We start from the raw sequence: 70181 nt of genomic DNA, 5'->3' as shown, positions 1-70181 counted from the left end.
TAGGGTGAGTATGGAGCCCTGGGTATGGGCACCAGGAGAGAATGGAGCCCAGTGTAGAGGCTAGGGTGAGTATGGAGCCCTGGGTATGTGCACCAGGAGAGAATGGAGCCCAGTGTAGGGGCTAGGGTGAGTATGGAGCCCTGGGTAAGTGCACCAGGAGAGAATGGAGCCAAGTGTAGGGGCTAGGGTGAGTATGGAGCCCTGGGTAAGTGCACCAGGAGAGAATGGAGCCCAGTGTAGGGGCTAGGGTGAGTATGGAGCCCTGGGTATGTGCACCAGGAGAGAATGGAGCCCAGTGTAAGGGCTAGGGTGAGTATGGAGCCCTGGGTATGTGCACCAGGAGAGAATGGAGCCCAGTGTAGAGGCTAGGGTGAGTATGGAGCCCTGGGTATGTGCACCAGGAGAGAATGGAGCCCAGTGTAGAGGCTAGGGTGAGTATGGAGCCCAGTGTAGGGGCTAGGGTGAGTATGGAGCCCAGTGTAGAGGCTAGGGTGAGTATGGAGCTCTGGGTATGTGCACCAGGAGAGTATGGAGCCCAGTGTAGAGTCTAGGGTGAGTATGGAGCCCAGTGTAGGGGCTAGGGTGAGTATGGAGCCCTGGGTAAGTGCACCAGGAGAGAATGGAGCCCAGTGTAGAGCCTAGGGTGAGTATGGAGCCCTGGGTAAGTGCACCAGGAGAGAATGGAGCCCAGTGTAGGGGCTAGGGTGAGTATGGAGCCCTGGGTATGTGCACCAGGAGAGAATGGAGCCCAGTGTAGAGCCTAGGGTGAGTATGGAGCCCAGTGTAGGGGCTAGGGTGAGTATGGAGCCCTGGGTATGTGCACCAGGAGAGAATGGAGCCCAGTGTAGGGGCTAGGGTGAGTATGGAGCCCAGTGTAGGGGCTAGGGTGAGTATGGAGCCCTGGGTATGGGCACCAGGAGAGAATGGAGCCCAGTGTAGAGCCTAGGGTGAGTATGGAGCCCTGGGTAAGTGCACCAGGAGAGAATGGAGACCAGTGTAGAGGCTAGGGCGAGTATGGAGCCCTGGCTATGTGCACCAGGAGAGAATGGAGCCCAGTGTAGGAGCTAGGGTGAGTATGGAGCCCTGGGTAAGTGCACCAGGAGAGAATGGAGCCCAGTGTAGAGGCTAGGGTGAGTATGGAGCCCTGAGTATGGGCACCAGGAGAGAATGGAGCCCAGTGTAGAGGCTAGGGTGAGTATGGAGCCCTGGGTAAGTGCACCAGGAGAGAATGGAGCCCAGTGTAGGGGCTAGGGTGGGTATGGAGCCCTGGGTATGTGCACCAGGAGAGAATGGAGCCCAGTGTAGGGGCTAGGGTGAGTATGGAGCCCTGGGTATGTGCACCAGGAGAGAATGGAGCCCAGTGTAGAGGCTAGGGTGAGTATGGAGCCCAGTGTAGAGGCTAGGGTGAGTATGGAGCCCTGGGTATTTGTTACAGAAGAGAATGTCATTGTATGGATTGGAAATGAGCCAATCAAGATGTGACTAAAGTGCAATTCAATATAAGGGGGTTTAACAGAAAGAGTTTATAACCTACAACTCCAAATTGATTGGAAAAACTAATAAAAATAATGAAACTAATGATGAGTAAGATGGGCGTATTCCATACTTTGTGGAAAATCCTTTGCAGTCAATGACTAAAGTCTAAAGTCTGGAACCCACGGACATGACCAACCGCCGGGTTCCCTACCGAGTGTCGCTTGGCCAGTCCTTCTCTTTCTACCTTTAGTTTGGTCTTCAACAAGGGAAATGCCCCATTCAGTTGGGCGGAGCTACTATCAATAGTCGTATAAACAATAAACACTTGTTGACACCCAAACGGGTTTGTATCAATACTATTGTTCCAGAACTGGGCAGGTCGTCTGTTGTGGCCTCCTACCCCTGGGGCTTCCCAGCAACCTGGTGCCCAACCCTCTGTATTGACTTCCATGTTGTCTTCTCTTGGTGGCAGACTGCTGCAATGGTCCTGCTGCCCCTAAAGTAGCCCAGGGGCCACTTGCCAGCCCCACCAGGGATCGGCTCCAAGAGGTGTTTAAACAAAGGCTGAGGTGAGGAGCTGACCCTTGCAGAAAGGATGAAGTTCAAGGGGCGGTCTTCCTTTAAGCCTCCGCCTTCTGACTCCAACTGACTTTCCAACTTTCAAATGGGGGTCACTGACCCCGGCAGCCAGTGCTATCGCTCTGTGAAGCTACAGTTTTATTATTGTTACTTTCTATTACTTATTTTTCAATCCAGGCCTCCTTCTATTCATATATCAGTCTCTCAATCAAACCTAAGGTTGAACCCTAGCAACCGGGTAACCACCGACATGCCAAACTGGAGAGTTGTCGAACAAAACACTAAATAATATTAAAAACAAATGATAAAAAATGAAGACCAATTGCAAATTGCCTCAGAATATCACTCTCGGAGGTGGCCTATGAAGCATCTGGCTTAGGTAGCCCTGTAGCCCTGTCGCTGGTAGAGACCACCCAGGATACTTACCTTGAGTTCCAAAATAAGTTACCAAGGGCCTTTGATCAGTGGTTTAAAGGGGCTTTGGCTGAAACAATGGAGGCCGAAACAACAATAGTTTGAGTGGTGCCCCCCAGGAGTCCGGGAATGGGTTATAGACTGTGAGCCACAGACCACTGAAGAAGTTGCCCAGCTGGCCGACAAGTACCCAGAAACCAGGACCCCCAACAAGAGTGGCCCCAAATACAAAGTACGCTAGGTCCCAGGGCAAGAGAACAACCAGGCTCTCAATAGAGCTTCCCTGGCACCAACACCACGTCCCTCCCAACGCTACCGGATACTGGCTGCTCCAGAGGTCTCAGTGCTTTGATTGGTCAGGCTGCACTGAGTGGGTTGTCCATCGGGTGAATACAGGGTGGCAGAATCCGTACGGGCTGCCATGAAAAAGGAAGTAGAGGAAATGTTGCCATTGTCCCCAGGGTCCCCAAGATGGATGGCAGCACTAGGTTTTGTGTAGACTAGAGGAAACTGAACCAAGTGCCAGTTACAGATGCCTACCCAATGCCCCGGGTGGATGAACTTCTTGACCGCCTGGGGAATGCCAAATACCTCACCACTCTAGACCTAAGCCAGGAATACGGGCAGATTCCTTTGGAGCCAGGGGACCAAGAGAAGTCGGCCTTTATCACTCCCTATGGCTTGTTCCACTTTCCAGTCAAGCCATTTGGAATGAAAAATGCCCCAGCGACGTTCCAGCGGGTAGAGAATCAGTTGTTGGAGGGGTACCAAGAGTTTATCTGGATGATATAGCCATATTTACTAACACTTGGGAGGAACATGTGAGGCACCTACAGAGGCTTCTGGGAAGGATTGGGAAGGCCACTTGGCGGAGCTCCAGTTCTTGGTTAATGGGTGGGAAGTTGGCGAGTGATGCCAGAGGGGAAAGCAGTAGCCGCTGCTGTCGGCTGGCACAGACGTAAATAAGGAGAGCGGGATAGGGATGCGCCAATCTGTCCCGTTTAGCTCCGCCAATGCATTTACAAAATGGCAAAAAATTAGCGAAACTCGGCTAACACTGCTTTTTTGATGTGCAACTTATTTTTATGCGACTGCAACTTTTTTTGATGCAACTATTTCGTCACCGATTCATTTTTTTTGTGAAACGGCCGCTACGATTTGGCACAAAAACAAAAATATGTTAATTAATATGTTAATGGGATGCTAATCCCCATTAATGTTTATTGTATGCTAATTATAATGTTAATTGTGTGTTAATTATATGCTAATCTAAGACACTAAATGTTAGAGGGGCAACTGTGCCAGTATAAGGGGGTAACTAGGGCACTAAATGTTAGAGGGGCAGACTGTGCCAGTATAAGGGGGTAACTAGGGCACTAAATGTTAGAGGGGCAGACTGTGCCAGTATAAGGGGGTAACTAAGGCACTAAATGTTAGAGGGGCAAACTGTGCCAGTATAAGGGGGTAACTAGGGCACTAAATGTTAGAGGGGCAGACTGTGCCAGTATAAGGGGGTAACTAGGGCACTAAATGTTAGAGGGGCAACTGTGCCAGTATAAGGGAGTAACTAAGGCACTAAATGTTAGAGGGGCAGACTGTGCCAGTATAAGGGGGTAACTAGGGCACTAAATGTTAGAGGGGCAGACTGTGCCAGTATAAGGGGGTAACTAAGGCACTAAATGTTAGAGGGGCAGACTGTGCAAGTATAAGGGGGTAACTAAGGCACTAAATGTTAGAGGGGCAGACTGTGCCAGTATAAGGGGGTAACTAAGGCACTAAATGTTAGAGGGGCAAACTGTGCCAGTATAATGGGGTAACTAGGGCACTAAATGTTAGAGGGGCAGACTGTGCCAGTATAAGGGGGTAACTAGGGCACTAAATGTTAGAGGGGCAACTGTGCCAGTATAAGGGGGTAACTAGGGCACTAAATGTTAGAGGGGCAGACTGTGCCAGTATAAGGGGGTAACTAGGGCACTAAATGTTAGAGGGGCAGACTGTGCCAGTATAAGGGGGGTAACTAAGGCACTAAATGTTAGAGGGGCAGACTGTGCCAGTATAAGGGGGTAACTAGGGCACTAAATGTTAGAGGGGCAGACTGTGCCAGTATAAGGGGGTAACTAGGGCACTAAATGTTAGAGGGGCAGACTGTGCCAGTATAAGGGGGTAACTAGGGCACTAAATGTTAGAGGGGCAGACTGTGCCAGTATAAGGGGGGTAACTAAGGCACTAAATGTTAGAGGGGCAGACTGTGCCAGTATAAGGGGGTAACTAGGGCACTAAATGTTAGAGGGGCAGACTGTGCCAGTATAAGGGGGTAACTAGGGCACTAAATGTTAGAGGGGCAGACTGTGCCAGTATAAGGGGGTAACTAGGGCACTAAATGTTAGAGGGGCAGACTGTGCCAGTATACGGGGGTAACTAGGGCACTAAATGTTAGAGGGGCAGACTGTGCCAGTATAAGGGGGTAACTAGGGCACTAAATGTTAGAGGGGCAGACTGTGCCAGTATAAGGGGGTAACTAGGGCACTAAATGTTAGAGGGGCAGACTGTGCCAGTATACGGGGGTAACTAGGGCACTAAATGTTAGAGGGGCAGACTCTGCCAGTATAAGGGGGTAACTAGGGCACTAAATGTTAGAGGGGCAGACTGTGCCAGTATAAGGGAGTAACTAGGGCACTAAATGTTAGAGGGGCAGACTGTGCCAGTATAAGGGGGGTAACTAAGGCACTAAATGTTAGAGGGGCAGACTGTGCCAGTATAAGGGGGTAACTAGGGCACTAAATGTTAGAGGGGCAGACTGTGCCAGTATAAGGGGGGTAACTAAGGCACTAAATGTTAGAGGGGCAGACTGTGCCAGTATAAGGGGGTAACTAGGGCACTAAATGTTAGAGGGGCAGACTGTGCCAGTATAAGGGGGTAACTAGGGCACTAAATGTTAGAGGGGCAGACTGTGCCAGTATACGGGGGTAACTAGGGAAGGATTGGGAAGGCCACTTGGCGGAGCTCCAGTTCTTGGTTAATGGGTGGGAAGTTGGCGAGTGATGCCAGAGGGGAAAGCAGTAGCCGCTGCTGTCGGCTGGCACAGACGTAAATAAGGAGAGCGGGATAGGGATGCGCCAATCTGTCCCGTTTAGCTCCGCCAATGCATTTACAAAATGGCAAAAAATTAGCAAAACTCGGCTAAACTGCTTTTTTGATGTGCAACTTATTTTTATGCGACTGCAACTTTTTTTGATGCAACTATTTCGTCACCGATTCATTTTTTTTGTGAAACGGCCGCTACGATTTGGCACAAAAACAAAAATATGTTAATTAATATGTTAATGGGATGCTAATCCCCATTAATGTTTATTGTATGCTAATTATAATGTTAATTGTGTGTTAATTATATGCTAATCTAAGACACTAAATGTTAGAGGGGCAACTGTGCCAGTATAAGGGGGTAACTAGGGCACTAAATGTTAGAGAGGCAGACTGTGCCAGTATAAGGGGGAAACTAGGGCACTAAATGTTAGAGGGGCAGACTGTGCCAGTATAAGGGGGTAACTAGGGCACTAAATGTTAGAGGGGCAGACTGTGCCAGTATAAGGGGGTAACTAGGGCACTAAATGTTAGAGGGGCAGACTGTGCCAGTATAAGGGGGTAACTAGGGCACTAAATGTTAGAGGGGCAGACTGTGCCAGTATAAGGGGGTAACTAGGGCACTAAATGTTAGAGGGGCAGACTGTGCCAGTATAAGGGGGTAACTAAGGCACTAAATGTTAGAGGGGCAAACTGTGCCAGTATAAGGGGGTAACTAGGGCACTAAATGTTAGAGGGGCAGACTGTGCCAGTATAAGGGGGTAACTAGGGCACTAAATGTTAGAGGGGCAACTGTGCCAGTATAAGGGGGTAACTAAGGCACTAAATGTTAGAGGGGCAGACTGTGCCAGTATAAGGGGGTAACTAGGGCACTAAATGTTAGAGGGGCAGACTGTGCCAGTATAAGGGGGTAACTAGGGCACTAAATGTTAGAGGGGCAGACTGTGCCAGTATAAGGGGGTAACTAAGGCACTAAATGTTAGCGGGGCAACTGTGCCAGTATAAGGGGGTAACTAAGGCACTAAATGTTAGAGGGGCAGACTGTGCCAGTATAAGGGGGTAACTAGGGCACTAAATGTTAGAGGGGCAACTGTGCCAGTATAAGGGGGTAACTAGGGCACTAAATGTTAGAGGGGCAGACTGTGCCAGTATAAGGGGGGTAACTAAGGCACTAAATGTTAGAGGGGCAGACTGTGCCAGTATAAGGGGGTAACTAGGGCACTAAATGTTAGAGGGGCAGACTGTGCCAGTATAAGGGGGTAACTAGGGCACTAAATGTTAGAGGGGCAGACTGTGCCAGTATAAGGGGGTAACTAGGGCACTAAATGTTAGAGGGGCAGACTGTGCCAGTATACGGGGGTAACTAGGGCACTAAATGTTAGAGGGGCAGACTGTGCCAGTATAAGGGGGTAACTAGGGCACTAAATGTTAGAGGGGCAGACTGTGCCAGTATAAGGGGGTAACTAGGGCACTAAATGTTAGAGGGGCAGACTGTGTCAGTATAAGGGGGTAACTAAGGCACTAAATGTTAGAGGGGCAGACTGTGCCAGTATACGGGGGTAACTAGGGCACTAAATGTTAGAGGGGCAGACTCTGCCAGTATAAGGGGGTAACTAGGGCACTAAATGTTAGAGGGGCAGACTGTGCCAGTATAAGGGGGTAACTAGGGCACTAAATGTTAGAGGGGCAGACTGTGCCAGTATAAGGGGGTAACTAGGGAACTAAATGTTAGAGGGGCAGACTGTGCCAGTATAAGGGGGTAACTAGGGCACTAAATGTTAGAGGGGCAGACTGTGCCAGTATAAGGGGGTAACTAGGGCACTAAATGTTAGAGGGGCAGACTGTGCCAGTATAAGGGGGTAACTAGGGCACTAAATGTTAGAGGGGCAGACTGTGCCAGTATAAGGGGGTAACTAAGGCACTAAATGTTAGAGGGGCAGACTGTGCCAGTATAAGGGGGTAACTAGGGCACTAAATGTTAGAGGGGCAGACTGTGCCAGTATAAGGGGGTAACTAGGGCACTAAATGTTAGAGGGGCAGACTGTGCCAGTATAAGGGGGTAACTAGGGCACTAAATGTTAGAGGGGCAGACTGTGCCAGTATAAGGGGGTAACTAGGGCACTAAATGTTAGAGGGGCAGACTGTGCCAGTATAAGGGGGTAACTAAGGCACTAAATGTTAGAGGGGCAGACTGTGCCAGTATAAGGGGGTAACTAGGGCACTAAATGTTAGAGGGGCAGACTGTGCCAGTATACGGGGTAACTAGGGCACTAAATGTTAGAGGGGCAGACTGTGCCAGTATAAGGGGGTAACTAGGGCACTAAATGTTAGAGGGCAGACTGTGCCAGTATAAGGGGGTAACTAGGGCACTAAATGTTAGAGGGGCAGACTGTGTCAGTATAAGGGGGTAACTAAGGCACTAAATGTTAGAGGGGCAGACTGTGCCAGTATACGGGGGTAACTAGGGCACTAAATGTTAGAGGGGCAGACTCTGCCAGTATAAGGGGGTAACTAGGGCACTAAATGTTAGAGGGGCAGACTGTGCCAGTATAAGGGGGTAACTAAGGCACTAAATGTTAGAGGGGCAAACTGTGCCAGTATAAGGGGGTAACTAGGGCACTAAATGTTAGAGGGGCAGACTGTGCCAGTATAAGGGGGTAACTAGGGCACTAAATGTTAGAGGGGCAGACTGTGCCAGTATAAGGGGGTAACTAGGGCACTAAATGTTAGAGGGGCAGACTGTGCCAGTATACGGGGGTAACTAGGGCACTAAATGTTAGAGGGGCAGACTGTGCCAGTATAAGGGGGTAACTAGGGCACTAAATGTTAGAGGGGCAGACTCTGCCAGTATAAGGGGGTAACTAGGGAACTAAATGTTAGAGGGGCAGACTGTGCCAGTATAAGGGGGTAACTAGGGCACTAAATGTTAGAGGGGCAGACTGTGCCAGTATAAGGGGGTAACTAAGGCACTAAATGTTAGAGGGGCAGACTGTGCCAGTATAAGGGGGTAACTAGGGCACTAAATGTTAGAGGGGCAGACTGTGCCAGTATAAGGGGGTAACAAGGGCACTAAATGTTAGAGGGGCAGACTGTGCCAGTATAAGGGGGTAACTAAGGCACTAAATGTTAGAGGGGCAGACTGTGCCAGTATAAGGGGGTAACTAGGGCACTAAATGTTAGAGGGGCAGACTGTGCCAGTATAAGGGGGTAACTAGGGCACTAAATGTTAGAGGGGCAGACTGTGCCAGTATAGGGGGTAACTAGGGCACTAAATGTTAGAGGGGCAGACTGTGCCAGTATAGGGGCATCTCTGCAATGTATCAGCTGGGAAAGGCTTCTCACAGGGTTAAACACAGAAGGTAAATGGAATATCTTTCTAATGTTGCTTAGTAAGTATACAAGTCAGTATATTTCCCTTGTAAGCAGGGAGAGGCGGGGCTAAGCCAAGGAGAGGCGGGGCCTTTATGGCTGAATAAAAGCTATGGGGGGAATTAACAAAAGTGGGGGAAGACCATTGGATTAAACTGGTGTAAAACCCTCCCCCCATATTCACAAATCCGACTAAATTCCACTTTTCAGTTTTTGGGGAAACAGACAGTTACAGACACGTTGGGATATTGGGGTACTGCATATGCTCCAAGCTGAAGTCCATGATGGGAAGTCACATGGGCACAGATGGGGGTGTGGCCCTGCCGTTATGGATGTACAATGGGTCACATGATGTGCTTGGGGGGTGGGGGGAGGATGAAGGATCTGCCACTAAAACTTTTTTCCCAGAAGGTTTTACTTCCCCTTTGACAGGAGACGAGACCTACTGGATATAACTCATGTGGCGCCGCATCAACTGAGAGGGGAGATTGTAGCTGATAAAGTGTGTGAGCTGCCATATTGGCCTTAATGGGCCGGGAGTAATTAGCCCAACGCCCGAGGGTCATGTGATGCCAGACTGACAGGTATAGGAGGAGGGGCTAAAGGTACAATCATTAGTACCAGGCACAGGTACAGCTGGGAGTCACCTGATGGCAGACTGACAGGTTTAGGAGGAGGGGCTAAAGGCACAGTCATTAGTACCAGGCACAGGTACAGCTGGGAGTCACCTGATGGCAGACTGACAGGTTTAGGAGGAGGAGCTAAAGGCACAGTCATTAGTACCAGGCACAGGTACGGCTGAGAGTCACCTGATGGCAGACTGACAGGTTTAGGAGGAGGGGCTAAAGGCACAGTCATTAGTACCAGGCACAGGTACAGCTGGGAGTCACCTGATGGCAGACTGACAGGTTTAGGAGGAGGGGCTAAAGGCACAGTCATTAGTACCAGGCACAGGTACGGCTGAGAGTCACCTGATGGCAGACTGACAGGTTTAGGAGGAGGGGCTAAAGGCACAATCATTAGTACAAGGCACAGGTACGGCCGAGAGTCACCTGATGGCAGACTGACAGGTTTAGGAGGAGGAGCTAAAGGCACAGTCATTAGTACCAGGCACAGGTACGGCTGAGAGTCACCTGATGGCAGACTGACAGGTTTAGGAGGAGGAGCTAAAGGCACAGTCATTAGTACCAGGCACAGGTACGGCTGAGAGTCACCTGATGGCAGACTGACAGGTTTAGGAGGAGGGGCTAAAGGCACAGTCATTAGTACCAGGCACAGGTACGGCTGAGAGTCACCTGATGGCAGACTGACAGGTTTAGGAGGAGGGGCTAAAGGCACAGTCATTAGTACCAGGCACAGGTACGGCTGAGAGTCACCTGATGGCAGACTGACAGGTTTAGGAGGAGGAGCTAAAGGCACAGTCATTAGTACCAGGCACAGGTACAGCTGGGAGTCACCTGATGGCAGACTGACAGGTTAGGAGGAGGGGCTAAAGGCACAGTCATTAGTACAAGGCACAGGTACGGCTGAGAGTCACCTGATGGCAGACTGACAGGTTTAGGAGGAGGGGCTAAAGACAAGTTTACAAAAAATGTGTGTAAAATGTCGTGTGAAAGACAAAATCTGAAAAGTGTTTAAGAGAGAAATTCCCAGAAGAGGGGACAGAGGTTTGTGAATAAGGAGGGAATCTGAATCCCCCGTGGCCATTGGCTGAGCCCTGGGCATTACTCTGTACCCCCTCCCCATTCTTGCACCATCCCTCTTACCCAGAATTCTTTTGGCTCTCCAGCCAATCACATGACTGTGAATGAAGTGTGAGCGTGCACTTGGCTTACACACTTACCTTACGTTTTCCCTCCGCTGCTCCGAACAACTCCCCGCAGCCCTCAAAAGCCCCAACAGCAACACAATACTGCCCCAACGGCAACACAATACTGCCCCCCCACTAGGAATTCCCTACTGAACCCCACTGATTAGTTGGGGCCCCCCTGTAGCTGAGCAGAGATGCCCCCCAGGGGCATTATCCTATAGAGTTGGGCACAAGTAACCCCCCCCAAGGGCATTATCCTATAGAGTTGGGCACAAGTAACCCCCCCCCAAGGGCATTATCCTATAGAGTTGGGCACAAGTAACCCCCCCCCAAGGGCATTATCCTATAGAGTTGGGCACAAGTAACCCCCCCAGGGGCATTATCCTATAGAGTTGGGCACAAGTAACCCCCCCCCAAGGGCCCCGGGCCCCCAGACAGAAAGAAGCACACACAGAGGGGCAGCAGATTTCCCCTATAGCCGTGCAGAGATGCCCCAGGGGCATTATCCTATAGAGTTGGGCACAAGTAACCCCCCCAGGGGCATTATCCTATAGAGTTGGGCACAAGTAACCCCCCCAGGGGCATTATCCTATAGAGTTGGGCACAAGTAACCCCCCCAGGGGCATTATCCTATAGAGTTGGGCACAAGTAACCCCCCCCCAAGGGCCCCGGGCCCCCAGACAGAAAGAAGCACACACAGAGGGGCAGCAGATTTCCCCTATAGCCGTGCAGAGATGCCCCAGGGGCATTATCCTATAGAGTTGGGCACAAGTAACCCCCCCCCGGGGCCCCCAGACAGAAAGAAGCACACACAGAGGGGCAGCAGATTTCTCATTTTACAAACTTTAAAAGAAACAGAACCAAAATGCTAAGGTTGATAAGGGGATCCGGTAGGAGGCGGGCTGATGCCTGGGCAGAGGAGCATGCAATCGGCACTAGGGGACCTACCAGTCTGTCTCTAGGAGGCCTAATGTCTGAGTATAAATAGATTGGGGGGAGAGGGTCCGGCCGGGCCACGCCCGAGCTCACTACTGGGGGGCACAAAGTCTGTGGCCTCCCCCCGCCGTCTCCATTAGCACCAAGAAGTCCATAACCGCGAGCAGTCAGTCAGGCTGGATGGAGTGTTGGAGGGGGGCTCATACTATCTTTGGATGGGGGGCCCCCGGAGGGAGGGGCCTAACACTGGGCTCTCACATCATGGCGCGCAGGGCCAGGTGACTGTCGGGCGTGTGGGTTCGCTGGTGGATGAGAAGGTGGGAGCTCTGTCGGAAGCTTTTGCCGCACTCGGCGCAGGTGTACGGCCGCTCGCCCGTATGTACCCGCTGGTGCGTGACCAGGGAGGAGTTACGGCTGAAGCACTTGCCGCACTCGTTGCACACGAAGGGTTTCTCGCCGGTGTGGATGCGCTGGTGGATGACCAGGTAGGAGCTCTGGCTGAAGCTCTTGCCGCACTCCTTGCAGGTGTAGCGCTTCTCCCCCCGGTGCACGCGGTGGTGCCGGTTGTAGTCGGAGCTGTGGATGAAGCCTTTGCCGCACTCGCTGCAGATGTAGGGTTTCTCCCCGGTGTGGGTGCGCTGGTGGGTGACCAGGGTGGAGTTGCAGCTGAAGCTTTTGCCGCAGCGCAGGCAGGTGTAGGGCTTCTCGCCGGTGTGGATGCGCTGGTGCGTGACCAGCTGGGAGCTGCGCCGGAAGCACTTGCCGCAGTCGTTGCAGCTGAAGGGTTTCTCCCCGGTGTGGGTGCGCTTGTGCCGCAGGTAGGCCGACTTGTAGCGGCTGGTTTTGCCGCACTCCACGCAAATGTACTTTTTCTCCTTAGCGTCGGGGTCCTGCAGGATCTTTATGGCTTTAAAGGCCTTCAGCCTCTGCTCGGAGGAGGAGTGGGAGCGGCCCTGGGGGGAAGCCAACGCCCCCTCCTCGTGGCCAAAGTGACCGACGAAGGCAAAGGAGCTCTCCCCCATGTGGAAGTCGTGCTCCTCCGGCTCCAGGGGCTCCCGCTTGGAGGACTCCCGCTCGCTGGCCAGGCTCTGTAGGTGGGCGATGATGCTGGTCAGTTTCCGGGAGCCCTGGGGGGGCCGCCTTACCGGGGCCACCAAACACCCACCGTCCTTCTTGTCCGAGCCGAGCAAACTCTCCTCGCTCTCCTCCTCCTCCTCCTCCTCCAACCCTCTCGGGGGAGACTGGGAGGTCTCATCCTGACAGTCTAACAGCACCCCCGCGTGGTGTAGGTAGGTGGGACCGTCCTCATCCTCGTTTGTCCCATTTAGTGCACCATACATGCCTGCGGGGGGGGGGAAGCAGGGCACAATCAGTAGGGCGGGAATGGGCACAATCAGTAGGGCGGGAACGGGCCCAATCAGTAGGGCAGGAATGGGCCCAATCAGTAGGGCAGGAATAGGCACAATCAGTAGGGCGGGAATGGGCCCAATCAGTAGGGCGGGAATGGGCACTATCAGTAGGGCAGGAATGGGCACTATCAGTAGGGCAGGAATGGGCACTATCAGTAGGGCAGGAATGGGCACTATCAGTAGGGCAGGAATGGGCCCAATCAGTAGGGCAGCAACGGGCACAATCAGTAGGGCAGGAATGGGCACAATCAGTAGGGCAGGAATGGGCACTATCAGTAGGGCAGGAATGGGCACTATCAGTAGGGCAGGAATGGGCACAATCAGTAGGGCAGGAATGGGCACAATCAGGAGGGCAGGAATGGGCCAATCAAGGGGCAGGAATGGGCACTATCAGTAGGGCGGGAATGGGCCCAATCAGTAGGGCAGGAATGGGCACAATCAGGAGGGCAGGAATGGGCCAATCAAGGGGCAGGAATGGGCACTATCAGTAGGGCAGGAATGGGCCCAATCAGTAGGGCAGGAATGGGCACAATCAGTAGGGCAGGAACGGGCACTATCAGTAGGGCAGGAATGGGCACAATCAGTAGGGCAGGAATGGGCCCAATCAGTAGGGCAGGAATGGGCACAATCAGGAGGGCAGGAATGGGCACTATCAGTAGGGCAGGAATGGGCACAATCAGGAGGGCAGGAATGGGCCAATCAAGGGGCAGGAATGGGCCAATCAAGGGGCAGGAATGGGCCAATCAAGGGGCAGGAATGGGCACAATCAGGAGGGCAGAAATGGGCACTATCAGTAGGGCAGGAATGGGCACAATCAGGAGGGCAGGAATGGGCCAATCAAGGGGCAGGTGGGGGAAAGATTGAGGAGGTGGAGAAAAGTAGTTGGTGGATGGGGGGGGCAGTGAGGCAAACAAGGGGCAGCTAATGGGGGACAGAAAAAATGGGGTGACAGCACCTAGATTCTGCTTAATACAGCCCCCCACCCGCTACATGGTACCCACCTGGGTGACCCTCTTCTTCATCGGATCCTGGGGGCGGCCAGATGTACCCCTGTTCCCCGGTCTCACTCATCCTGTCACGAACCTATAGACACACGAGATAGTAACATAGCCCCGCCCCTCGGCCCCTCCCACTGCAGGGTGATATGGGGGGGGGGAGATATAGGGGCACCAGCGTTAGCTAGGCATACTCACCAGGGAGAGAAGGTGGGGGCCCCAGAGGAACTCTTGATGAGCCAATCACTATCAGGCAAATGGGCCACTCCAACAAGCCCTGGGGGAGGAGAAACCATTATTGTCCAATGACAAACTTTGCTGAATATGAACCAATGTTTTGTCATAAACGCCCCCCCCCCCTTTCATCTTGGTACAACCCACCCAACCGTCCAATCGATACAATGCAACCCATGATTGGCTGTCGTTTCTAAATCCTTGAACCAACAGGAAGGGACTAAAGCAACATAGCTCCGCCCAGGAGGGAAGGTACCCTCCCCCCGGCATACACAGGGGTAACTCCCAGGGTACCCAGCACTATACCCTCCCCCCTGGCACACACAGGGGTAACTCCCAGGGTACCCAGCACTGTACCCTCCCCCCTGGCACACACAGGGGTAACTCCCAGGGTACCCAGCACTGTACCCTCCCCCCTGGCACACACAGGGGTAACTCCCAGGGTACCCAGCACTATACCCTCCCCCCTGGCACACACAGGGGTAACTCCCAGGGTAACCCAGCACTGTACCCTCCCCCCTGGCACACACAGGGGTAACTCCCAGGGTACCCCAGCACTGTACCCTCCCCCCTGGCACACACAGGGGTAACTCCCAGGGTACCCAGCACTGTACCCTCCCCCCTGGCACACACAGGGGTAACTCCCAGGGTACCCAGCACTGTACCCTCCCCCCTGGCACACACAGGGGTAACTCCCAGGGTACCCAGCACTATACCCTCCCCCCTGGCACACACAGGGGTAACTCCCAGGGTACCCAGCACTGTACCCTCCCCCCTGGCACACACAGGGGTAACTCCCAGGGTACCCAGCACTGTACCCTCCCCCCTGGCACACACAGGGGTAACTCCCACGGTACCCAGCGCCATACCCTCCCCCCTGGCACACACAGGGGTAACTCCCAGGGTACCCAGCGCCATACCCTCCCCCCTGGCACACACAGGGGTAACTCCCACGGTACCCAGCGCCATACCCTCCCCCCCTGGCACACACAGGGGTAACTCCCAGGGTACCCAGCGCCATACCCTCCCCCCTGGCACACACAGGGGTAACTCCCAGGGTACCCAGCACTGTACCCTCCCCCCTGGCACACACAGGGGTAACTCCCACGGTACCCAGCGCCATACCCTCCCCCCTGGCACACACAGGGGTAACTCCCAGGGTACCCAGCGCCATACCCTCCCCCCTGGCACACACAGGGGTAACTCCCAGGGTACCCAGCGCCATACCCTCCCCCCTGGCACACACAGGGGTAACTCCCAGGGTACCCAGCGCCGTACCCCTCCCCCCTGGCACACACAGGGGTAACTCCCAGGGTACCCAGCACTATACCCTCCCCCTTGGCACACACAGGGGTAACTCCCAGTGTACCCAGCACCGTACCCTCCCCCCTGGCACACACAGGGGTAACTCCCAGGGTACCCAGCACTATACCCTCCCCCTTGGCACACACAGGGGTAACTCCCAGGGTACCCAGCGCCATACCCTCCCCCTTGGCACACACAGGGGTAACTCCCAGGGTACCCAGCGCCATACCCTCCCCCTTGGCACACACAGGGGTAACTCCCAGGGTACCCAGCGCCGTACCCTCCCCCCTGGCACACACAGGGGTAACTCCCAGGGTACCCAGCACTGTACCCTCCCCCCCTGGTACACACAGGGGTAACTCCCAGGGTACCCAGCACCGTACCCTCCCCCCTGGCACACACAGGGGTAACTCCCAGGGTACCCACCCCCCTGGAACACACAGGGGTAACTCCCAGGGTACCCAGCGCCATACCCTCCCCACTGGCACACACAGGGGTAACTCCCAGGGTACCCAGCACTGTACCCTCCCCCCTGGCACACACAGGGGTAACTCCCAGGGTACCCAGCGCCATACCCTCCCCCCTGGCACACACAGGGGTAACTCCCAGGGTACCCAGCGCCATACCCTCCCCCCTGGCAAACACAGGGGTAACTCCCACGGTACCCAGCGCCATACCTTCCCCCCTGGCACACACAGGGGTAACTCCCAGGGTACCCAGCGCCATACCCTCCCCCCTGGCAAACACAGGGGTAACTCCAAGGGTACCCAGCACTGTACCCTCCCCCCTGGCACACACAGGGGTAACTCCCACGGTACCCAGCGCCATACCCTCCCCCCTGGCACACACAGGGGTAACTCCCAGGGTACCCAGCGCCATACCCTCCCCCCTGGCACACACAGGGGTAACTCCCAGGGTACCCAGTGCCATACCCTCCCCCCTGGCACACACAGGGGTAACTCCCAGGGTACCCAGCGCCGTACCCCTCCCCCCTGGCACACACAGGGGTAACTCCCAGGGTACCCAGCACTATACCCTCCCCCTTGGCACACACAGGGGTAACTCCCAGTGTACCCAGCACCGTACCCTCCCCCCTGGCACACACAGGGGTAACTCCCAGGGTACCCAGCACCATACCCTCCCCCCTGGCACACACAGGGGTAACTCCCAGGGTACCCAGCGCCATACCCTCCCCCCTGGCACACACAGGGGTAACTCCCAGGGTACCCAGCGCCGTACCCTCCCCCCTGGCACACACAGGGGTAACTCCCAGGGTACCCAGCACTGTACCCTCCCCCCTGGCACACACAGGGGTAACTCCCAGGGTACCCAGCGCCATACCCTCCCCCCTGGCACACACAGGGGTAACTCCCAGGGTACCCAGCACTGTACCCTCCCCCCTGGCACACACAGGGGTAACTCCCAGGGTACCCAGCACTATACCCTCCCCCTTGGCACACACAGGGGTAACTCCCAGTGTACCCAGCACCGTACCCTCCCCCCTGGCACACACAGGGGTAACTCCCAGGGTACCCAGCACCATACCCTCCCCCCTGGCACACACAGGGGTAACTCCCAGTGTACCCAGCACCGTACCCTCCCCCCTGGCACACACAGGGGTAACTCCCAGGGTACCCAGCGCCATACCCTCCCCCCTGGCACACACAGGGGTAACTCCCAGGGTACCCAGCGCCATACCCTCCCCCCTGGCACACACAGGGGTAACTCCCAGGGTACCCAGCACTGTACCCTCCCCCCTGGCACACACAGGGGTAACTCCCAGTGTACCCAGCACCGTACCCTCCCCCCTGGCAAACACAGGGGTAACTCCCAGGGTACCCAGCGCCATACCCTCCCCCCTGGCACACACAGGGGTAACTCCCAGGGTACCCAGCACTGTACCCTCCCCCCTGGCACACACAGGGGTAACTCCCAGGGTACCCAGCACTATACCCTCCCCCTTGGCACACACAGGGGTAACTCCCAGTGTACCCAGCACCGTACCCTCCCCCCTGGCACACACAGGGGTAACTCCCAGGGTACCCAGCACCATACCCTCCCCCCTGGCAAACACAGGGGTAACTCCCAGGGTACCCAGCGCCATACCCTCCCCCCTGGCACACACAGGGGTAACTCCCAGGGTACCCAGCACTGTACCCTCCCCCCTGGCACACACAGGGGTAACTCCCAGGGTACCCAGCGCCATACCCTCCCCCCTGGCACACACAGGGGTAACTCCCAGGGTACCCAGCACTATACCCTCCCCCTTGGCACACACAGGGGTAACTTCCAGGGTACCCAGCGCCATACCCTCCCCCCTGGCACACACAGGGGTAACTCCCAGGGTACCCAGCACTGTACCCTCCCCCCTGGCACACACAGGGGTAACTCCCAGGGTACCCAGCGCCGTACCCTCCCCCTTGGCACACACAGGGGTAACTCCCAGGGTACCCAGCGCCATACCCTCCCCCTTGGCATACACAGGGGTAACTCCCAGGGTACCCAGCGCCGTACCCTCCCCCCTGGCACACACAGGGGTAACTCCCAGGGTACCCAGCACTGTACCCTCCCCCCCTGGTACACACAGGGGTAACTCCCAGGGTACCCAGCACCGTACCCTCCCCCCTGGCACACACAGGGGTAACTCCCAGGGTACCCACCCCCCTGGCACACACAGGGGTAACTCCCAGGGTACCCAGCGCCATACCCTCCCCCCTGGATCACACAGGGGTAACTCCCAGGGTACCCAGCACTGTACCCTCCCCCCTGGCACACACAGGGGTAACTCCCAGGGTACCCAGCGCCATACCCTCCCCCCTGGCACACACAGGGGTAACTCCCAGGGTACCCAGCACTGTACCCTCCCCCCTGGCACACACAGGGGTAACTCCCAGGGTGCCCAGCGCCATACCCTCCCCCCTGGCACACACAGGGGTAACTCCCAGGGTACCCAGAACTGTACCCTCCCCCCTGGCACACACAGGGGTAACTCCCAGGGTACCCAGCACTATACCCTCCCCCCTGGCACACACAGGGGTAACTCCCAGGGTACCCACCCCCCTGGCACACACAGGGGTAACTCCCAGGGTACCCAGCACTATACCCTCCCCCCTGACACACACAGGGGTAACTCCCAGGGTACCCAGCACTGTACCCTCCCCCCTGGCACACACAGGGGTAACTCCCAGGGTACCCAGCACTATACCCTCCCCCCTGACACACACAGGGGTAACTCCCAGGGTACCCAGCACTGTACCCTCCCCCCTGGCACACACAGGGGTAACTCCCAGGGTACCCAGCACTATACCCTCCCCCCTGGCACACACAGGGGTAACTCCCAGGGTACCCAGCACTATACCCTCCCCCCTGACACACACAGGGGTAACTCCAGGGTACCCAGCACTGTACCCTCCCCCCTGGCACACACAGGGGTAACTCCCAGGGTACCCAGCGCCATACCCTCCCCCCTGGCACACACAGGGGTAACTCCCAGGGTACCCAGCGCCATACCCTCCCCCCTGACACACACAGGGGTAACTCCCAGGGTACCCAGCACTATACCCTCCCCCCTGGCACACACAGGGGTAACTCCCAGGGTACCCAGCACTGTACCCTCCCCCCTGGCACACACAGGGGTAACTCCCAGGGTACCCAGCACTGTACCCTCCCCCCTGGCACACACAGGGGTAACTCCCAGGGTACCCAGCACTGTACCCTCCCCCCTGGCACACACAGGGGTAACTCCCAGGGTACCCAGCGCCATACCCTCCCCCCTGGCACACACAGGGGTAACTCCCAGGGTACCCAGCACTGTACCCTCCCCCCTGGCACACACAGGGGTAACTCCCAGGGTACCCAGCACTGTACCCTCCCCCCTGGCACACACAGGGGTAACTCCCAGGGTACCCAGCGCCATACCCTCCCCCCTGGAACACACAGGGGTAACTCCCAGGGTACCCAGCACTGTACCCTCCCCCCTGGCACACACAGGGGTAACTCCCAGGGTACCCAGCACTGTACCCTCCCCCCTGGCACACACAGGGGTAACTCCCAGGGTACCCAGCACTGTACCCTCCCCCCTGGCACACACAGGGGTAACTCCCAGGGTACCCAGCACTGTACCCTCCCCCCTGGCACACACAGGGGTAACTCCCAGGGTACCCAGCACCGTACCCTCCCCCCTGGCACACACAGGGGTAACTCCCAGGGTACCCAGCACCATACCCTCCCCCCTGGCACACACAGGGGTAACTCCCAGGGTACCCAGCACCATACCCTCCCCCCTGGCACACACAGGGGTAACTCCAAGGGTACCCAGCACTGTACCCTCCCCCCTGGCACACACAGGGGTAACTCCCAGGGTACCCTCCCCCCTGGCACACACAGGGGTAACTCCCAGGGTACCCAGCACTGTACCCCCCCCCCCTGGCACACACAGGGGTAACTCCCAGGGTACCCAGCACTATACCCTCCCCCCTGGCACACACAGGGGTAACTCCCAGGGTACCCAGCACCATACCCTCCCCCCTGGCACACACAGGGGTAACTCCCAGGGTACCCAGCGCCATACCCTCCCCCTGGCACACACAGGGGTAACTCCCAGGGTACCCAGCGCCGTACCCTCCCCCCTGGCACACACAGGGGTAACTCCCAGGGTACCCAGCACTGTACCCTCCCCCCTGGCACACACAGGGGTAACTCCCAGGGTACCCAGCGCCATACCCTCCCCCCTGGCACACACAGGGGTAACTCCCAGGGTACCCAGCACTGTACCCTCCCCCCTGGCACACACAGGGGTAACTCCCAGGGTACCCAGCACTATACCCTCCCCCTTGGCACACACAGGGGTAACTCCCAGTGTACCCAGCACCGTACCCTCCCCCCTGGCACACACAGGGGTAACTCCCAGGGTACCCAGCACCATACCCTCCCCCCTGGCACACACAGGGGTAACTCCCAGTGTACCCAGCACCGTACCCTCCCCCCTGGCACACACAGGGGTAACTCCCAGGGTACCCAGCGCCATACCCTCCCCCCTGGCACACACAGGGGTAACTCCCAGGTACCCAGCGCCATACCCTCCCCCCTGGCACACACAGGGGTAACTCCCAGGGTACCCAGCACTGTACCCTCCCCCCTGGCACACACAGGGGTAACTCCCAGTGTACCCAGCACCGTACCCTCCCCCCTGGCAAACACAGGGGTAACTCCCAGGGTACCCAGCGCCATACCCTCCCCCCTGGCACACACAGGGGTAACTCCCAGGGTACCCAGCACTGTACCCTCCCCCCTGGCACACACAGGGGTAACTCCCAGGGTACCCAGCACTATACCCTCCCCCTTGGCACACACAGGGGTAACTCCCAGTGTACCCAGCACCGTACCCTCCCCCCTGGCACACACAGGGGTAACTCCCAGGGTACCCAGCACCATACCCTCCCCCCTGGCAAACACAGGGGTAACTCCCAGGGTACCCAGCGCCATACCCTCCCCCCTGGCACACACAGGGGTAACTCCCAGGGTACCCAGCACTGTACCCTCCCCCCTGGCACACACAGGGGTAACTCCCAGGGTACCAGCGCCATACCCTCCCCCCTGGCACACACAGGGGTAACTCCCAGGGTACCCAGCACTATACCCTCCCCCTTGGCACACACAGGGGTAACTTCCAGGGTACCCAGCGCCATACCCTCCCCCCTGGCACACACAGGGGTAACTCCCAGGGTACCCAGCACTGTACCCTCCCCCCTGGCACACACAGGGGTAACTCCCAGGGTACCCAGCGCCGTACCCTCCCCTTGGCGCACACACAGGGGTAACTCCCAGGGTACCCAGCGCCATACCCTCCCCCTTGGCATACACAGGGGTAACTCCCAGGGTACCCAGCGCCGTACCCTCCCCCCTGGCACACACAGGGGTAACTCCCAGGGTACCCAGCACTGTACCCTCCCCCCCTGGTACACACAGGGGTAACTCCCAGGGTACCCAGCACCGTACCCTCCCCCCTGGCACACACAGGGGTAACTCCCAGGGTACCCACCCCCCTGGCACACACAGGGGTAACTCCCAGGGTACCCAGCGCCATACCCTCCCCCCTGGATCACACAGGGGTAACTCCCAGGGTACCCAGCACTGTACCCTCCCCCCTGGCACACACAGGGGTAACTCCCAGGGTACCCAGCGCCATACCCTCCCCCCTGGCACACACAGGGGTAACTCCCAGGGTACCCAGCACTGTACCCTCCCCCCTGGCACACACAGGGGTAACTCCCAGGGTGCCCAGCGCCATACCCTCCCCCCTGGCACACACAGGGGTAACTCCCAGGGTACCCAGAACTGTACCCTCCCCCCTGGCACACACAGGGGTAACTCCCAGGGTACCCAGCACTATACCCTCCCCCCTGGCACACACAGGGGTAACTCCCAGGGTACCCACCCCCCTGGCACACACAGGGGTAACTCCCAGGGTACCCAGCACTATACCCTCCCCCCTGACACACACAGGGGTAACTCCCAGGGTACCCAGCACTGTACCCTCCCCCCTGGCACACACAGGGGTAACTCCCAGGGTACCCAGCACTATACCCTCCCCCCTGACACACACAGGGGTAACTCCCAGGGTACCCAGCACTGTACCCTCCCCCCTGGCACACACAGGGGTAACTCCCAGGGTACCCAGCACTATACCCTCCCCCCTGGCACACACAGGGGTAACTCCCAGGGTACCCAGCACTATACCCTCCCCCCTGACACACACAGGGGTAACTCCCAGGGTACCCAGCACTGTACCCTCCCCCCTGGCACACACAGGGGTAACTCCCAGGGTACCCAGCGCCATACCCTCCCCCCTGGCACACACAGGGGTAACTCCCAGGGTACCCAGCGCCATACCCTCCCCCCTGACACACACAGGGGTAACTCCCAGGGTACCCAGCACTATACCCTCCCCCCTGGCACACACAGGGGTAACTCCCAGGGTACCCAGCACTGTACCCTCCCCCCTGGCACACACAGGGGTAACTCCCAGGGTACCCAGCACTGTACCCTCCCCCCTGGCACACACAGGGGTAACTCCCAGGGTACCCAGCACTGTACCCTCCCCCCTGGCACACACAGGGGTAACTCCCAGGGTACCCAGCACTGTACCCTCCCCCCTGGCACACACAGGGGTAACTCCCAGGGTACCCAGCGCCATACCCTCCCCCCTGGCACACACAGGGGTAACTCCCAGGGTACCCAGCACTGTACCCTCCCCCCTGGCACACACAGGGGTAACTCCCAGGGTACCCAGCACTGTACCCTCCCCCCTGGCACACACAGGGGTAACTCCCAGGGTACCCAGCACTATACCCTCCCCCCTGGCACACACAGGGGTAACTCCCAGGGTACCCAGCACTGTACCCTCCCCCCTGGCACACACAGGGGTAACTCCCAGGGTACCCAGCACTGTACCCTCCCCCCTGGCACACACAGGGGTAACTCCCAGGGTACCCAGCACTGTACCCTCCCCCCTGGCACACACAGGGGTAACTCCCAGGGTACCCAGCACTGTACCCTCCCCCCTGGCACACACAGGGTAACTCCCAGGGTACCCAGCACTGTACCCTCCCCCCTGGCACACACAGGGGTAACTCCCAGGGTACCCAGCACTGTACCCTCCCCCCTGGCACACACAGGGGTAACTCCCAGGGTACCCCAGCACCGTACCCTCCCCCCTGGCACACACAGGGGTAACTCCCAGGGTACCCAGCACCATACCCTCCCCCCTGGCACACACAGGGGTAACTCCCAGGGTACCCAGCACCATACCCTCCCCCTGGCACACACAGGGGTAACTCCAAGGGTACCCAGCACTGTACCCTCCCCCCTGGCACACACAGGGGTAACTCCCAGGGTACCCTCCCCCCTGGCACACACAGGGGTAACTCCCAGGGTACCCAGCACTGTACCCCCCCCCCCTGGCACACACAGGGGTAACTCCCAGGGTACCCAGCACTATACCCTCCCCCCGGCACACACAGGGGTAACTCCCAGGGTACCCTCCCCCCTGGCACACACAGGGGTAACTCCCAGGGTACCCAGCACTATACCCTCCCCCCTGACACACACAGGGGTAACTCCCAGGGTACCCAGCACTGTACCCTCCCCCCTGGCACACACAGGGGTAACTCCCAGGGTACCCAGCACTATACCCTCCCCCCTGGCACACACAGGGGTAACTCCCAGGGTACCCAGCACTATACCCTCCCCCCTGGCACACACAGGGGTAACTCCCAGGGTACCCAGCGCCATACCCTCCCCCCTGGCACACACAGGGGTAACTCCCAGGGTACCCAGCACTGTACCCTCCCCCCTGACACACACAGGGGTAACTCCCAGGGTACCCAGCACTATACCCTCCCCCTGACACACACAGGGGTAACTCCCAGGGTACCCAGCACTATACCCTCCCCCCTGACACACACAGGGGTAACTCCCAGGGTACCCAGCACTATACCCTCCCCCCTGACACACACAGGGGTAACTCCCAGGGTACCCAGCACTGTACCCCCCCCCCTGGCACACACAGGGGTAACTCCCAGGGTACCCAGCACTATACCCTCCCCCCTGGCACACACAGGGGTAACTCCCAGGGTACCCAGCGCCATACCCTCCCCCCTGGCACACACAGGGGTAACTCCCAGGGTACCCAGCACTGTACCCTCCCCCCTGGCACACACAGGGGTAACTCCCAGGGTACCCAGCACTGTACCCTCCCCCCTGGCACACACAGGGGTAACTCCCAGGGTACCCAGCACTGTACCCTCCCCCCTGGCACACACAGGGGTAACTCCCAGGGTACCCAGCACCATACCCTCCCCCCTGGCACACACAGGGGTAACTCCCAGGGTACCCAGCACCATACCCTCCCCCCTGGCACACACAGGGGTAACTCCCAGGGTACCCAGCACTGTACCCTCCCCCCTGGCACACACAGGGGTAACTCCCAGGGTACCCAGCACTGTACCCTCCCCCCTGGCACACACAGGGGTAACTCCCAGGGTACCCAGCACTGTACCCTCCCCCCTGGCACACACAGGGGTAACTCCCAGGGTACCCAGCGCCATACCCTCCCCCCTGGCACACACAGGGGTAACTCCCAGGGTACCCAGCACTGTATCCTGCCCCCTGGCACACACAGGGGTAACTCCCAGGGTACCCAGCGCCATACCCTCCCCCTGGCACACACAGGGGTAACTCCCAGGGTACCCAGCGCCATACCCTCCCCCCTGGCACACACAGGGGTAACTCCCAGGGTACCCAGCACTGTACCCTCCCCCCTGGCACACACAGGGGTAACTCCCAGGGTACCCTCCCCCCTGGCACACACAGGGGTAACTCCCAGGGTACCCAGCGCCATACCCTCCCCCCTGGCACACACAGGGGTAACTCCCAGGGTACCCACCCCCCTGGCACACACAGGGGTAACTCCCAGGGTACCCAGCGCCATACCCTCCCCCTGGCACACACAGGGGTAACTCCCAGGGTACCCAGCACTGTACCCTCCCCCCTGGCACACACAGGGGTAACTCCCAGGGTACCCAGCGCCATACCCTCCCCCCTGGCACACACAGGGGTAACTCCCAGGGTACCCAGCACTGTACCCTCCCCCCTGGAACACACAGGGGTAACTCCCAGGGTACCCTCCCCCCTGGCACACACAGGGGTAACTCCCAGGGTACCAGCGCCATACCCTCCCCCCTGGCACACACAGGGGTAACTCCCAGGGTACCCAGCGCCATACCCTCCCCCCTGGCACACACAGGGGTAACTCCCAGGGTACCCAGCACCGTACCCTCCCCCCTGGCACACACAGGGGTAACTCCCAGGGTACCCACCCCCCTGGCACACACAGGGGTAACTCCCAGGGTACCCAGCGCCATACCCTCCCCCCTGGCACACACAGGGGTAACTCCCAGGGTACCCAGCGCCATACCCTCCCCCCTGGCACACACAGGGGTAACTCCCAGGGTACCCAGCACTGTACCCTCCCCCCTGGCACACACAGGGGTAACTCCCAGGGTACCCAGCACTGTACCCTCCCCCCTGGCACACACAGGGGTAACTCCCAGGGTACCCAGCACTGTACCCTCCCCCCTGGCACACACAGGGGTAACCCCCAGGGTATCCACCCCCCTGGCACACACAGGGGTAACTCCCAGGGTATCCACCCCCCTGGCACACACAGGTGTAACTCCCAGGGTATCCACCCCCCTGGCACACACAGGGGTAACTCCCAGGGTATCCACCCCCCTGGCACACACAGGGGTAACTCCCAGGGTACCCAGCACTGTACCCTCCCCCCTGGCACACACAGGGGTAACTCCCAGGGTACCCAGCGCCATACCCTCCCCCCTGGCACACACAGGGGTAACTCCCAGGGTACCCAGCACTGTACCCTCCCCCCTGGCACACACAGGGGTAACTCCCAGGGTACCCAGCGCCATACCCTCCCCCCTGGCACACACAGGGGTAACTCCCAGGGTACCCAGCGCCATACCCTCCCCCCTGGCACACACAGGGGTAACTCCCAGGGTATCCACCCCCTGGCACACACAGGGGTAACTCCCAGGGTACCCAGCGCCATACCCTCCCCCCTGGCACACACAGGGGTAACTCCCAGGGTACCCAGCGCCATACCCTCCCCCCTGGCACACACAGGGGTAACTCCCAGGGTACCCAGCGCCATACCCTCCCCCCTGGCACACACAGGGGTAACTCCCAGGGTACCCAGCGCCATACCCTCCCCCCTGGCACACACAGGGGTAACTCCCAGGGTACCCACCCCCCTGGCACACACAGGGGTAACTCCCAGGGTACCCACCCCCCTGGCACACACAGGGGTAACTCCCAGGGTACCCAGCACTATACCCTCCCCCCTGGCACACACAGGGGTAACTCCCAGGGTACCCACCCCCCTGGCACACACAGGGGTAACTCCCAGGGTACCCAGCGCCATACCCTCCCCCCTGGCACACACAGGGGTAACTCCCAGGGTACCCACCCCCCTGGCACACACAGGGGTAACTCCCAGGGTACCCACCCCCTGGCACACACAGGGGTAACTCCCAGGGTACCCACCCCCCTGGCACACACAGGGGTAACTCCCAGGGTACCCAGCACTATACCCTCCCCCCTGGCACACACAGGGGTAACTCCCAGGGTACCCAGCACTATACCCTCCCCCCTGGCACACACAGGGGTAACTCCCAGGGTACCCAGCACTATACCCACCCCCCTGGCACACACAGGGGTAACTCCCAGGGTACCCACCCCCCTGGCACACACACTGTGTATCCTGCCACTTGCCCCTGAGTATGGAGCCATTTGCCCCTGTGGGTACCAGCAGGCAGGTAAGTGGCAGGATGCACAGGGCTGGAGGGGCACACAGAGGGGCACACAGAGGGGTAGGTAACAGGATACTCACTGCTTTACCCATAATTCATAGTAAGACGCTGCCACTGGATCTCACCTGAGTGTTACCTTGATGGGATTTGCACAGGGAGGCTCCATTCACCGGAAGTATGCCCGTCCCCCCTCCTCTTCCGGCTCCATAATTGTCCCGGATCCGAACCTAAACGAGTATGACTCTGTGGTGGGAAGGGGCCCACGGGCATTCGGGGGTTGTAGTCTTGTCCCTTCTGCCCGCCTTCTAGTTCCAATCTCCCCTAAAACTACATTTCCCTCCTCTCCCTGACACTAGCGGCTTCTTTAAGAATCGTCCATGCAGCAGGTCCCACTGGAAGTTGTAGTTCAAAATGCCTAAAACACATAGGATTGGGACTATTATATACTACATTTCCCGAGGTGCAATGCGCCCTCCCGGCTTTACAGACATACTTATGGGCTTCCGCAGGCGTTTCTGGGAAATCGAGTTTCTTTGTGTGCCTTCTGAGAGTAGCGCTGCGGGCAGGGTAGGGAAAAGAACTACATATCCCAGCGTTCCATAGGGCTCTGTAATCTGTGTTTGTGACTGAGCGCTGGGGCACCGGGTGAGTGAGCTGTGGGACCCTCAGCAGGTCAGTGGGGGAGGGGCTGTGCCCTTAACCCCTTCTCTCCCGCCCCATTCTCTCGCCTTTACCATCTGCCGGTAGCTTTATCTCCTTACCCCCTAGCAGGATGCCTAGTACTGTGCCCATCATCTACCTGCACCCTAATACTGTAAGTGTATGGCACCTACCCACCCCCTGGCACTGTATCCTACCCACCCCCTGGCACTGTATCCTACCCACCCCCTGGCACTGTATCCTACCCACCCCCTGGCACTGTATCCTACCCACCCCCTGGCACTGTATCCTACCCACCCCCTGGCACTGTATCCTACCCACCCCCTGGCACTGTATCCTACCCACCCCCTGGCACCCTGGCACTGTATCCTACCCACCCCCTGGCACTGTATCCTACCCACCCCCTGGCACTGTATCCTACCCACCCCCTGGCACTGTATCCTACCCACCCCCTGGCACTGTATCCTACCCACCCCCTGCCACTGTATCCTACCCACCCCCTGGCACTGTATCCTACCCACCCCCTGGCACTGTATCCTACCCACCCCCTGGCACTGTATCCTACCCACCCCCTGGCACTGTATCCTACCCACCCCTGGCACTGTATTCTACCCACCCCCTGGCACTGTATCCTTACCCACCCCCTGGCACTGTATCCTACCCACCCCCTGGCACTGTATCCTACCACCCCCTGGCACTGTATCCTACCCACCCCCTGGCACCCTGGCACTGTATCCTACCCACCCCCTGGCACTGTATCCTACCCACCCCCTGGCACCCTGGCACTGTATCCTACCCACCCCCTGGCACTGTATCCTACCCCACCCCCTGGCACCCTGGCACTGTATCCTACCCACCCCCTGGCACCCTGGCACTGTATCCTACCCCACCCCTGGCACTGTATCCTACCCACCCCCTGGCACTGTATCCTACCCACCCCCTGGCACTGTATCCCTACCCACCCCCTGGCACTGTATCCTACCCACCCCCTGGCACTGTATCCTACCCACCCCCTGGCACTGTATCCTACCACCCCCCTGGCACTGTATCCTACCCACCCCCTGGCACTGTATCCTACCCACCCCCTGGCACCCTGCACTGTATCCTACCCACCCCCTGGCACTGTATCCTACCCACCCCCTGGCACTGTATCCTACCCACCCCCTGGCACTGTATCCTACCCACCCCCTGGCACTGTATCCTACCCACCCCCTGGCACTGGTATTCCTACCCACCCCCTGGCACTGTTCCTACCCACCCCTGGCACTGTATCCTACCCACCCCTGGCACCTGGTATCCTACCCACCCCCTGGCACTGTATCCTACCCACCCCCTGGCACTGTATCTACCCACCCCCTGGCACTGTATCGCACTGTATCCTACCCACCCCCTGGCACTGTATCCTACCCACCCCTGGCACTGTATCCTACCCACCCCCTGGCACTGTATCCTACCCACCCCTGGCACTGTATCCTACCCACCCCCTGGCCCTGCACTGTATCCTACCCACCCCCTGGCACTGTATCCTACCCACCCCCTGGCACCCTGGCACTGTATCCTACCCACCCCTGGCACTGTATCCTACCCACCCCCTGGCACTGTATCCTACCCACCCCCTGGCACCCTGGCACTGTATCCTACCCACCCCTGGCACTGTATCCTACCCACCCCCACTGGCACTGTATCCTACCCACCCCCTGGCACTGTATCCTACCCACCCCCTGGCACTGTATCCTACCCACCCCCTGGCACCCTGGCACTGTATGCCTACCCACCCCCTGGCACTGTATCCTACCCACCCCCTGGCACCCTGGCACTGTATCCTACCCACCCCCTGGCACTGTATCCTACCAACCCCCTGGCACTGTATCCTACCCACCCCCTGGCACCTGTATCCTACCCCACCCCCTGGCACTGTATCCTACCCACCCCCTGGCACCCTGGCACTGTATCCTACCCACCCCTGGCACTGTATCCTACCCACCCCCTGGCACTGTATCCTACCCACCCCCTGGCACTGTATCCTACCCACCCCCTGGCACTGTATCCTACCCACCCCCCTGGCACTGTATCCTACCCCACCCCCTGGCACTGTATCCTACCCACCCCCTGGCACTGTATCCTACCCACCCCCTGGCACTGTATCCTACCCACCCCCTGGCCCTGGCACTGTATCCTACCCACCCCCTGGCACTGTATCCTACCCACCCCCTGGCACTGTATCCTACCCACCCCCCTGGCACTGTATCCTACCCACCCCCTGGCACTGTATTCTACCCACCCCCTGGCACTGTATCCTACCCACCCCCTGGCACTGTATCCTACCCACCCCCTGGCACTGTATCCTACCCACCCCCTGGCACCCTGGCACTGTATTCCTACCCACCCCTGGCACTGTATCCTACCCACCCCCTGGCACTGTATCCTACCCACCCCCTGGCACTGTATCCTACCCACCCCTGGCACTGTATCCTACCCACCCCTGGCACTGTATCCTACCCACCCCCTGGCACTGTATCCTACCCACCCCCTGGCCTGTATCCTACCCACCCCCTGGCACTGTATCCTACCCACCCCCTGGCACCCTGGCACTGTATCCTACCCACCCCCTGGCACTGTATCCTACCCACCCCCTGGCACCCTGGCACTGTATCCTACCCACCCCTGGCACTGTATCCCTACCCACCCCTGGCACTGTATCCTACCCACCCCCTGGCACCCCTGGCACTGTATCCTACCCACCCCTGGCACTGTATCCTACCCACCCCCTGGCACTGTATCCTACCCACCCCCTGGCACTGTATCCTACCCACCCCCTGGCACTGTATCCTACCCACCCCCTGGCACCCTGGCACTGTATCCTACCCACCCCCTGGCACTGTATCCTACCCACCCCCTGGCACCCTGGCACTGTATCCTACCCACCCCCTGGCACTGTATCCTACACCACCCCCTGGCACCCTGGCACTGTATCCTACCCACCCCCTGGCACTGTATCCTACCCACCCCCTGGCACCCTGGCACTGTATCCTACCCACCCCCTGGCACTGTATCCTACCCACCCCCTGGCACTGTATCCGACCCACCCCCTGGCACTGTATCCTACCACCCCCTGGCACTGTATCCTACTCACCCCCTGGCACCCTGGCACTGTATCCTACCCACCCCCTGGCACTGTATCCTACCCACCCCCTGGCACTGTATCCTACCCACCCCCTGGCACTGTATCCTACCCACCCCCTGGCACTGTATCCTACCCACCCCTGGCACTGTATCCTACCCACCCCCTGGCACTGTATCCTACTCACCCCCTGGCACCCTGGCACTGTATCCTACCCACCCCCTGGCACTGTATCCTACCCACCCCCTGGCACTGTATCCTACCCACCCCCTTGCACCCTGGCACTGTATCCTACCCACCCCCTGGCACTGTATCCTACCCACCCCCTGGCACTGTATCCTACCCACCCCCTGGCACTGTATCCTACCCACCCCCTGGCACCCTGGCACTGTATCCTACCCACCCCCTGGCACTGTATCCTACCCACCCCCCTGGCACTGTATCCTACCACCCCCTGGCACTGTATCCTACCCACCCCCTGGCACTGTATCCTACCCACCCCCTGGCACTGTATCCTACCCACCCCCTGGCACCCTGGCACTGTATCCTACCCACCCCCTGGCACTGTATCCTACCCACCCCTGGCACTGTATCCTACCCACCCCCTGGCACTGTATCCTACCCACCCCCTGGCACTGTATCCTACCCACCCCCTGGCACTGTATCCTACCCACCCCTGGCACCCTGGCACTGTATCCTACCCACCCCCTGGCACTGTATCCTACCCACCCCCTGGCACCCTGGCACTGTATCCTACCCACCCCCTGGCACCCTGGCACTGTATCCTACTCACCCCCTGGCACTGTATCCTACCCACCTCCTGGCACCCTGGCACTGTATCCTACCCACCCCCTGGCACTGTATCCTACCCACCCCCTGGCACTGTATTCTACCCACCCCCCTGGCACTGTATCCTACCCACCCCCTGGCACTGTATCCTACCCACCCCCTGGCACCCTGGCACTGTATCCTACCCACCCCCTGGCACCCTGGCACTGTATCCTACTCACCCCCTGGCACCCCATCCTCTAACCACTAATGTTATTCTGGGTGAATGGGAGCAACTCTGTTCCAACATCTAGTGGGAACCTTCCCAGAGTGGGGGCAGTTATAGCAGCAAGGGGAGGGGCAAAATCATATTATCCCGTTGGGTTGGGAGTGAGGTGTTGGGCAGATAGGGGGTCCCCTTATTATATTGGCCACATGGTGTATTCCTACCCCCCCTTATATATTTATATATAGTGACCCCCCCTTAACTGCCCCTTCCCCAGTGTAACCAATCCCAACTGGGCCAGCCTTTCCCCATAACTGAGCCCATTCCCTTTATCAGCTTAGTCGCTCTTCCCTGTACTTTCTCTATTTCATTACTGCCCCCCCCCCTTATATATTTATATATAGTGACCCCCCCTTAACTGCCCCCCCCCCCCCCCAGTGTAACCAATCCCAACTGGGCCAGCCTTTCCCCATAACTGAGCCCATTCCCTTTATCAGCTTAGTCGCTCTTCCCTGTACTTTCTCTATTTCATTACTGCCCCCCCTTATATATTTATATATAGTGACCCCCCCCTTAACTGCCCCCCCCCCCCCAGTGTAACCAATCCCAACTGGGCCAGCCTTTCCCCATAACTGAGCCCATTCCCTTTATCAGCTTAGTCGCTCTTCCCTGTACTTTCTCTATTTCATTACTGCCCCCCCCTTATATATTTATATATAGTGACCCCCCTTAACTGCCCCTTCCCCAGTGTAACCAATCCCAACTGGGCCAGCCTTTCCCCATAACTGAGCCCATTCCCTTTATCAGCTTAGTCGCTCTTCCCTGTACTTTCTCTATTTCATTACTGCCCCCCCCCTTATATATTTATATATAGTGACCCCCCCTTAACTGCCCCTTCCCCCCCCCCAGTGTAACCAATCCCAACTGGGCCAGCCTTTCCCCATAACTGAGCCCATTCCCTTTATCAGCTTAGTCGCTCTTCCCTGTACTTTCTCTATTTCATTACTGCCCCCCCTTATATATTTATATATAGTGACCCCCCCCTTAACTGCCCCCCCCCCCCCCCCCAGTGTAACCAATCCCAACTGGGCCAGCCTTTCCCCATAACTGAGCCCATTCCCTTTATCAGCTTAGTCGCTCTTCCCTGTACTTTCTCTATTTCATTACTGCCCCCCCTTATATATTTATATATAGTGCCCCCCCTTAACTGCCCCCCCCCCCAGTGTAACCAATCCCAAACTGGGCCAGCCTTTCCCCATAACTGAGCCCATTCCCTTTATCAGCTTAGTCGCTCTTCCCTGTACTTTCTCTATTTCATTACTGCCCCCCCTTATATATTTATTATAGTGACCCCCCCCTTAACTGCCCCCCCCCCCCCCCAGTGTAACCAATCCCAACTGGGCCAGCCTTTCCCCATAACTGAGCCCATTCCCTTTATCAGCTTAGTCGGCTCTTCCCTGTACTTTCTCTATTTCATTACTGCCCCCCCTTATATATTTATATATAGTGACCCCCCCTTAACTGCCCCCCCAGTGTAACCAATCCCAACTGGGCCAGCCTTTCCCCATAACTGAGCCCATTCCCTTTATCAGCTTAGTCGCTCTTCCCTGTACTTTCTCTATTTCATTACTGCCCCCCCCTTATATATTTATATATAGTGATCCCCCCTTAACTGCCCCTTCCCCCCCAGTGTAACCAATCCCAACTGGGCCAGCCTTTCCCCATAACTGAGCCCATTCCCTTTATCAGCTTAGTCGCTCTTCCCTGTACTTTCTCTATTTCATTACTGCCCCCCCTTATATATTTATATATAGTGACCCCCCTTAACTGCCCCCCCCCCCCCCCAGTGTAACCAATCCCAACTGGGCCAGCCTTTCCCCATAACTGAGCCCATTCCCTTTATCAGCTTAGTCGCTCTTCCCTGTACGTTCTCTATTTCATTACTGCCCCCCCCTTATATATTTATATATAGTGACCCCCCCCCTTAACTGCCCCCACCCCCCCAGTGTAACCAATCCCAACTGGGCCAGCCTTTCCCCATAACTGAGCCCATTCCCTTTATTAGTTTAGTTGTGCTTCTCTGTACCTTCCCTAGTTGGGTATTGGGAGAGTCCATGTTGGACACACAGCGGGGGTGGATGGTTTAGGAGCTTGGGATGAGTAGAGTTATATCTGTCTCGCTTGCATTTCAGCACCTCTCTGGCCTGAGTTTAACCCCCGGGATGCCACTGAGACCACTCAAGGAATGTTCAAATGGAAGACCCTCAGGGATTGGTTTTATCGAACTGACACCACCCCATTGGTGACAGACCTGAGACCCCCTAGGAATGGCTGAGAGAGATGAGACTCCCAGGAATGGCTTACAGAGATGAGACTCCCAGGAATGCGTGTGTAGATGCGAGACCCTCAGAGCTGGCTGTCGGCACCGGGGACCCCCTAGGATGTCTGTACAGATTTGAACCCCCCCATCTGTATGGAGCTGAGAGCTTCTGGGACAAGTGAGAGCCAGAACGATGGCCAATTCGACCTTGATCTCTTCTTCTTGGGTAAGTTGGGGGTGGGGCTTTGTGGCCCTCTAACTATATGTTCCGTGCTGATTGGATGTGGCCCCCCTACACTGCTAGGCACTTACTGGCCAATTACTGGGCAATGTGAGGGCACTTGGGCAGTCTCTGTCTAGTGCCCACCCACTCCAACTGAATCAAATCACCCCGTCCCCTCTCTCTCATACCCACCCAACATTGGTATTAGAAGCTTAAAGGGGCAAATACACATAGCAGTGAAGTCCCCAATGACGACCCAGGGTTAATAGGGGTGATAATACTATTAATAATAATTTTTACACAAGATGATTGGTCACTAGTAGGTGTATAACTGCTGTGATGCACTCTCTTACAGACACAGCCCCCATGAATATCAGCCAACATGGACTTGACCCCTGTGACTTAATGTCACCGGTGTTACATTTGGGGAGCAGTGCGGAATGTTACCCCAAGGAAGGTCCCTGGTCTGTGTGTTCCTCAAACAGACTCCAAGGAGGAGTTCCAACTATGGCTTCCCAAGGAGGAGGTCCATCTATGGCTTCCCAAGGAGGAGGTCCACCTATGGCTTCCCAAGGAGGAGGTCTAACTATGGCTTCCCAAAGAGGAGGTCCAACTATGGCTTCCCAAGGAGGAGGTCCACATATGGCTTCCCAAAGTGGAGGTCCAACTATGGCTTCCCAAGGAGGAGGTCTACCTATGGCTTCCCAAGGAGGAGGTCCACCTATGGCTTCCCAAAGTGGAGGTCCAACTATGGCTTCCCAAGGAGGAGGTCCACCTATGGCTTCCCAAAGTGGAGGTCCAACTATGGCTTCCCAAGGAGGAGGTCCAACTATGGCTTCCCAAGAGAAGGTTGTCCAGGCTGAAAAGGGCCCTAGCGACAACATCAACACTGTCATTGCACATCTCCAAAGCCTCGCCTCAGAGACATTGTACCCCCGGGCTGACACCAGCACTCCCACCTCATCATCGTTATCTTCACATGGGAAACTATCTGAGCAGCCGGAAAGAGCAGACAATAGGGCAGTGGGCGGGCACATGATGTGTAACCGTGTGGAGTTACAAGAAAGCTTGGGAGGTGCTCAATACTCATTGGCCAATGTCCTGTCTGTCTTTAAAGGGAAATCCAATGCCAAGAAATACATCTGCTCAGACTGTGGGAAGAGTTGCCCCTGCCATTCTGCCTACATCCGCCACCAGAGGATTCACACAGGGGAGAAGCCATATTCCTGCACCGAATGTGGCAAAAGCTTCATCCAGAGCTCCGATTACAATAACCACGTCAGATCCCACACAGGGGAGAAGCCATATTCCTGCGCCGAGTGTGGCAAGAGCTTCAGCCGTAGCACCTACTTACTGACCCATTCCAGAACCCACACCAAAGAGAAACCCTACAAGTGCAACGTGTGCTCCAAGAGCTTTGGGCAACATTCACACTTGGCTCTACACCTTCGAATCCATAGTGGGGAGAAACCCTATATCTGCATCGAGTGTGGCAACAGCTTCAGCCGCAGCTCCACTTTGGTCAAGCACAAGAAGTCGCACAGGAGGAAAACGCTCCACGTTTGTGTGAAGAGAAACGAGGGAGAAGCCTCTGGGACATGGGGGGCAGAGTCCGGCAAGAGAGATATTCCAGAATTTCCCTCACTCTCTGGGCAGCTGGTGGTGGTGAAATCGGAAAACCAGATGCAAAGTGAGAAGAGGAACCCCCAGAAACTGTATAAGGGGGCGAAGAAAGGCTTCCCCAGACCCATAAGAATCACTCTGGACAAATGTCCCGTTGTAGAAATGAGATCTGAGGGGCAACTAAGAATGCTTCCCCGTCGGCACAAGTTCCTGCGGAAAAAGAAGCTTCAGGGCCCTCCTAGTGAGTCAGACATCTGTTTGTGGAGCAGTCACATTGGGGGGTCTTCTCCATCTCTGGATTGTGGAAATTGTGAGGTTCCTTGTACCGGGAACCGGGGTTCCTTGTATGAGGGGATCTCAGATGAGAACACAGAGAACTATCAACCAGGAGTACAAACAGCTGGCAAGTACGAGCCGACCGGGACCATGGAGCCACCAGCTGGTGCCTACACCGCAGACTATGGTTGTGCCAACAGCCGAGAGACAGAGGCCCCGGGCCCTTTCAGTAATGCCGATATTGGCAGCTGTGGGCAGAATGATGGTGGCTTCACCAGTGAGAAAGCGTTGGAGCCCGTAGTCAGGCCACCGAAGGCACCCTCCTATATCTGTACCTACTGTGGGAAGGCTGCTCCGTGCCAGTCGGCTTTTCTGCGGCACCAAAGGATCCATACGGGGGAGAAGCCATATTCCTGCTCGGAATGTGGCAAAAGCTTTATACAGAGCTCTGACTACAACAATCACCTTAGGTCCCACACCGGGGAGAAACCATACACCTGTGCCGAGTGTGGCAAGGGATTCAGCCGCAGCACCTACCTGGTGACGCACTCTAGAACCCACACCAAGGAAAAGCCGTACAGCTGCACCGAGTGCGGCAAGAGCTTTGTCCAACACTCTCATCTCACCATTCACTTGCGCATCCACAGTGGGGAGAAACCGTACCCCTGCCTGGAGTGTGGGAAGCACTTCAGCCGCAGCTCTACCCTCGCTAAACACCAGAAGTCCCACAGGAAAAGGAACGATGCGCCATTTTGTGCGACACGGGGGGAGGCCATATTGTGCCCAAAGCTGAGCTCAGTTCCTGGACTTCAAAATCCAAGCTCCTGATACACAGTAACTGTACCCCCATCTTGTATTGGCACCCCGGCCCTGGGGCTACTGCTACAGGGTGGCTACCTGGTCTAAGGTTGCCTGATACTAACGGTTCTAGGACTGGTTTTCATTTGGTCGAAGGAACATTTTGCTGAGTGTTCTGGAACGTTCTCCTATAGCCTGATGTTTGTTGTCTTACCAAGCGCCCAACACAGGGGCCGCTACATCCCAGCTCTCCCGTGTGTTATGTTTCTCATAATATAAAGTCATTTGTTAAAATCCTGTATCTCGAGGGGCGTGGCTATGAACAGCACTGCTCTGGCTCTAGGTCACCCCCTCCATGCACAAGGTCACCCCCTCCATATACAAGGTCACCCCCTCCACATACAAGGTCACCCCCTCCACATACAAGGTCACCCCCTCCTAATACAAGGTCATCCCCTCCATGCACAAGGTCATCATCTTCATGCACAAGGTCATCATCTCCATGCACAAGGTCATCATCTCCATGTACAAGACCACCCCCTCCATATACAAGGTCACCCCCTCCGTATACAAGGTCATTACCTCCATGTACAAGGTCACCATCTCCCTGTACAAGACCACCCTCTCCGTGTACAAGGTCATCATCTCCATGTACAAGACCATACCCACCATGTACAAGGTCTTCCCCTTCATGCTTTATGTACAAGACCATCCCCTCCATGTACAAGTTTGTCTTCTCCATGTACAAGGTTACCCCCTCCATGTACAAGGTTATCATCTCTATGTACAAGACCATCACTTCCATGTATAAAACCATCCCCTCCATGTGCAAGGTCATCCCCTCCATGTGCAAGGTCATCCCCTCCATGTATAAGACCATCCCCTCCATGTATAAGACCATCCCCTCCATGTATAAGACCATCCCCTCCATGTACAAGGTCATCCCCTCCATGTATAAGACCATCCCCTCCATGTATAAGACCATCCCCTCCATGTATAAGACCATCCCTTCCATGTACAAGGTCATCCCCTCCATGTACAAGGTCATCCCTTCCATGTATAAGACCATCCCCTCCATGTACAAGGTCATCCCCTCCATATATAAGACCATCCCCTCCATGTACAAGGTCATCCCCTCCATGTATAAGACCATCCCCTCCATGTATAAGACCATCCCCTCCATGTACAAGGTCATCCCCTCCATGTACAAGGTCATCCCCTCCATGTACAAGGTCATCCCCTCCATGTATAAGACCATCCCCTCCATGTACAAGGTCATCCCCTCCATGTATAAGGTCATCCCCCCCATGTATAAGACCATTCCCTTCTTGTACAAGGCCATCCCCTTTATGTATAAGACCATCCCCTTCATGTATAAGACCCTTCCCTTCTTGTACAAGACCATCCCCTTTATGTATAAGACCATCCCCTTCTTGTACAAGACCATCCCCTTCATGTATAAGACCGTCCCCTTCTTGTACAAGACCGTCCCCTTCATGTACAAGACCATCCCCTTCATGTATAAGACCATCCCCTTCATGTATAAGACCATCCCCTTCATGTACAAGGTCATCCCCTTCATGTACAAGACCATCCCCTTCATGTACAAGGTCATCCCCTTCATGTACAAGACCTTCCCCTTATGTACAAGACCATCCCCTTCATGTACAAGGTCATCCCCTTCATGTACAAGACCATCCCCTTCATGTACAAGGTCATCCCCTTCATGTACAAGACCATCCCCTTCATGTACAAGACCATCCCCTTCATGTACAAGGTCATCCCCTCCATGTATAAGACCATCTCCTTCATGTACAAGACCATCCCCTTCATGTACAAGGTCATCCCCTTCATGTACAAGACCATCCCCTTCATGTACAAGACCATCCCCTTCATGTACAAGACCATCCCCTTCATGTATAAGACCATCCCCTTCATGTACAAGACCATCCCCTTCATGTACAAGGTCATCCCCTTCATGTACAAGACCATCCCCTTCATGTACAAGACCATCCCCTTCATGTACAAGGTCATCCCCTTCATGTACAAGACCATCCCCTTCATGTACAAGACCATCCCCTTCATGTACAAGGTCATCCCCTTCATGTACAAGACCATCCCCTTCATGTACAAGACCATCCCCTTCATGTACAAGACCATCCCCTTCATGTACAAGGTCATCCCCTTCATGTACAAGACCATCCCCTTCATGTACAAGACCATCCCCTTCATGTACAAGGTCATCCCCTTCATGTACAAGACCATCCCCTTCATGTAAAAGACCATCCCCTTCATGTACAAGACCATCCCCTTCATGTATAAGACCATCCCCTTCATGTACAAGACCATCCCCTTCATGTACAAGACCATCCCCTTCATGTAAAAGACCATCCCCTTCATGTACAAGACCATCCCCTTCATGTACAAGACCATCCCCTCCATGTATAAGACCATCCCCTTCATGTACAAGTCATCCCCTTCATGTACAAGACCATCCCCTTCATGTACAAGACCATCCCCTTCATGTACAAGTCATCCCCTTCATGTACAAGACCATCCCCTTCATGTACAAGACCATCCCCTTCATGTACAAGACCATCCCCTTCATGTACAAGACCATCCCCTTCATGTACAAGACCATCCCCTTCATGTACAAGGTCATCCCCTTCATGTACAAGACCATCCCCTTCATGTACAAGACCATCCCCTTCATGTACAAGGTCATCCCCTTCATGTACAAGACCATCCCCTTCATGTAAAAGACCATCCCCTTCATGTACAAGACCATCCCCTTCATGTATAAGACCATCCCCTTCATGTACAAGACCATCCCCTTCATGTACAAGACCATCCCCTTCATGTACAAGACCATCCCCTTCATGTACAAGACCATCCCCTTCATGTACAAGACCATCCCCTTCATGTACAAGACCATCCCCTTCATGTACAAGACCATCCCCTTCATGTATAAGACCATCCCCTTCATGTACAAGACCATCCCCTTCATGTACAAGGTCATCCCCTTGATGTATAAGACCATCCCCTTCATGTACAAGGTCATCCCCTTCATGTATAAGACCATCCCCTTCATGTAAAAGACCATCCCCTTCATGTACAAGACCATCCCCTTCATGTACAAGACCATCCCCTTGATGTATAAGACCATCCTCTTCATGTACAAGACCATCCCCTCCAAGTACAAGACCATCCCCTCCAAGTACAAGACCATCCCCTTCATGTAAAAGACCATGCCCTCCATGTATAAGCCCATCCCCTTCATGTATAAGACCACCCCCTCCATGTACCAGGTCACCCCCCCTTTATGTACAAGCCCACCCCCTCCATAAACAAGTTTCTCCTCTCCATGTACAAGGTTGTTCCTATACAAGAATGGGATCTTAAAGGGGAAGCAAGGGATACTTCCGCTAGGCGCAGGGTTTCCTTAAAGGCAAAGTGATGCCATTGGGAGTTTTTCTATTTTCTGTCCAAAATAAAATCTCATTCAACGTTGACATTTTTTAATCCACTCCTGGTTTAAGTTTTTTGGGGTTTAGTTACCCTTTTCCTTTTGATTCCTTCGGTGAAGGCAATATACTGCCCCCTACGCATGTAACCCCCATGGGTTCAAGTACAGGTTTGGGGTCTCTGAATGGCAGGGGCACCGGGCTTTCCTGGAGGGGGGCACCCCACTAAAATGGCCACCGTGAGGGGCTGAGATGCCGTACAGATCCCCAAACCGATTGGGTGATGTTCATTGGAGTAGCCAACTGGATCCCTACAACCCAAACACTACTCCAGGCCAGAATTCTGGGGCCCCCTTAAACATGTAGACGAACGCCCCCTAACATTGACAGTGACCAATAGGACATGGTGTTCGGTGCTGAAACCCCACCCACCCCCTGAGCTCACTGATCTCACAGGGGGCAGGGCCACTTACCCCTCCTACTTATGTGCCATCATGGCAGCTTCCAACACATTTTCGATAACCAATCAATAACCTATTGACATTTTTCCCGATGGGTGCAGGGAATTCACAGAAAGGTCTTACGCAGTAGCCACGCCAATTTGTTACCCCCATTTAACCCCAAATTGTCAGTAGGGGAGGAGAAATGACAGAAGAGGGGTCTGTGAATAAGGCGCACAAACAACATTTTATTCCACTTTTCCTTTCCAACGTTTTTGTGGATTCCACCATGTCTCCTTCATTACCCCGGGGGTCTCGGCAGATCTGTGGTGGGTTTCATATCCCAGCATGCAGTGCAAACTGTGCCCAGGGCAAACGTATCAAGGATTGGAGGTTCCATTATCCAGCAGAATCAGATCACCAAATAGGAACTGAGCAGGGGGGTGTGGCTTTCATTCTGCCCCTGGAGCTTTAGGGTCACAGTCGCCGATGAACCCCAGGTTGTGGCTCCCCAGACACACGTCGGACACCGTGGATCTCGGGGTGTGGAAGGTTTTTAGCTGAATATCTGAAGGTTCTGGAATGTGGTCCTGCCAAGAAACAGAAACAACGGGCATTGGTTCTGGTTCTGTGCCCATAGCTCTGCCCTGTGCATAGGAAATAATTGCCCCTTTCCCTTATGGGACCCCATGAGACTGTCTCTCACCGACTCTCCTGTCTCTCCGAGGGCATTGCCCGCTGGCTCATCCCACTTCCAGTCTCTTCTCCAGGAGAACTGGGCTCTGGGCAATGAGAGGACTCGCTGGTCGGAGGGGAGACCTGGCACCCCAATATCAAAGAGTTTGGGCCTCTGGGACTTCTTCCTTCTAGAGAGACACAGAGATTAATGCCCCCCTTTGGGGCCAAAATAGCCGACACCAAACTGAGGCAGGGGGCAGAATTCCATAATACACAGGCAGCCACTAGGAGGCACAGTTTGGGGGGCAGTTAGTTTGGGGGTGACACTTACCTGGAGTACAGAATGAGGAGGGATACACAGGCAGCCACTAGGAGGCACAGTCTGGGGGCAGTTAGTTTGGGGGTGACACTTACCTGGAGTACTGAATGAGGAGGGATACACAGGCAGCCACTAGGAGGCACAGTTTGGGGGGCAGTTTAGTTTGGGGGTGACACTTACCTGGAGTACAGAATGAGGAGGGATACACAGGCAGCCACTAGGAGGCACAGTCTGGGGGCAGTTAGTTTGGGGGTGACACTTACCTGGAGTACTGAATGAGGAGGGATACACAGGCAGCCACTAGGAGGCAGTTTGGGGGGCAGTTAGTTTGGGGGTGACACTTACCTGGAGTACAGAATGAGGAGGGATACACAGGCAGCCACTAGGAGGCACAGTCTGGGTGGCAGTCAGTTTGGGGGTGACACTTACCTGGAGTACAGAATGAGGAGGGATACACAGGCAGCCACTAGGAGGCACAGTTTGGGGGCAGTTAGTTTGGGGTGACACTTACATGGAGTACAGAATGAGGAGGGATACACAGGCAGCCACTAGGAGGCACAGTTTGGGGCAGTTAGTTTGGGGGTGACACTTACCTGGAGTACAGAATGAGGAGGGATACACAGGCAGCCACTAGGAGGCACAAGAGGCCACTTTGCACCACGAGGCTCAGCAGGAAGGCTGGGGGGGGGAGGGGGAGAGAAAGAACAGATAAAAATATGGTACAACGTGGCACAGCAGTCCCTGCATCTTTATTGTGGAAACGTGATGGACTGTGATGGGAGCCACAAAAACTGGGACTTGTATTTATAGCCAGTGACCAATGGGAGCCACGAAAACTAGGACTTGTATTTATAGCCAGTGACCAATGGGAGCCACAAAAACTAGAACTTGTATTTATAGCCAGTGACCAATGGGAGCCACAAAAACTAGAACTTGTATTTATAGCCAGTGACCGATGGGAGCCACGAAAACTAGGACTTATATTTATATGAATACAAGTCCTAGTTCTCGTGGCTCCCATTGGTCACTGGCTATAAATACAAGTCCTAGTTTTTGTGGCTCCTATTGGTCACTGCGCTATAAATACAAGTCCTAGTTCTAGTGGCTCCCCATTCGGTCACTGGCTATAAATACAAGTCCTAGTTCTCATAGCTTCCCATTGGTCACTGGCTATAAATACAAGTCCCTAGTTCTCGTAGCTCCCATTGGTCACTGGCTATAAATTCAAGTCCTAGTTCTCATGGCCTCCTATTGGTCACTGGGCTATAAATACAAGTCCTAGTTTTCGTGGCTTCTATTGGTCACTGGCTATAAATACAAGTCCTAGTTTTCGTGGCTCCCATTAGTAACTGGCTATAAATACAAGTCCTAGTTCTCGTGGTTCCTATTGGTCACTGGCTATAAATATAAGTCCTAGTTCTCGTAGCTCCCATTGGTCACTGGCTATAAATACAAGTCCTAGTTCTCGTGGCTCCCATTAGTCACTGGCTATAAATATAAGTCCTAGTTCTCGTAGCTCCCATTAGTAACTGGCTATAAATACAAGTCCTAGTTCTCGTGGCTCCCATTAGTCACTGGCTATAAATAACAGTCCTAGTTCTCGTGGCTCCTATTGGTCACTGGCTATAAATACAAGTCCTAGTTCTCGTGGCTCCTATTGGTCACTGGCTATAAATATAAGTCCTAGTTCTCGTAGCTCCCATTGGTCACTGGCTATAAATACAAGTCCTAGTTCTCGTAGCTCCCATTGGTCACTGGCTATAAATACAAGTCCTAGTTCTCATGGCTCCTATTGGTCACTGGCTATAAATACAAGTCCTAGTTCTCATGGCTCCTATTGGTCACTGGCTATAAATACAAGTCCTAGTTTTCGTGGCTCCTATTGGTCACTGGCTATAAATACAAGTCCTAGTTTTCGTGGCTCCCATTAGTAACTGGCTATAAATACAAGTCCTAGTTCTCGTGGCTCCTATTGGTCACTGGCTATAAATATAAGTCCTAGTTCTCGTCCCATTGTCACTGCATAAATACAGTCCTAGTTCTCGTAGCTCCATTGGTCACTGGCTATAAATACAAGTCCTAGTTCTCATGGCTCCTATTGGTCACTGGCTATAAATACAAATCCTAGTTTTCGTGGCTCCTATTGGTCACTGGCTATAAATACAAGTCCTAGTTTTTCGTGGCTCCTATTGGTCACTGGCTATAAATACAAGTCCTAGTTCTCGTGACTCCCATTTGGTCACTGACTATAAATACAAGTCCTAGTTTTCGTGGCTCCTATTGGTCACTGGCTATAAATACAAGTCCTAGTTCTCGTGGCTCCCATTAGTAACTGGCTATAATACAAATCCTAGTTCTCGTGGCTCCTATTGGTCACTAGCTATAAATACAAGTCCTAGTTTTCGTGGCTCCCATTGGTCACTGGCTATAAATTCAAGTCCTAGTTTTCGTGGCTCCCATTTGTCACTGGCTATAAATACAAGTCCTAGTTCTAGTGGCTCCCATTGGTCACTGGCTATAAATACAAGTCCTAGTTTTTGTGGCTTCTATTGGTCACTGGCTATAAATACAAGTCCTAGTTTTCGTGGCTCCCATTGGTCACTGGCTATAAATTCAAGTCCTAGTTTTCGTGGCTCCCATTGGTCACTGGCTATAAATACAAGTCCTAGTTCTCGTGGCTCCTATTGGTCACTGGCTATAAATACAAGTCGTAGTTTTCATGGCTCCCATTGGTGACTGGCTATAAATATAAGTCCTAGTTTTTGTGGTTCCCATTGGTCACTGGCTATAAATTCAAGTCCTAGTTTTCGTGGCTCCCATTGGTCACTCTCTATAAATACAAGTCCTAGTTCTAGTGGCTCCTATTGGTCACTGGCTATAAATACAAGTCCTAGTTTTCGTGGGAGCCACGAGAACTAGGACTTGTATTTATAGCCAGTGATTAATGGGAGCCACGAAAACTAGGACTTGTATTTATAGCCAGTGATAGTTTTCGTGGCTCCCATTGGTCACTGGCTATAAATTCAAGTCCTAGTTTTCGTGGCTCCCATTTGTCACTGGCTATAAATACAAATCCTAGTTCTCGTGGCTCCTATTGGTCACTGGCTATAAATACAAGTCCTAGTTTTCGTGGCTCCCATTGGTCACTGGCTATAAATTCAAGTCCTAGTTCTAGTGGCTCCTATTGGTCACTGGCTATAAATACAAGTCCTAGTTTTCGTGGGAGCCACGAGAACTAGGACTTGTATTTATAGCCAGTGATTAATGGGAGCCACGAAAACTAGGACTTGTATTTATAGCCAGTGATAGTTTTCGTGGCTCCCATTTGTCACTGGCTATAAATACAAGTCCTAGTTTTCGTGGGAGCCACGAGAACTAGGACTTGTATTTATAGCCAGTGATTAATGGGAGCCACGAAAACTAGGACTTGTATTTATAGCCAGTGATAGTTTTCGTGGCTCCCATTGGTCACTGGCTATAAATTCAAGTCCTAGTTTTCGTGGCTCCCATTTGTCACTGGCTATAAATACAAATCCTAGTTCTCGTGGCTCCTATTGGTCACTGGCTATAAATACAAGTCCTAGTTTTCGTGGCTCCTATTGGTCACTGGCTATAAATACAAGTCCTAGTTTTCGTGGCTCCCATTAGTAACTGGCTATAAATACAAGTCCTAGTTCTCGTGGCTCCTATTGGTCACTGGCTATAAATATAAGTCCTAGTTCTCGTAGCTCCCATTGGTCACTGGCTATAAATACAAGTCCTAGTTCTCGTAGCTCCCATTGGTCACTGGCTATAAATACAAGTCCTAGTTCTCATGGCTCCTATTGGTCACTGGCTATAAATACAAGTCCTAGTTTTCGTGGCTCCTATTGGTCACTGGCTATAAATACAAGTCCTAGTTTTCGTGGCTCCTATTGGTCACTGGCTATAAATACAAGTCCTAGTTCTCGTGACTCCCATTGGTCACTGACTATAAATACAAGTCCTAGTTTTCGTGGCTCCTATTGGTCACTGGCTATAAATACAAGTCCTAGTTCTCGTGGCTCCCATTAGTAACTGGCTATAAATACAAATCCTAGTTCTCGTGGCTCCTATTGGTCACTAGCTATAAATACAAGTCCTAGTTTTCGTGGCTCCCATTGGTCACTGGCTATAAATTCAAGTCCTAGTTTTCGTGGCTCCCATTTGTCACTGGCTATAAATACAAGTCCTAGTTCTAGTGGCTCCCATTGGTCACTGGCTATAAATACAAGTCCTAGTTTTTGTGGCTTCTATTGGTCACTGGCTATAAATACAAGTCCTAGTTTTCGTGGCTCCCATTGGTCACTGGCTATAATTCAAGTCCTAGTTTTCGTGGCTCCCATTGGTCACTGGCTATAAATACAAGTCCTAGTTCTCGTGGCTCCTATTGGTCACTGGCTTAAATACAAGTCGTAGTTTTCATGGCTCCCATTGGTGACTGCTATAAATATAAGTCCTAGTTTTTGTGGTTCCCATTGGTCACTGGCTATAAATTCAAGTCCTAGTTTTCGTGGCTCCCATTGGTCACTCTCTATAAATACAAGTCCTAGTTCTAGTGGCTCCTATTGGTCACTGGCTATAAATACAAGTCCTAGTTTTCGTGGGAGCCACGAGAACTAGGACTTGTATTTATAGCCAGTGATTAATGGGAGCCACGAAAACTAGGACTTGTATTTATAGCCAGTGATAGTTTTCGTGGCTCCCATTGGTCCACTGGCTATAAATTCAAGTCCTAGTTTTCGTGGCTCCCATTTGTCACTGGCTATAAATACAAATCCTAGTTCTCGTGGCTCCTATTGGTCACTGGCTATAAATACAAGTCCTAGTTTTCGTGGCTCCCATTGGTCACTGGCTATAAATTCAAGTCCTAGTTCTAGTGGCTCCTATTGGTCACTGGCTATAAATACAAGTCCTAGTTTTCGTGGGAGCCACGAGAACTAGGACTTGTATTTATAGCCAGTGATTAATGGGAGCCACGAAACTAGGACTTGTATTTATAGCCAGTGATAGTTTTCGTGGCTCCCATTTGTCACTGGCTATAAATACAAGTCCTAGTTTTCGTGGGAGCCCACGAGAACTAGGACTTGTATTTATAGCCAGTGATTAATGGGAGCCACGAAAAACTAGGACTTGTATTTATAGCCAGTGATAGTTTTCGTGGCTCCCATTGGTCACTGGCTATAAATTCAAGTCCTAGTTTTCGTGGCTCCCATTTGTCACTGGCTATAAATACAAATCCTAGTTCTCGTGGCTCCTATTGGTCACTGGCTATAAATACAAGTCCTAGTTCTAGTGGGCTCCTATTGGTCACTGGCTATAAATACAAGTCCTAGTTTTCATGGCTCCTATTGGTCACTGGCTATAAATACAAGTCCTAGTTTTCGTGGCTCCATTAGTAACTGGCTATAATACAAGTCCTAGTTCTCGTGGCTCCCATTGGTCCACTGGCTATAAATACAAGTCCTAGTTCTCAATGGCTCCCATTGGTCACTGGCTATAAATACAAGTCCTAGTTCTCGTGGCTCCCATTGGTCACTGGCTATAAATACAAGTCCTAGTTCTCGTGGCTCCCTATTAGTAACTGGCTATAAATACTAAATCCTAGTTCTCGTGGCTCCTATTGGTCACTGGCTATAAATACAAGTCCTAGTTCTAGTGGCTCCTATTGGTCACTGGCTATAAATACAAGTCCTAGTTTCCGTGGCTCCTATTGGTCACTGGCTATAAATACAAGTCCCTAGTTTTCGTGGCTCCCATTTAGTAACTGGCTATAAATACAAGTCCTAGTTCTTGTGGCTCCTATTGGTCACTGGCTATAAATATAAGTCCTAGTTTTGTGGCTCCCATTAGTCACTGGCTATAAATAAAGTTCTAGTTTTCGTGGCTCCCATTGGTCACTGGCTAAATACAAGTCCCCCTAGTTTTTGTGCTCCCCATTAGTCCACTGGCTATAAATACAAATCTAGTTCTCGTGGCTCCTATTTGTCACTGGCTATAAATACAAGTCCTAGTTTTTGTGGCTCCCTATTGGTCACTGGCTATAAATACAAGTCCTAGTTCTAGTGGCTCCGCCAATTGGTCACTGGTATAAATACAAGTCCTAGTTCTCATAGCTCCCATTGGTCACTGGCTATAAATACAAGTCCTAGTTCTCGTAGCTCCCATTGGTCACTGGCTATAAATTCAAGTCCTAGTTCTCATGGCTCCTATTGGTCACTGGCTATAAATACAAGTCCTAGTTTTCGTGGCTTCTATTGGTCACTGGCTATAAATACAAGTCCTAGTTTTCGTGGCTCCCATTAGTAACTGGCTATAAATACAAGTCCTAGTTCTCGTGGTTCCTATTGGTCACTGGCTATAAATATAAGTCCTAGTTCTCGTAGCTCCCATTGGTCACTGGCTATAAATACAAGTCCTAGTTCTCGTGGCTCCCATTAGTCACTGGCTATAAATATAAGTCCTAGTTCTCGTAGCTCCCATTAGTAACTGGCTATAAATACAAGTCCTAGTTCTCGTGGCTCCCATTAGTCACTGGCTATAAATAACAGTCCTAGTTCTCGTGGCTCCTATGGTCACTGGCTATAAATACAAGTCCTAGTTCTCGTGGCTCCTATTGGTCACTGGCTATAAATATAAGTCCTAGTTCTCGTAGCTCCCATTGGTCACTGGCTATAAATACAAGTCCTAGTTCTCGTAGCTCCCATTGGTCACTGGCTATAAATACAAGTCCTAGTTCTCATGGCTCCTATTGGTCACTGGCTATAAATACAAGTCCTAGTTCTCATGGCTCCTATTGGTCACTGGCTATAAATACAAGTCCTAGTTTTCGTGGCTCCTATTGGTCACTGGCTATAAATACAAGTCCTCGTTTTCGTGGCTCCCATTAGTAACTGGCTATAAATACAAGTCCTAGTTCTCGTGGCTCCTATTGGTCACTGGCTATAAATATAAGTCCTAGTTCTCGTAGCTCCCATTGGTCACTGGCTATAAATACAAGTCCTAGTTCTCATGGCTCCTATTGGTCACTGGCTATAAATACAAATCCTAGTTTTCGTGGCTCCTATTGGTCACTGGCTATAAATACAAGTCCTAGTTTTCGTGGCTCCCATTGGTCACTGGCTATAAATACAATCCTAGTTCTCGTGACTCCATTGGTCACTGGACTATAAATACAAGTCCTAGTTTTCGTGGCTCCTATTGGTCACTGGCTATAAATACAAGTCCTAGTTCTCGTGGCTCCCATTAGTAACTGCTATAAATACAATCCTAGTTCTCGTGGCTCCTATTGGTCACTAGCTATAAATACAAGTCCTAGTTTTCGTGGCTCCCATTGGTCACTGGCTATAAATTCAAGTCCTAGTTTTCGTGGCTCCCATTTGTCACTGGCTATAAATACAAGTCCTAGTTCTAGTGGCTCCCATTGGTCACTGGCTATAAATACAAGTCCTAGTTTTTGTGGCTTCTATTGGTCACTGGCTATAAATACAAGTCCTAGTTTTCGTGGCTCCCATTGGTCACTGGCTATAAATTCAAGTCCTAGTTTTCGTGGCTCCCATTGGTCACTGGCTATAAATACAAGTCCTAGTTCTCGTGGCTCCTATTGGTCACTGGCTATAAATACAAGTCCTAGTTTTCATGGCTCCCATTGGTGACTGGCTATAAATATAAGTCCTAGTTTTTGTGGTTCCCATTGGTCACTGGCTATAAATTCAAGTCCTAGTTTCGTGGCTCCCATTGGTCACTCTCTATAAATACAAGTCCTAGTTCTAGTGGCTCCTATTGGTCACTGGCTATAAATACAAGTCCTAGTTTTCGTGGGAGCCACGAGAACTAGGACTTGTATTTATAACCAGTGATTAATGGGAGCCACGAAAACTAGGACTTGTATTTATAGCCAGTGATAGTTTTCGTGGCTCCCATTGGTCACTGGCTATAAATTCAAGTCCTAGTTTTCGTGGCTCCCATTTGTCACTGGCTATAAATACAAATCCTAGTTCTCGTGGCTCCTATTGGTCACTGGCTATAAATACAAGTCCTAGTTTTCGTGGCTCCCATTGGTCACTGGCTATAAATTCAAGTCCTAGTTCTAGTGGCTCCTATTGGTCACTGGCTATAAATACAAGTCCTAGTTTTCGTGGGAGCCGAGAACAGGACTTTTATTTATAGCCAGTGATTAATGGAGCCACAAAACTAGACTTGTATTTATAAGCAAGTGATAGTTTTCGTGGCTCCCATTTGTCACTGGCTATAAATACAAGTCCTAGTTTTCGTGGGAGCCACGAGAACTGGACTTGTATTATATAGCCAGTGATTAATGGGAGCCACGAAAACTAGGACTTGTATTTATAGCCAGTGATAGTTTTCGTGGCTCCCATTGGTCACTGGCTATAAATTCAAGTCCTAGTTTTCGTGGCTCCCATTTGTCACTGGCTATAAATACAAATCCTAGTTCTCGTGGCTCCTATTGGTCACTGGCTATAAATACAAGTCCTAGTTTTCGTGGCTCCTATTGGTCACTGGCTATAAATACAAGTCCTAGTTTTCGTGGCTCCCATTAGTAACTGGCTATAAATACAAGTCCTAGTTCTCGTGGCTCCTATTGGTCACTGGCTATAAATATAAGTCCTAGTTCTCGTAGCTCCCATTGGTCACTGGCTATAAATACAAGTCCTAGTTCTCGTAGCTCCCATTGGTCACTGGCTATAAATACAAGTCCTAGTTCTCATGGCTCCTATTGGTCACTGGCTATAAATACAAGTCCTAGTTTTCGTGGCTCCTATTGGTCACTGGCTATAAATACAAGTCCTAGTTTTCGTGGCTCCCATTGGTCACTGGCTATAAATACAAGTCCTAGTTCTCGTGACTCCCATTGGTCACTGACTATAAATACAAGTCCTAGTTTTCGTGGCTCCTATTGGTCACTGGCTATAAATACAAGTCCTAGTTCTCGTGGCTCCCATTAGTAACTGGCTATAAATACAAATCCTAGTTTTCGTGGCTCCTATTGGTCACTAGCTATAAATACAAGTCCTAGTTTTCGTGGCTCCCATTGGTCACTGGCTATAAATTCAAGTCCTAGTTTTCGTGGCTCCCATTTGTCACTGGCTATAAATACAAGTCCTAGTTCTAGTGGCTCCCATTGGTCACTGGCTATAAATACAAGTCCTAGTTTTTGTGGCTTCTATTGGTCACTGGCTATAAATACAAGTCCTAGTTTTCGTGGCTCCCATTGGTCACTGGCTATAAATTCAAGTCCTAGTTTTCGTGGCTCCCATTGGTCACTGGCTATAAATACAAGTCCTAGTTCTCGTGGCTCCTATTGGTCACTGGCTATAAATACAAGTCGTAGTTTTCATGGCTCCCATTGGTCACTGGCTATAAATAAGTCCTAGTTTTCGTGGTTCCATTGGTCACTGGCTATAAATTCAAGTCCTAGTTTTCGTGGCTCCCATTGGTCACTCTCTATAAATACAAGTCCTAGTTTTCGTGGCTCCCATTTGTCACTGGCTATAAATACAAGTCCTAGTTTTCGTGGGAGCCACGAGAACTAGGACTTGTATTTATAGCCAGTGATTAATGGGAGCCACGAAAACTAGGACTTGTATTTATAGCCAGTGATAGTTTTCGTGGCTCCCATTGGTCACTGGCTATAAATTCAAGTCCTAGTTTTCGTGGCTCCCATTTGTCACTGGCTATAAATACAAATCCTAGTTCTCGTGGCTCCTATTGGTCACTGGCTATAAATACAAGTCCTAGTTTTCGTGGCTCCTATTGGTCACTGGCTATAAATACAAGTCCTAGTTTTCGTGGCTCCCATTAGTAACTGGCTATAAATACAAGTCCTAGTTCTCGTGGCTCCTATTGGTCACTGGCTATAAATATAAGTCCTAGTTCTCGTAGCTCCCATTGGTCACTGGCTATAAATACAAGTCCTAGTTCTCGTAGCTCCCATTGGTCACTGGCTATAAATACAAGTCCTAGTTCTCATGGCTCCTATTGGTCACTGGCTATAAATACAAGTCCTAGTTTTCGTGGCTCCTATTGGTCACTGGCTATAAATACAAGTCCTAGTTTTCGTGGCTCCTATTGGTCACTGGCTATAAATACAAGTCCTAGTTCTCGTGGCTCCCATTGGTCACTGGCTATAAATACAAGTCCTAGTTTTCGTGGCTCCTATTGGTCACTGGCTATAAATACAAGTCCTAGTTCTCGTGGCTCCCATTAGTAACTGGCTATAAATACAAATCCTAGTTCTCGTGGCTCCTATTGGTCACTAGCTATAAATACAAGTCCTAGTTTTCGTGGCTCCCATTGGTCACTGGCTATAAATTCAAGTCCTAGTTTTCGTGGCTCCCATTTGTCACTGGCTATAAATACAAGTCCTAGTTCTAGTGGCTCCCATTGGTCACTGGCTATAAATACAAGTCCTAGTTTTTGTGGCTTCTATTGGTCACTGGCTATAAATACAAGTCCTAGTTTTCGTGGCTCCCATTGGTCACTGGCTATAAATTCAAGTCCTAGTTTTCGTGGCTCCCATTGGTCACTGGCTATAAATACAAGTCCTAGTTCTCGTGGCTCCTATTGGTCACTGGCTATAAATACAAGTCGTAGTTTTCATGGCTCCCATTGGTGACTGGCTATAAATATAAGTCCTAGTTTTTGTGGTTCCCATTGGTCACTGGCTATAAATTCAAGTCCTAGTTTTCGTGGCTCCCATTGGTCACTCTCTATAAATACAAGTCCTAGTTCTAGTGGCTCCTATTGGTCACTGGCTATAAATACAAGTCCTAGTTTTCGTGGGAGCCACGAGAACTAGGACTTGTATTTATAGCCAGTGATTAATGGGAGCCACGAAAACTAGGACTTGTATTTATAGCCAGTGATAGTTTTCGTGGCTCCCATTGGTCACTGGCTATAAATTCAAGTCCTAGTTTTCGTGGCTCCATTTGTCACTGGCTATAAATTACAAATCCTAGTTCTCGTGGCTCCTATTGGTCACTGGCTATAAATACAAGTCTAGTTTTCGTGGCTCCCATTGGTCACTGGCTATAAATTCAAGTCCTAGTTCTAGTGGCTCCTATTGGTCACTGGCTATAAATACAAGTCCTAGTTTTCGTGGGAGCCACGAGAACTAGGACTTGTATTTATAGCCAGTGATAATGGGAGCCACGAAAACTAGGACTTGTATTTATAGCCAGTGATAGTTTTCGTGGCTCCCATTTGTCACTGGCCTATAAATACAAGTCCTAGTTTTCGTGGGAGCCACGAGAACTAGGACTTGTATTTATAGCCAGTGATTAATGGGAGCCACGAAAACTAGGACTTGTATTTATAGCCAGTGATAGTTTTCGTGGCTCCCATTGGTCACTGGCTATAAATTCAAGTCCTAGTTTTCGTGGCTCCCATTTGTCACTGGCTATAAATACAAATCCTAGTTCTCGTGGCTCCTATTGGTCACTGGCTATAAATACAAGTCCTAGTTCTAGTGGCTCCTATTGGTCACTGGCTATAAATACAAGTCCTAGTTTTCATGGCTCCTATTTGGTCACTGGCTATAAATACAAGTCCTAGTTTTCGTGGCTCCCATTTAGTAACTGGCTATAAATACAAGTCCTAGTTCTCGTGGCTCCCATTGGTCACTGGCTATAAATACAAGTCCTAGTTCTCATGGCTCCCATTGGTCACTGGCTATAATTACAAGTCCTAGTTCTCGTGGCTCCCATTGGTCACTGGGCTATAAATACAAGTCCTAGTTCTCGTGGCTCCCATTAGTAACTGGCTATAAATACAAATCCTAGTTCTCGTGGCTCCTATTGGTCACTGGCTATAAATACAAGTCCTAGTTCTAGTGGCTCCTATTGGTCACTGGCTATAAATACAAGTCCTAGTTTCCGTGGCTCCTATTGGTCACTGGCTTATTAAATACAAGTCCTAGTTTTCGTGGCTCCATTAGTAACTGGCTATAAATACAAGTCCTAGTTCTTGTGGCTCCTATTGGTCACTGGCTATAAATATAAGTCCTAAGTTTTTGTGGCTCCCATTAGTCACTGGCTATAAATACAAAGTTCTAGTTTTCGTGGCTCCCATTGGTCACTGCTATAAATACAAAGTCCTAGTTTTTGTGGCTCCCATTAGTCACTGGCTGATAAATACAAATCCTAGTTCTCGTGGCTCCTATTTGTCACTGGCTATAAATACAAGTCCTAGTTTCGTGGCTCCTATTGGTCACTGGCTATAAATACAAGTCCTAGTTTTTCGTGGCTCCCATTAGTCACTGGCTATAAATAACAGTCCTAGTTCTCGTGGCTCCTATTGGTCACTGGCTATAAATACAAGTCCTAGTTTTTCGTGGCTCCCATTGGTCACTGGCTATAAATTCAAGTCCTAGTTTTCACTGGCTATAAATACAAGTCCTAGTTCTAGTGGCTCCCGTTGGTCCACTGGCTATAAATACAAGTCCTAGTTTTTGTGGTCTTCTATTGGTTACTGGCTATAAATACAAGTCCTAGTTTTCGTGGCTCCCATTGGTCACTGGCTATAAATTCAAGTCCTAGTTTTCGTGGCTCCCATTGGTCACTGGCTATAAATACAAGTCCTAGTTCTAGTGGCTCCTATTGGTCACTGGCTATAAATACAAGTCCTAGTTTTCGTGGCTCCCATTGGTCACTGGTTATAAATTCAAGTCCTAGTTTTCGTTGCTCCCATTGGTCACTGGCTATAAATACAAGTCCTAGTTTTCGTGGCTCCCATTGGTCACTGGCTAATAAATTCAAAGTCCTAGTTTCGTGGCTCCATTGGTTACTGGCTATAAATACAAGTCCTAGTTCTAGTGGCTCCCATTGGTCACTGGCTATAAATACAAGCCTAGTTCTCGTAGCTCCCATTGGTCACTGGCTATAAATACAAGTTCTAGTTTTCGTGGCTCCATTGGTCACTGGCTATAAATACAAGTCCTAGTTTTTGTGGCTCCCATTAGTCACTGGCTATAAATACAAATCCTAGTTCTCGTGGCTCCTATTTGTCACTGGCTATAATACAAGTCCTAGTTTTCGTGGCTCCTATTGGTCACTGGCTATAAATACAAGTCCTAGTTTTCGTGGCTCCCATTAGTCACTGACTATAAATAACAGTCCTAGTTCTCGTGGGCTCCTATTGGTCACTGGCTATAAATACAAGTCCTAGTTTTCGTGGCTCCCATTGGGTCACTGGCTATAAATTCAAGTCCTAGTTTTCACTGGCTATAAATACAAGTCCTAGTTCTAGTGGCTCCCGTTGGTCACTGGCTATAAATACAAGTCCTAGTTTTTGTGGCTTCTATTGGTTACTGGCTATAAATACAAGTCCTAGTTTTCGTGGCTCCCATTGGTCATTGGCTATAAATTCAAGTCCTAGTTTTCGTGGCTCCCATTGGTCACTGGCTATAAATACAAGTCCTAGTTCTAGTGGCTCCTATTGGTCACTGGCTATAAATACAAGTCCTAGTTTTCGTGGCTCCCATTGGTCACTGGTTATAAATTCAAGTCCTAGTTTTCGTTGCTCCCATTGGTCACTGGCTATAAATACAAGTCCTAGTTTCGTGGCTCCCATTGGTCACTGGCTATAAATTCAAGTCCTAGTTTTCGTGGCTCCCATTGGTTTACTGGCTATAAATACAAGTCCTAGTTCTAGTGGCTCCCATTGGTCACTGGCTATAAATACAAGTCCTAGTTCTCGTAGCCTCCCATTGGTCACTGGCTATAAATACAAGTCCTAGTTCTCGTAGCTCCATTGGTCACTGGCTATAAATACAAGTCCTAGTTCTAGTGGCTCCTATTGGTCACTGGCTATAAATACAAGTCCTAGTTTTCGTGGCTCCCATTGGTCACTGGCTATAAATTCAAGTCCTAGTTCTAGTGGCTCCTATTGGTCACTGGCTATAAATACAAGTCCTAGTTTTCGTGGGAGCCACGAGAACTAGGACTTGTATTTATAGCCAGTGATTAATGGGAGCCACGAAAACTAGGACTTGTATTTATAGCCAGTGATAGTTTTCGTGGCTCCCATTTGTCACTGGCTATAAATACAAGTCCTAGTTTTTCGTGGGAGCCACGAGAACTAGGACTTGTATTTATAGCCAGTGATTAATGGGAGCCACGAAAACTAGACTTGTATTTATAGCCAGTGATAGTTTTCGTGGCTCCCATTGGTCACTGGCTATAAATTCAAGTCCTAGTTTTCGTGGCTCCCCATTTGTCACTGGCTATAAATACAAATCCTAGTTCTCGTGGCTCCTATTGGTCACTGGCTATAAATACAAGTCCTAGTTTTCGTGGCTCCTATTGGTCACTGGCTATAAATACAAGTCCTAGTTTTCGTGGCTCCCATTAGTAACTGGCTATAAATACAAGTCCTAGTTCTCGTGGCTCCTATTGGTCACTGGCTATAAATATAAGCCTAGTTCTCGTAGCTCCCATTGGTCACTGGCTATAAATACAAGTCCTAGTTCTCGTAGCTCCCATTGGTCACTGGCTATAAATACAAGTCCTAGTTCTCATGGCTCCTATTGGTCACTGGCTATAAATACAAGTCCTAGTTTCGTGGCTCCTATTGGTCACTGGCTATAAATACAAGTCCTAGTTTTCGTGGCTCCTATTGGTCACTGGCTATAAATACAAGTCCTAGTTCTCGTGACTCCCATTGGTCACTGACTATAAATACAAGTCCTAGTTTTCGTGGCTCCTATTGGTCACTGGGCTATAAATACAAGTCCTAGTTCTCGTGGCTCCCATTAGTAACTGGCTATAAATACAAATCCTAGTTCTCGTGGCTCCTATTGGTCACTAGCTATAAATACAAGTCCTAGTTTCGTGGCTCCCATTGGTCACTGGCTATAAATTCAAGTCCTAGTTTTCGTGGCTCCCATTTGTCACTGGCTATAAATACAAGTCCTAGTTCTAGTGGCTCCCATTGGTCACTGGCTATAATACAAGTCCTAGTTTTTGTGGCTTCTATTGGTCACTGGGCTATAAATACAAGTCCTAGTTTTCGTGGCTCCCATTGGTCACTGGCTATAAATTCAAGTCCTAGTTTTCGTGGCTCCCATTGGTCACTGGCTATAAATACAAGTCCTAGTTCTCGTGGCTCCTATTGGTCACTGGCTATAAATACAAGTCGTAGTTTTCATGGCTCCCATTGGTGACTGGCTATAAATATAAGTCCTAGTTTTTGTGGTTCCCATTGGTCACTGGCTATAAATTCAAGTCCTAGTTTTCGTGGCTCCCATTGGTCACTCTCTATAAATACAAGTCCTAGTTCTAGTGGCTCCTATTGGTCACTGGCTATAAATACAAGTCCTAGTTTTCGTGGGAGCCACGAGAACTAGGACTTGTATTTATAGCCAGTGATTAATGGGAGCCACGAAAACTAGGACTTGTATTTATAGCCAGTGATAGTTTTTCGTGGCTCCCATTGGTCACTGGCTATAAATTCAAGTCCTAGTTTTCGTGGCTCCCATTTGTCACTGGCTATAAATACAAATCCTAGTTCTCGTGGCTCCTATTGGTCACTGGCTATAAATACAAGTCCTAGTTTTTGTGGCTCCCATTGGTCACTGGCTATAAATTCAAGTCCTAGTTCTAGTGGCTCCTATTGGTCACTGGCTATAAATACAAGTCCTAGTTTTCGTGGGAGCCACGAGAACTAGGACTTGTATTTATAGCCAGTGATTAATGGGAGCCACGAAAACTAGGACTTGTATTTATAGCCAGTGATAGTTTTCGTGGCTCCATTTGTCACTGGCTATAAATACAAGTCCTAGTTTTCGTGGGAGCCACGAGAACTAGGACTTGTATTTATAGCCAGTGATTAATGGGAGCCACGAAAAACTAGGACTTGTATTTATAGCCAGTGATAGTTTTCGTGGCTCCCATTGGTCACTGGCTATAATTCAAGTCCTAGTTTTCGTGGCTCCCATTTGTCACTGGCTATAAATACAAATCCTAGTTCTCGTGGCTCCTATTGGTCACTGGCTATAAATACAAGTCCTAGTTCTAGTGGCTCCTATTGGTCACTGGCTATAAATACAAGTCCTAGTTTTCATGGCTCCTATTGGTCACTGGCTATAAATACAAGTCCTAGTTTTCGTGGCTCCCATTAGTAACTGGCTATAAATACAAGTCCTAGTTCTCGTGGCTCCCATTGGTCACTGGCTATAAATACAAGTCCTAGTTCTCATGGCTCCCATTGGTCACTGGCTATAAATACAAGTCCTAGTTCTCGTGGCTCCCATTGGTCACTGGCTATAAATACAAGTCCTAGGTTCTCGTGGCTCCCATTAGTAACTGGCTATAAATACAAATCCTAGTTCTCGTGGCTCCTATTGGTCACTGGCTATAAATACAAGTCCTAGTTTCTAGTGGCTCCTATTGGTCACTGGCTATAAATACAAGTCCTAGTTTCCGTGGCTCCTATTGGTCACTGGCTATAAATACAAGTCCTAGTTTTCGTGGCTCCCATTAGTAAACTGGCTATAAATACAAGTCCTAGTTCTTGTGGCTCCTATTGGTCACTGGCTATAAATATAAGTCCTAGGTTTTTTGTGGCTCCCATTAGTCACTGGCTATAAATACAAGTTCTAGTTTTCGTGGCTCCCATTGGTCACTGGCTATAAATACAAGTCCTAGTTTTTGTGGCTCCCATTAGTCACTGGCTATAAATACAAATCCTAGTTCTCGTGGCTCCTATTTGTCACTGGCTATAAATACAAGTCCTAGTTTTCGTGGCTCCTATTGGTCACTGGCTATAAATACAAGTCCTAGTTTTCGTGGCTCCCATTAGTCACTGGCTATAAATAACAGTCCTAGTTCTCGTGGCTCCTATTGGTCACTGGCTATAAATACAAGTCCTAGTTTTCGTGGCTCCCATTGGTCACTGGCTATAAATTCAAGTCCTAGTTTTCACTGGCTATAAATACAAGTCCTAGTTCTAGTGGCTCCCGTTGGTCACTGGCTATAAATACAAGTCCTAGTTTTTGTGGCTTCTATTGGTTACTGGCTATAAATACAAGTCCTAGTTTTCGTGGCTCCCATTGGTCACTGGCTATAAATTCAAGTCCTAGTTTTCGTGGCTCCCATTGGTCACTGGCTATAAATACAAGTCCTAGTTCTAGTGGCTCCTATTGGTCACTGGCTATAAATACAAGTCCTAGTTTTCGTGGCTCCCATTGGTCACTGGTTATAAATTCAAGTCCTAGTTTTCGTTGCTCCCATTGGTCACTGGCTATAAATACAAGTCCTAGTTTTCGTGGCTCCCATTGGTCACTGGCTATAAATTCAAGTCCTAGTTTTCGTGGCTCCCATTGGTTACTGGCTATAAATACAAGTCCTAGTTCTAGTGGCTCCCATTGGTCACTGGCTATAAATACAAGTCCTAGTTCTCGTAGCTCCCATTGGTCACTGGCTATAAATACAAGTTCTAGTTTTCGTGGCTCCCATTGGTCACTGGCTATAAATACAAGTCCTAGTTTTTGTGGCTCCCATTAGTCACTGGCTATAAATACAAATCCTAGTTCTCGTGGCTCCTATTTGTCACTGGCTATAAATACAAGTCCTAGTTTTCGTGGCTCCTATTGGTCACTGGCTATAAATACAAGTCCTAGTTTTCGTGGCTCCCATTAGTCACTGACTATAAATAACAGTCCTAGTTCTCGTGGCTCCTATTGGTCACTGGCTATAAATACAAGTCCTAGTTTTCGTGGCTCCCATTGGTCACTGGCTATAAATTCAAGTCCTAGTTTTCACTGGCTATAAATACAAGTCCTAGTTCTAGTGGCTCCCGTTGGTCACTGGCTATAAATACAAGTCCTAGTTTTTGTGGCTTCTATTGGTTACTGGCTATAAATACAAGTCCTAGTTTTCGTGGCTCCCATTGGTCATTGGCTTATAAATTCAAGTCCTAGTTTTCGTGGCTCCCATTGGTCACTGGCTATAAATACAAGTCCTAGTTCTAGTGGCTCCTATTGGTCACTGGCTATAAATACAAGTCCTAGTTTTCGTGGCTCCCCATTGGTCACTGGTTATAAATTCAAGTCCTAGTTTTCGTTGCTCCCATTGGTCACTGGCTATAAATACAAGTCCTAGTTTTCGTGGCTCCCCATGGTCACTGGCTATAAATTCAAGTCCTAGTTTTCGTGGCTCCCATTGGTTACTGGCTTAAATACAAGTCCTAGTTCTAGTGGCTCCCATTGGTCACTGGCTATAAATACAAGTCCTAGTTCTCGTAGCTCCCATTGGTCACTGGCTATAAATACAAGTCCTAGTTCTCGTAGCTCCCATTGGTCACTGGCTATAAATACAAGTCCTAGTTCTAGTGGCTCCTATTGGTCACTGGCTATAAATACAAGTCCTAGTTTTCGTGGCTCCCATTGGTCACTGGCTATAAATTCAAGTCCTAGTTCTAGTGGCTCCTATTGGTCACTGGCTATAAATACAAGTCCTAGTTTTCGTGGGAGCCACGAGAACTAGGACTTGTATTTATAGCCAGTGATTAATGGGAGCCACGAAAACTAGGACTTGTATTTATAGCCAGTGATAGTTTTCGTGGCTCCCATTTGTCACTGGCTATAAATACAAGTCCTAGTTTTCGTGGGAGCCACGAGAACTAGGACTTGTATTTATAGCCAGTGATTAATGGGAGCCACGAAAACTAGGACTTGTATTTATAGCCAGTGATAGTTTTCGTGGCTCCCATTGGTCACTGGCTATAAATTCAAGTCCTAGTTTTCGTGGCTCCCATTTGTCAGCTGGCTATAAATACAAATCCTAGTTCTCGTGGCTCCTATTGGTCACTGCTATAAATACAAGTCCTAGTTCTAGTGGCTCCTATTGGTCACTGGCTATAAATACAAGTCCTAGTTTTCATGGCTCCTATTGGTCACTGGCTATAAATACAAGTCCTAGTTTTCGTGGCTCCCATTAGTAACTGGCTATAAATACAAGTCCTAGTTCTCGTGGCTCCCATTGGTCACTGGCTATAAATACAAGTCCTAGTTCTCATGGCTCCCATTGGTCACTGGCTATAAATACAAGTCCTAGTTCTCGTGGCTCCCATTGGTCACTGGCTATAAATACAAGTCCTAGTTCTCGTGGCTCCCATTAGTAACTGGCTATAAATACAAATCCTAGTTCTCGTGGCTCCTATTGGTCACTGGCTATAAATACAAGTCCTAGTTCTAGTGGCTCCTATTGGTCACTGGCTATAAATACAAGTCCTAGTTTCCGTGGCTCCTATTGGTCACTGGCTATAAATACAAGTCCTAGTTTTCGTGGCTCCCATTAGTAACTGGCTATAAATACAAGTCCTAGTTCTTGTGGCTCCTATTGGTCACTGGCTATAAATATAAGTCCTAGTTTTTGTGGCTCCCATTAGTCACTGGCTATAAATACAAGTTCTAGTTTTCGTGGCTCCCATTGGTCACTGGCTATAAATACAAGTCCTAGTTTTTGTGGCTCCCATTAGTCACTGGCTATAAATACAAATCCTAGTTCTCGTGGCTCCTATTTGTCACTGGCTATAAATACAAGTCCTAGTTTTCGTGGCTCCTATTGGTCACTGGCTATAAATACAAGTCCTAGTTTTCATGGCTCCCATTAGTCACTGGCTATAAATAACAGTCCTAGTTCTCGTGGCTCCTATTGGTCACTGGCTATAAATACAAGTCCTAGTTTTCGTGGCTCCCATTGGTCACTGGCTATAAATTCAAGTCCTAGTTTTCACTGGCTATAAATACAAGTCCTAGTTCTAGTGGCTCCCGTTGGTCACTGGCTATAAATACAAGTCCTAGTTTTTGTGGCTTCTATTGGTTACTGGCTATAAATACAAGTCCTAGTTTTCGTGGCTCCCATTGGTCACTGGCTATAAATTCAAGTCCTAGTTTTCGTGGCTCCCATTGGTCACTGGCTATAAATACAAGTCCTAGTTCTAGTGGCTCCTATTGGTCACTGGCTATAAATACAAGTCCTAGTTTTCGTGGCTCCCATTGGTCACTGGTTATAAATTCAAGTCCTAGTTTTCGTTGCTCCCATTGGTCACTGGCTATAAATACAAGTCCTAGTTTTCGTGGCTCCCATTGGTCACTGGCTATAAATTCAAGTCCTAGTTTTCGTGGCTCCCATTGGTTACTGGCTATAAATACAAGTCCTAGTTCTAGTGGCTCCCATTGGTCACTGGCTATAAATACAAGTCCTAGTTCTCGTAGCTCCCATTGGTCACTGGCTATAAATACAAGTTCTAGTTTTCGTGGCTCCCATTGGTCACTGGCTATAAATACAAGTCCTAGTTTTTGTGGCTCCCATTAGTCACTGGCTATAAATACAAATCCTAGTTCTCGTGGCTCCTATTTGTCACTGGCTATAAATACAAGTCCTAGTTTTCGTGGCTCCTATTGGTCACTGGCTATAAATACAAGTCCTAGTTTTCGTGGCTCCCATTAGTCACTGACTATAAATAACAGTCCTAGTTCTCGTGGCTCCTATTGGTCACTGGCTATAAATACAAGTCCTAGTTTTCGTGGCTCCCATTGGTTCACTGGCTATAAAATTCAAGTCCTAGTTTTCACTGGCTATAAATACAAGTCCTAGTTCTAGTGGCTCCCGTTGGTCACTGGCTATAAATACAAGTCCTAGTTTTTGTGGCTTCTATTGGTTACTGGCTATAAATACAAGTCCTAGTTTTCGTGGCTCCCATTGGTCATTGGCTATAAATTCAAGTCCTAGTTTTCGTGGCTCCCATTGGTCACTGGCTATAAATACAAGTCCTAGTTCTAGTGGCTCCTATTGGTCACTGGCTATAAATACAAGTCCTAGTTTTCGTGGCTCCCATTGGTCACTGGTTATAAATTCAAGTCCTAGTTTTCGTTGCTCCCATTGGTCACTGGCTATAAATACAAGTCCTAGTTTTCGTGGCTCCCATTGGTCACTGGCTATAAATTCAAGTCCTAGTTTTCGTGGCTCCCATTGGTTACTGGCTATAAATACAAGTCCTAGTTCTAGTGGCTCCCATTGGTCACTGGCTATAAATACAAGTCCTAGTTCTCGTAGCTCCCATTGGTCACTGGCTATAAATACAAGTCCTAGTTCTCGTAGCTCCCATTGGTCACTGGCTATAAATACAAGTCCTAGTTCTAGTGGCTCCTATTGGTCACTGGCTATAAATACAAGTCCTAGTTTTCGTGGCTCCCATTGGTCACTGGCTATAAATTCAAGTCCTAGTTTTCGTGGCTCCCATTGGTCACTGGCTATAAATACAAGTCCTAGTTTTCGTGGCTCCCATTGGTCACTGGCTATAAATTCAAGTCCTAGTTTTCGTGGCTCCCATTGGTCACTGGCTATAAATACAAGTCCTAGTTCTAGTGGCTCCCATTGGTCACTGGCTATAAATATAAGTCCTAGTTTTCGTGGCTTCCATTGGTCACTGGCTATAAATACAAGTTCTAGTTTTCGTGGCTCCCATTGGTCACTGGCTATAAATTCAAGTCCTAGTTTTCGTGGCTCCCATTGGTCACTGGCTATAAATACAAGTCCTAGTTCTAGTGGCTCCCATTGGTCACTGGCTATAAATATAAGTCCTAGTTTTCGTGGCTTCCATTGGTCACTGGCTATAAATACAAGTTCTAGTTTTCGTGGCTCCCATTGGTCACTGGCTATAAATTCAAGTCCTAGTTTTCGTGGCTCCCATTGGTCACTGGCTATAAATTCAAGTCCTAGTTCTAGTGGCTCCTATTGTCACTGGCTATAAATACAAGTCCTAGTTCTTGTGGCTCCCATTGGTCACTGGCTATAAATACAAGTCCTAGTTTTCATGGCTCCTATTGTCACTGGCTATAAATACAAGTCCTAGTTTTCGTGGCTCCTATTGTCACTGGCTATAAATACAAGTCCTAGTTCTCGTGGCTCCCATTGGTCACTGGCCATATACTCACGTTCATCACAATTAAATCCCGTAAACCCAAAGGGACACCTGGAAACAGAGAGATCCGACTCGTTACTCACAAAATGTAATGAAACTCATCCTCCTCAGAGACAGGGGGATCTCTCATTAGCGTGGGGGGATCTCTCATTAGCGCGGGGGGATCTCTCATTAGAGCGGGGGGATCTCTCATTAGCGCGGGGGGATCTCTCATTAGAGCGGGGGGATCTCTCATTAGCGCGGGGGGATCTCTCATTAGCGCGGGGGGATCTCTCATTAGCGCGGGGGGATCTCTCATCAGCGTGGGGGGATCTCTCATTAGCGCGGGGGGATCTCTCATTAGCGCAGGGGTTTTTCATTAGCGTGGGGGGATCTCTCATTAGCGCGGGGGGATCTCTCATTAGCGCGGGGGGATCTCTCATTAGCGCGGGGGGATCTCTTATTAACGCGGGGGGATCTCTTATTAACGCGGGGGGATCTCACATTAGCGTGGGGGATTTTTCATTAGCGTGGGGGGATCTATCATTAGCGTGGGGGGAACTCTCTGTAGCGCGCGGGGATCTATCATTAGCGTGGGGGAACTCTCTGTAGCGCGCGGGGATCTATCATTAGCGTGGGGGGATCTATCATTAGCGTGGGGGGATCTATCATTAGCGTGGGGGGAACTCTCTGTAGTGCGCGGGGGGGTCGCTTATTAGCAGCGGGGGGAACTCTCATTTGCACGGGGGGATCTCTCATTAGTGCGGGGGGATCTCTCATTAGCGTGGGGGGATCTATCATTAGCATGGGGGGAACTCTCTGTAGCGTGGGGGGATCTCTCATTAGCGTGGGGGGAACTCTCTGTAGCGCGCGGGGGGTCTCTCATTAGTGCGGGGGATCTCTCATTAGCGAGGGGGATCTATCATTAGCGTGGGGGGATCTCTCATTAGCGTGGGGGGAACTCTCTGTAGCGCGCGGGGGGGTCTCTCATTAGCGCGGGGGGATCTCTCATTAGCGCGGGGGGATCTCTCATTAGCGAGGGGGGATCTCTCATTAGCGTGGGGGGATCTCTCATTAGCGTGGGGGGATCTCTCATTAGTGTGGGGGGATCTCTCATTAGCGTGGGGGGAACTCTCTGTAGCGTGCGGGGGGGGTCTCTCATTAGCGTGGGGGGATCTCTCATTAGCGTGGGGGAACTCTCTGTAGCGCGCGGGGGGGGTCTCTTATTAGCGTGGGGGGATCTCTCATTAGCGTGGGGGGAACTCTCTGTAGCGTGCGGGGGGGGTCTCTCATTAGCGTGGGGGGATCTCTCATTAGTGTGGGGGAACTCTCTGTAGCGCGCGGGGGGATCTCTCATTTGCGCGGGGGTCTCTCATTAGCGTGGGGGGATCTCTCATTAGCGTGGGGGGATCTCTCATTAGCGTGGGGGGATCTTTCATTAGTGTGGGGGGAACTCTCTGTAGCGCGGGGGGGGTCTCTAATTAGCGTGGGGGGATCTCTCATTAGCGCGGGGGGATCTCTCATTAGCGCGGGGGGATCTCTCATTAGCGTGGGGGGATCTCTCATTAGCGCGGGGGGATCTCTCATTAGCGCGGGGGGATCTCTCATTAGCGCGGGGGATCTCTCATTAGCGTGGGGGGATCTCTCATTAGCGCGGGGGGAACTCTCTGTAGCACGCGGGGGGGTCTCTCATTAGCGTGGGGGATCTCTCATTAGCGCGGGGGGATCTCTCATTAGCGTGGGGGGGATCTCTCATTAGCGTGGGGGGATCTCTCATTAGTGTGGGGGGAACTCTCTGTACGCGCAGGGGGGGTCTCTCATTAGCGTGGGGGGATCTCTCATTAGCGGGGGGATCTCTCATTAGCGCGTGGGATCTCTCATTTGCACGGGGGGGTCTCTCATTAGTGTGGGGGGATCTCTCATTAGTGTGGGGGGAACTCTCTGTAGCGCGCGGGGGGGTCTCTCATTAGCGTGGGGGGATCTCTCATTAGCGTGGGGGGATCTCTCATTAGCGCGGGGGGATCTCTCATTAGCGCGGGGGGATCTCTCATTAGCGTGGGGGGGTCTCTCATTAGCGTGGGGGATCTCTCATTAGCGTGGGGGGATCTCTCATTAGCGCGGGGGGGAACTCTCTGTAGCGCGCGGGGGGTCTCTCATTAGCGTGGGGGGGTCTCTCATTAGCGTGGGGGGATCTCTCATTAGCGTGGGGGGAACTCTCATTAGCGTGGGGGGAACTCTCATTAGCGTGGGGGGATCTCTCATTAGCGTGGGGGGATCTCTCATTAGCGTGGGGGATCTCTCATTAGCGCGGGGGAACTCTCTGTAGCGCGTGGGGGGATTCTCTCATTAGCGTGGGGGGATCTCTCATTAGCGCGGGGGGAACTCTCATTAGCGTGGGGGGAACTCTCATTAGCGTGGGGGGAACTCTCATTAGCGTGGGGGGATCTCTCATTAGCGTGGGGGGATCTCTCATTAGCGTGGGGGGATCTCTCATTAGCGGCGGGGGGAACTCTCTGTAGCGCGCGGGGGGGGTCTCTCATTAGCGTGGGGGGGTCTCTCGTTAGCGTGGGGGGATCTCTCATTAGCGTGGGGGGAACTCTCATTAGCGTGGGGGGAACTCTCATTAGCCGTGGGGGGATCTCTCATTAGCGTGGGGGGATCTCTCATTAGCGCGGGGGGAACTCTCTGTAGGCGCGCGGGGGGGTCTCTCATTAGCGTGGGGGGATCTCTCATTAGCGCGGGGGGATCTCTATTAGCGCGGGGGGGTCTCTCATTCGCGCGGGGGAACTCTCATTAGCGTGGGGGATCTCTCATTAGCGCGGGGGGATCTCTCATTAGGCGCGGGGGGTCTCTCATTAGCTGGCGGGGGATCTCTCATTAGCGCGGGGGGATCTCTCATTAGCGCGGGGGGATCTCTCATTAGCGCGGGGGGTCTCTCATTAGCGCGGGGGGATCTCTCATTAGCGCGGGGGGATCTCTCATTAGCGCGGGGGGATCTCTCATTAGCGCGGGGGGATCTCTCATTTGCGCGGGGGGGTCTCTCATTTGCGCGGGGGGATCTCTCATTAGCGCGGGGGGATCTCTCATTTGCGCGGGGGGGTCTCTCATTTGCGCGGGGGGATCTCTCATTAGCGCGGGGGGGATCTCTCATTTGCGCGGGGGGTCTCTCATTAGCGCGGGGGGATCTCTCAATTAGCGCGGGGGATCTCTCTTTAGCGCGGGGGGATCTCTCATTAGCGTGGGGGATCTCTCATTAGCGTGGGGGGGGAACTCTCATTAGGGTGGGGGATCTCTCATTAGCGTGGGGGGATCTCTCATTAGCGAGGGGGGAACTCTCATTAGCGCGGGGGGGTCTCTCATTAGCGAGGGGGGATCTCTCATTAGCGCGGGGGGATCTCTCATTAGCGCGGGGGATCTTCTCATTAGCGGCGGGGGATCTCTCATTTGCGCGGGGGGGTCTCTCATTTGCGCGGGGGGATCTCTCATTAGCGCGGGGGATCTCTCATTTGCGCGGGGGGTCTCTCATTAGCGCGGGGGGTCTCTCATTAGCGCGGGGGATCTCTCATTAGCGCGGGGGGATCTCTCATTAGCGTGGGGGATCTCTCATTAGCGTGGGGGACTTCTCATTAGCGTGGGGGAACTCTCATTAGGGTGGGGGATCTCTCATTAGCGTGGGGGGATCTCTCATTAGCGAGGGGGGAACTCTCATTAGCGCGGGGGGGTCTCTCATTAGCCGCGGGGGGATCTCTCATTAGCGCGGGGGGGTCTCTCATTAGCGCGGGGGGGTCTCTCATTAGCGCAGGGGGGGTCTCTCATTAGCGCGGGGGGATCTCTCATTTGCGCGGGGGGGGTTCTCTCATTACGCGCGGTGGGATCTCTCATTAGCGCGGGGGGATCTCTCATTAGCGTGGGGGGATCTCTCATTAGCGCGGGGGGAACTCTCATTAGCGCGGGGGGTCTCTCATTAGCGCGGGGGGATCCTCTCATTAGCGCGGGGGGATCTCTCATTAGCGGCGGGGGGATCGCTCATTAGCGTGGGGGGATCTCTCATTTGCACGGGGGGTCTCTCATTTGCGCGGGGGGATCTCTCATTAGCGCGGGGGGATCTCTCATTTGCGCGGGGGGGTCTCTCATTAGCGCGGGGGGGTCTCTCATTAGCGCGGGGGGATCTCTCATTAGCGCGGGGGGATCTCTCATTAGCGCGGGTGGGATCTCTCATTAAGCGCGGGGGGATCTCTCATTAGCGTGGGGGGATCTCTCATTAGCGTGGGGGAACTCTCATTAGGGTGGGGGGATCTCTCATTAGCGTGGGGGGGATCACTCATTAGCGCGGGGGGAACTCTCTGTAGCGCGCGGGGGGGTCTCTCATTAGCGTGGGGGGATCTCTCATTCTAGCGCGGGGGGGATCTCTCATTAGCGCGGGGGGATCTCTCATTAGCGTGGGGGGATCTCTCATTAGCGCGGGGGGATCTCTCATTTGCGCGGGGGGGTCTCTCATTATGGATTTATTGAAGCCCCAAACCCCAAGCTGCAGGAGGGCCCAACCAGGAAGGGGAAATCAGAACCAGAGATAAAAACTGGATTTTTGTTCTTTTTGATGTAAAGAGAATCGGTGCCAAATGGCGCTCGGATCCACCCACCTCTGGCAGCTGCTGTCTTCCCAACGGAACCCACTGGTACATACTGGGGGGAGATAGGGAGACGGTAAGGAGACACCCCCAGAGTCACACATGGGGTACAGTCACTCACAGATAGGAGAGAGACCCCCAGAGTCACACACGGGGTACAGTCAGTCACAGATAGGAGAGAGACCCCCAGAGTCACACACGGGGTACAGTCAGTCACAGATAGGAGAGAGACCCCCAGAGTCACACACGGTGTACAGTCAGTCACAGATAGGAGAGAGACCCCCAGAGTCACACACGGGGTACAGTCAGTCACAGATAGGAGAGAGACCCCCAGAGTCACACACGGTGTACAGTCAGTCACAGATAGGAGAGAGACCCCCAGAGTCCACACACGGGGTACAGCCAGTCACAGATAGGAGAGAGACCCCCAGAGTCACACACGGGGTACAGTCAGTCACAGATAGGAGAGAGACCCCCAGAGTCACACACGGGGTACAGTCAGTCACAGATAGGAGAGAGACCCCCAGAGTCACACACGGTGTACAGTCAGTCACAGATAGGAGAGAGACCCCCAGAGTCACACACGGGGTACAGCCAGTCACAGATAGGAGAGAGACCCCCAGAGTCACACACAGGGTACAGCCAGTCACAGATAGGAGAGAGACCCCCAGAGTCACACACAGGGTAACAGTCAGTCACAGATAGGAGAGAGACCCCCAGAGTCCCACACGGGGTACAGCCAGTCACAGATAGGAGAGAGACCCCCAGAGTCACACACAGGGTACAGTTCAGTCACAGATAGGAGAGAGACCCCCAGAGTCCACACACGGGGTACAGTCAGTCACAGATAGGAGAGAGACCCCCAGAGTCCCACACGGGGTACAGCCAGTCACAGATAGGAGAGAGACCCCCAGAGTCACACACGGGGTACAGTCAGTCACAGATAGGAGAGAGACCCCCAGAGTCACACACGGGGTACAGTCAGTCACAGATAGGAGAGAGACCCCCAGAGTCACACACGGGGTACAGTCAGTCACAGATAGGAGAGAGACCCCCAGAGTCACACACGGGGTACAGTCAGTCACAGATAGGAGAGAGACCCCCAGAGTCACACACGGGGTACGAGTCAGTCACAGATAGGAGAGAGACCCCCAGAGTCACACACGGGGTACAGTCAGTCACAGATAGGAGAGAGACCCCCAGAGTCACACACGGGGTACAGCCACTCACAGATAGGAGAGAGACCCCCAGAGTCACACACGGGGGTACAGTCAGTCACAGATAGGAGAGAGACCCCCAGAGTCACACACGGGGTACAGTCAGTCACAGGAGAGAGACCCCCAGAGTCACACCACGGGGTTACGAGTCAGTCACAGATAGGAGAGAGACCCCCAGAGTCACACACGGGGTACAGTCAGTCACAGATAGGAGAGAGACCCCCAGAGTCACACACGGGGTACAGTCAGTCACAGATAGGAGAGAGACCCCCAGAGTCACACATGGGTACAGTCAGTCACAGATAGGAGAGAGACCCCAGAGTCACACACGGGGTACAGTCAGTCACAGATAGGAGAGAGACCCCCAGAGTCCCACACGGGGTACAGTCAGTCACAGATAGGAGAGACCCCCAGAGTCACACACGGGGTACAGTCAGTCACAGATAGGAGAGAGACCCCCAGAGTCACACACGGGGTACAGTC

General features: G+C 52.4%; 3 protein-coding genes across 13 annotated transcripts in view; 1 reads left to right on the top strand and 2 right to left on the bottom strand.

The window, feature by feature from the left end:
• Positions 1–11078: 11078 nt before the first annotated feature.
• Positions 11079–27308, bottom strand: LOC100495895 (oocyte zinc finger protein XlCOF6.1). Of its 3 annotated transcripts, none has more exons than XM_031903636.1 (4): positions 27076–27308; positions 14268–14346; positions 14076–14157; positions 11079–13007 (listed from the first exon to the last, which is right to left on the bottom strand). In XM_031903636.1, exons 3-4 carry the CDS (start codon positions 14143–14145, stop codon positions 11920–11922), a joined length of 1158 nt encoding a protein of 385 aa, XP_031759496.1. In that variant the 5' UTR covers positions 14146–14157; positions 14268–14346; positions 27076–27308; the 3' UTR covers positions 11079–11919. The 3 variants fall into 3 exon arrangements, with proteins under 3 accessions (XP_031759496.1, XP_031759495.1, XP_031759497.1); XM_031903635.1 differs by having other exon boundaries at positions 27121–27308; XM_031903637.1 differs by having other exon boundaries at positions 27132–27308.
• Positions 27309–27471: 163 nt separating this feature from the next.
• LOC101733858 (zinc finger protein 271-like) lies at positions 27472–37207 on the top strand. 4 transcript variants are annotated; one of them, XM_031903632.1, is made up of 4 exons: positions 27472–27667; positions 33963–34316; positions 34669–35082; positions 35137–37207. In XM_031903632.1, exons 2-4 carry the CDS (start codon positions 34244–34246, stop codon positions 37038–37040), a joined length of 2391 nt encoding a protein of 796 aa, XP_031759492.1. In that variant the 5' UTR covers positions 27472–27667; positions 33963–34243; the 3' UTR covers positions 37041–37207. The 4 variants fall into 4 exon arrangements, with proteins under 4 accessions (XP_031759492.1, XP_031759490.1, XP_031759489.1 ...); XM_031903630.1 differs by having other exon boundaries at positions 27472–27640; positions 34669–37207; XM_031903629.1 differs by having other exon boundaries at positions 34669–37207.
• Positions 37208–41143: 3936 nt separating this feature from the next.
• The window catches only part of LOC101734313 (protein HEG homolog 1-like), a 41286-nt gene continuing 12248 nt past the window's right edge, over positions 41144–70181 (bottom strand). For all 6 annotated transcript variants that reach the window (XM_031903638.1, XM_031903639.1, XM_031903640.1 and 3 more), the window contains 5 exons: positions 68494–68536; positions 63888–63925; positions 42505–42589; positions 41621–41780; positions 41144–41504 (listed from right to left, as the gene is read on the bottom strand). In XM_031903638.1, coding sequence (XP_031759498.1) covers positions 41367–41504; positions 41621–41780; positions 42505–42589; positions 63888–63925; positions 68494–68536 — 464 coding nt within the window. In that variant the 3' untranslated portion in view covers positions 41144–41366. The remainder of the gene's footprint in view (positions 41505–41620; positions 41781–42504; positions 42590–63887; positions 63926–68493; positions 68537–70181) is intronic.

This window comes from Xenopus tropicalis, chromosome 6, assembly GCF_000004195.4.
Source record: "Xenopus tropicalis strain Nigerian chromosome 6, UCB_Xtro_10.0, whole genome shotgun sequence".
Taxonomy (NCBI): domain Eukaryota; kingdom Metazoa; phylum Chordata; class Amphibia; order Anura; family Pipidae; genus Xenopus; species Xenopus tropicalis.
This window is presented reverse-complemented; position numbering and strand designations above follow the sequence as displayed.

Coding starts and splice junctions, on each gene's coding strand:
- LOC100495895 (XM_031903636.1), bottom strand. CDS start 14,145: ATGAGTGAGACCGGGGAACAGGGGTACATCTGGCCGCCCCCAGGATCC. Junction 13,008..14,075: donor TGAAGAAGAGGGTCACCCAG/GTGGGTACCATG, acceptor CCCCCCCCGCAG/GCATGTATGGTGCACTAAAT.
- LOC101733858 (XM_031903630.1), top strand. CDS start 34,244: ATGGAGCTGAGAGCTTCTGGGACAAGTGAGAGCCAGAACGATGGCCAA. Junction 34,317..34,668: donor CCTTGATCTCTTCTTCTTGG/GTAAGTTGGGGG, acceptor ACTCTCTTACAG/ACACAGCCCCCATGAATATC.